The sequence below is a fragment of the Pan troglodytes genome, chromosome 1 (genome assembly GCF_028858775.2).
Source record: "Pan troglodytes isolate AG18354 chromosome 1, NHGRI_mPanTro3-v2.0_pri, whole genome shotgun sequence".
Lineage (NCBI taxonomy): Eukaryota > Metazoa > Chordata > Mammalia > Primates > Hominidae > Pan > Pan troglodytes.
In genome coordinates this window covers 901,345-962,292 of record NC_072398.2, presented here as the reverse complement: position 1 = coordinate 962,292, position 60,948 = coordinate 901,345, and the positions used below count along the sequence as shown (strand labels likewise).

The 60,948-nt window shown below is 37.7% G+C and overlaps 2 protein-coding genes across 2 annotated transcripts; both read left to right on the top strand.

Annotated features, from left to right (window-relative positions):
• The first annotated feature begins 18,765 nt into the window (after window positions 1-18,765).
• On the top strand, window positions 18,766-25,541 carry LOC469764 (olfactory receptor 2M2). Its single transcript, XM_001143528.5, has 2 exons — window positions 18,766-19,339; window positions 24,441-25,541. The coding sequence occupies exon 2, from the start codon at window positions 24,459-24,461 to the stop codon at window positions 25,395-25,397; it is 939 nt and encodes a 312-aa protein (XP_001143528.2). The 5' UTR covers window positions 18,766-19,339; window positions 24,441-24,458; the 3' UTR covers window positions 25,398-25,541.
• Window positions 25,542-46,133: 20,592 nt separating this feature from the next.
• Window positions 46,134-47,483, top strand: LOC741161 (olfactory receptor 2M3). Its single transcript, XM_001143601.5, has one exon. It carries the CDS (start codon window positions 46,371-46,373, stop codon window positions 47,307-47,309), a length of 939 nt encoding a protein of 312 aa, XP_001143601.1. The 5' UTR covers window positions 46,134-46,370; the 3' UTR covers window positions 47,310-47,483.
• Window positions 47,484-60,948: the final 13,465 nt, after the last annotated feature.

Here is a 60,948-nt window from a genome sequence, read left to right as displayed (position 1 = left end):
CTCAATGATCTTTCAGGAGCAGGTTATTTAATTTCCATGTATTTGCATGTTTTTGAGTGTTCTTTTGGGAGTTGATTCCAATTTTATTCCACTGTGTTCTGTGAGAGTACTTGATATAGTTTCTATTTTCTTAAATTTACTGAGATTGCTTTGTATCCTATCATATGGTCTTAGAGAATGTTCCATGTGCTGATGAATAGAATGTATATTCTACAGTTGTTGGGTAGAATATTCTGTAAATAGGCTGGGCACGGTGGCTCACACCTATAATACCAACATTTTGGGAGGCTAAGTTGGGCAGGTCAGCTGAGGTTAGGCTTTTGAGAACAGCCTGGACAACATGGAGAAACCTCATCTCCATAAAAATAAAAATAGCCAGGTGTGGTGGCAGTCACCTGTAATCCCAGCTACTCAGGAGGCTGAGGCAGAATAATCACTTGAAACCCAGAGGTGGAGTTTGTAGTGAGCTGAGATCATGCCATTGCACTCCAGCCTGGTGACAAGAGCAGAAATGCATCTCAAAGAAAAAAAAAAAAAGAATGTTGTGTAAATATCTGTTAAGCCCATTTGTTGTAGGGTATGGTTTCAGTACATAGTTGACTTTCTGTTTTGATGACCTGCATAGTGTACTCAGTGGAGTATTAAAATCTGCCACTATTTTTTATAAGAATTTTTTATTATATTTATTTCATATATATATATATTTTTTATTATACTTTAAGTTCTAGGGGACATCGAACACCGCATGTTCTCACTCATAGATGGGAATTGAACAATGAGAACACTTGGACACAGGAAGGGGAACATCGAACACTGCCACTATTTTTGTGTTGTCGTCTATCTCATTTCTTAGGTCTAGTAGTAATCATTTTATAAATTTGGGAGTTCCACTGTTAGGCGCATATATATTTGTGATTGTGATATTTTCCTGTTGGCCTAGTCCTTTTATCATTACATAATGTCCCCTTTTGTCTTTTTTAACTACTGTTGCTTTAAAGTTTTTTTTTCTGATATAATAATAGCTACTCATGCTCACTTTTGTTGTCCATTTGCATGGAATATCTTCTTCCACCACTTTAAGTTTATGTAAGTCCTTATGTGTTAGGTGAGTCTCTTGAAGATGCAGAAACATCTTTGGTTAATTCTTAACCATTCTGCCATTCTGTATCTTTTATGTGGAACACTGAGGCCACTAACATCTGTGTCAGTATTGAGATGTGAGGTACTATTCTATACATTGTGCTATTTGTTGCCTGAATACCTTGGTTTTTTTTTTTCATTCTGTTATTGTTATATAGATCCTGTGAGATTTGTGTTTTAAGGAGGTTCTATTTTGGTGTATTCTAAGAATTTGTTTCAAAATTTAGAGCTCTTTTTAGCAGTTCTTATAATGCTGGCTTGGTAGTGTTGAATTGTCTCAGCATTTGTTTGTCTGGAAAAGACTGTCTCGTTCTTTCATTTATAAAGGTTAGTTCCATTGAATACAAAACTCTTGGCTGATAACTGTTTTGTGTAAAGAGGCTGAAAATAGGTCCACAATTCCTTCTAGCTTGTAAGGTTTTTCATGAGAAATCTGCTGTTAATCTGGTACGGTTTTCTTTATAGATTACCTGCTGCTTTTGTCTCATAGCTCATAAGATTCTTTCCTTCATCTTGACTTTAGATAACCTGTTGATTATGTGCCAGGTGATGAGATCTTTTGCAATGAGTTTCCCAGGTTTTCTTAGAGCTCCTTGTGTTTGGATGTCTAGATCTCTAGCAAGGCTGGGTATGTTTTCTTCAATTATTCCCTCAAATATGTTTTCCAAACTTTTAGATGTCTCATCTTATCAGGAACATCAATTATTCTTAGGTTTGGACATGTAACATAGTCCCAAATTTCTTGGAGGCTTTGTTCGTTTTTTAAAATTCTTTTTCTTTGTCTTGGATGGATTGAGTTAATTCAAAAACCTAGCCTTCAATCTCTGAGGTTCTTTCTTCTGCTTGTTCGATTCTATTGGTCATGCTTTCCAGTGCATTTTGCATTTCTCTCAGTGTTTCCTTGATTTCCAGAAGTTGTGATTGTTTTTTATTTATGCTATCTATTTCATTGCAGAAATTTCTTTTCAGCTCCTGTATCGTGTTTTTGATTTCTTTAAGTTGGACTCCACCTTTCTCTGGTTCCACCTTGATTAGCTTAATAATCAACCTTCTGAATGCTTTTTCTGGCAATCCAGAGATTTCATCTTGGTTTGGATCCATTGTTGGTGAGCTGGTGTGATCTTTTGGAGGTATGAATGAACCTTGTTTTGGCATATTACCAGAATTGTTTTTTGTTTCCTTCTCATTGGGTAGACTTGTCAGAAGGAAGAGCTGAGATTCAAGGGCTGCTATTCAGATTTTTTTGTCCCACTGTGTGTTCCCTTGAGGTGGTGTTCTCCCCCCTCCCCTAGGAATGGGGCTTCCTGAAAGCCAAACTGTATTGGTTTTTATGCTCTTCTGGGTCTAGCCACACAACAAAGCTACCAGACTCTTGGCGGGTACTGGGGAATGTCTGCAAAGAGTCCTGTGATGTGATCCCTCTAAAGGTGTTGCAGCCGTGAATACTAGCACCTGCTCAGGTGGAGGCAGCAGGGGATTTAAGTGGACTTTGTAAGGGTCCCTGGGTCCTTTTTGTGTTGGTTGTGGTTGGCCTCCAGCCAGGAGGTGGCGCTTTCCAGAGTGCATCAGCAGTGGCCCTGTAGGGAGGATGCAAACTTGCCCTACCTACAACTGGTCAAGTATTCAGGTTTCTAAGGTGGTGGGCAGGGCCATAGAGCTCACAAGAGATTATGACCTTTGTCTTCAGCTACAAAGGTTGGTAGATAAATACCACCAGGTGGGGGCAAGTATAGGTGTGTCTGAGCTCAGCCTCGCCTTGGTTGGGCCTTGCTGCTCCTGCTGCTGTAAGGGATGGGGGTGTGGTTTCCAGTCTAATGGAGTTATATTCCCAGGAGGACTATGGCTGTCTCTGCTGCAGCACAGAGGTTACCAGAGAAGTAGCAGAAAGCCAGCCGTCACAGGCCTCACTCAGCTCCCACACAGCCTGCAGTTCTGAAGGCCAATCTCACTTCCCTGTTGCCCCCACAACAGCAACAAGTCTCTTTGCAGGCAGCTAGTGACCAGGGCTGACAACTTGCCCCAGACCATGGGCCTGTCTTTTGAGAAAGCAAACAGGCTCACAAGTTCTGAGAGTCTCAGGGAGCCTGCGTCAGTGATCCAGTTCCTTCAAAGGGTCTCTGGATTCTCTCAGCTTTCCTGGTATGTTCCTGTAGTAGTTCTTGGTGCAAACATTCACCATGTGAGTTTCCACACGCTACTCTGTCCATCTGAGTGGGAGCTGAAAGCTAGTCCTCCCTCCTATCCATCATCTAAATCAGGATGTTAAAGTTCCATGTTTTTTCAGTATTATAAACTGCATTGTATGCAGCCAGGTAGCAAAGAAATCTTCTTTTCCAAAGGTATAAACTCAAAATTTTATTGAACGTCTTGAAATTCACTTTGAAATAAAAGTTAATACATCGATTTTTACATATTCAGTCAGCGTTTCTTCTTGATTTTTTTATTTTTGGTGGCTCTTGGAAGATACTGCCGTAACTTCAACCCAGACGACATCTTAATTTTTCACCTCTAATTGCTTCCATCCAAAAAATTTAACTTTTATTATGGGATACCAGATCCAACTCTCTTTCAAGTTGTTAAAATTAATCAAATCCTCATGCACTGATCCAACAAAGAAATAGTTTTGTTATTTAGATTCCCAGTGAATAGATAATTTACAAGTGCCCCTAAATTACACACTGATACTTAAATATTTTAGTAATGATTATTGGACTTACATTGAAATTCACAATATAAGTAAACTTTTCTGAATTTTGAAATGTAAATATCTTTTTACATAATAGTAAGAATAAAATTTTTGTAACTCTGTTGCTGTCACATTCCCAATAATGAAAAATCATTTAATCTTAGTTGGACTGACTTTATTTGTCTTATTGATTCATAGGTGAAGCAAATTTTTCTATAATTGGTAAATGCTTCAGTGGTTCTGCTTATTGAAAAGGATTAGAGTGTTTGGAATATATTTCCAGTCCTTGAAGTTGTTTTAAAGAAAATCATATCAGGCATATGGATTAAATGGCCAAAGACATATATCTACAGTGGCTCAAAGAAATAAACTAAGAAAATAACATTTAGACTTTATTCTGTGACTATAATTGATGTTCCTTACCTTGAAATAAGTAGTGAACCTGTACATAGAACAAAAAGTATGGTAATAGCTAGCAAATATTTTTAATATTAATCCATAATACTATACATTAATGACTATGCGTCACAACAATGTATATATTGGGTTGAAGGAAATAAAGAGAGAATATTCATTAATCCTTATCTTTTTTTATTATACTTTAAGTTCTGGGGTACACGGGCACAATGTGTAGGTTTGTTATATAGGTATACATGTGCGATGTTGGTTTGCTGCATCCATCAACTCGTCATTTACATTAGGTATTCCTCCTAACTCTGTCCCTTCCCCGGCCCCCCACCCAATAATCCTTATCTTTTTAACAATTAAGAAAAAAGCATGATCATAGTTATTTAAAATCACTTGGCTAAATTAGAAAATTAAATTTTGTAATATCTGCTTCTAAGCATAATACACTTTTGATTACATAAAGTTAGATTTATTTATATCCATAAATCTATGGTATTATGAGATATAGATAATTTCATTCAGGCCACCATCTGATTTTTTAAAACTCAAGTAGTTTCTAAATTATCAAAATTGTTTTCTAATCCAGTTGTTTTCTTCGTCTTGGTCTAGTATTAATGAAGTATTTTACTGAAGTTAATTTATAATTTGAAATGTAATAGTTTTTGCAAGTTAATTGAAATTACTGATAAGGAAAAGGAATCTAGACGCTATTTAAATTTATACAGGCCATGCGAAACAGAAACCAGGCTCATGTCTTTGTTCCTGGTGTCTCCTATGTCTAGCAGGGAGCACAATATTCATTCTATAGAGTGGTGTTCTACAATGCCCTATTTGTTTCAAACTCAATGTTACTAATAATTTAACATCTTCTTACATCATTTTGTTTTGCTCATGTTATAAAAGATTATGTATCTCTGTGGGTATGGAATATCCAGTATGTATTTTAAAATTTCTGAAACCACTGAGAACAATAAAAACATATTTAATAGATTATTATTTGTGAAGATAATTACCATCATTCTGGTCACTGTGAAGAGTAAGCTCTCTTTGCTGTTTTTTTCCTTCTTCCTCCATATCTCTGTTTCTTTGATGTTCACTAAAAATGGTTAGCATTGCTTGGTACTGAAACATCAGAGTCTGTTTCTAAATCTAGAGGCTGTATCTATTTGTGTTCAGGAAATTTTCTCTTCATATCATGTAAAAACAATACATATCTCCATTTTTCCTGATATCTCCAGCCCCTGCTCTTGTCTCATTGTACCCACCAAACTCCCACTTCCATCAGTCCTGCTGATTATCAATGCAACTTTGTTAGTGGACATTCAAGACTATCTGCAACTATTATTGCTTACACCCTAATCATAATAATGTGTAACATTTTTTCCTTTCATATATATATATATAATTGTATACAAACACATACACACATATATAATTTAACCATTTAATGAGGCCATTTGTACTTACATCAATGTAATTCTAGAACAAAATACCAGAAGCAAAATGTATAGTAGGATAAAACCTCAACATTGATTCATTTTGAAGAATGTAGATATGGTATTAATTCAACAATAACTCAATTCACACACATATCTTTGTATCAGCCTTATATTGTTTTATGCTTTTTAAACTTGTACTATAGGCTTCTACCTGCAGCCTCCACTACGTGTACCTTATGTGCGCGTGTGTGTACGCACACACACACACACACACACACACACACACAAACGAACTATTTTTTTGGGTACATAGATGACACTTTAGTTCTGCAATCTTACTGGTATTCCTGGCCATATCATGGTTCCTTGGTTTTGGGATTAGAACAAGTTCCTCTGGCAGTATGGGTCCAGTTAGGAGACAGAAAGTACAAGGGGATTATTAAAAGGAGACATTTAATACACAGAATTACTGTCTATAATAAAGTGTAACTATAATGTATATTATTTTAAAACTCTGTATAATATTTGGAATTTCTTGACCTAGGGCAAGGGAGAGTACCCAAAAAAGACAAAGTTGGAAAAGGTACACAGCTCACTGGAGAAAGGATGGTTCAAAGCAGTAAAGTTTGCTGGTTTAGCCAGGGCAGAGCTGGTATAGAGCTGCTGGGAAAAAAACAGGAAACTGTCCAGAGTGGAGTCCAGAGAGCAGGCAAACAACAAGCAGTGACCTGGGAATATAGCTGAAGTCCAGGTGCCAATGGAGGTAGAAGGACTTCAGAATACAGAGGCCAAATACCATGACAGCAGTGAACTTACAGAAGGAGCTACTGCTCAGCATGTGACTTTCTGGGCCACAGACACTATTGAGCATGTTACACAGGCCTTTGTTTCCATGGCAACAGGACTACAGGAAGGTTATGGCCAGACTGACGTAGACAGTGTTCTAGGTATCCTCCTGAGGAAGGATCTACTAGAAATTATGGTACTCAAACCTCTCTGACACCCTGCAGAGATTGTAGAAAGTGTCTTCTCCCAGCAGAGTCCCTCTAGTACTAAATACTGAAAAAGCCTAATGTCATGTTCACTTTAAATGAAAAACACTCAAAGAAATTCCATTGTTCACCACAGAAATTATATTAAAGGATGCACTTGGAGCTGAAGGACAATAGATCGAACATTGACACTCTATTGTTTTGGCCAGTCAGCTTCCATATGAATCTTTCAATACATGTTTTACCTTTTTTGTAAGAGCAAAACAATTCTATATTCCTGTATAGCAGCATATATCTGTAGCTCTTTCAAGTAAAGAAGTTCTCACTCTTCCCTAGAATAAGAAGACACACAATCCTAACAATCATTTATATATTGTGGGCTATATTAATTTTTTCCAACTTAGTCATGGTCTCACTGAATACATTATCACCTAAGGACTAAGTTGTAAAATTTACCTCCCATAAGTCTTACGTAATTTTTAAGTGAGAAGCTATAGAAAAATAGAATGATTAGTATATGTACAAATAAACACCCGCATGTAACAAGCATAGAGAAAATATGAAATGCCATCACAATCCTCATTTCTATAACTGGATATTAATTTGTAATTAATATTTATCGCCTCTTTCTTCAATCTGTTCCATGTAATACCCTGAGCTTTCTTTTAAATCATACTTTAAGTTCGAGGGTACATGTGCAAAATGTGCAGGTTCATTACGTATGTATACATGTGCCATGTTGGTGTGCTGCACCCATTAACTCGTCATTTAGCATTAGGTATATCCCCTAATGCTATCCCTTCCCCCTCCCTCCACCCCATGACAGGCCCCGGTGTGTGATGTTCTGCTTCCTGTGTCCATGTGTTCTCATTGTTCAATTCCCACCTATGAGTGAGAACATGCGGTGTTTGGCTTTTTGTCCTTGTGATAGTTTGCTGAGAATGATGGTTTCCAACTTCATCCATGTCCCTGCAAAGGACATGAACTCATCCTTTTTATGGCTGCATAGTATTCCATGGTGTATATGTGCCACATTTTCTTAATCCAGTCTATCATTGTTGGACATTTGGGTTGGTTCCAAGTCTTTGCTATTGTGAATAGTGCTGCAATAAACATACATGTGCATGTGTCTTTATAGCAGCATGACTTATAGTCCTTTGGGTATATACCCAGTAATGGGATGGCTGGGTCAAATGGTATTTCTAGTTCTAGATCCCTGAGGAATCGCCACACTGTCTTCCACAATGGTTGAACTAATCTACACTTCCACCAACAGTGTAAAAGTGTTCCTATTTCTCCACATCCTCTCCAGCACCTGTCATTTCCTGACTTTTTAATGATTGCCATTCTAACTAGCATGAGATGGTATCTCATTGTGGTTTTGATTTGCATTTCTCTGATGGCAAGTGATGATGAGCATTTTTTCATGTGTCTTTTGGCTGCATAAATGTCTTCTTTTGAGAAGTGTCTGTTCATATTCTTCGCCCACTTTTTGATGGGGTTGTTTTTTTCTTGTAAGTTTGTTTGAATTTTTTGTGGATTCTGGATATTAGCTCTTTGTCAGATGAGTAGATTGCAAAAATTTTCTCCCATTTTGTAGGTTGCCTGTCCACTCTGATGGTAGTTTCTTTTGCTGTGCAGAAGCTCTTTAGTTTAATTAGATCCCATTTGTCAATTTTGGCTTTTGTTGCCATTGCTTTTGGTGTTTTAGACATGAAGTCCTTGCCCATGCCTATGTCCTGAATGGTATTGCCTAGGTTTTTGACTAGGTTTTCTTCTAGGGTTTTTATGGTTTTAGGTCTAACATGTAAGTCTTTAATCCATCTTGAATTAATTTTTGTATAAGGTGTTAAGGAAGGGATCCAGTTTCAGCTTTCTACATATGGCTTGCCAGTTTTCCCAGCACCATTTATTAAATAGGGAATCCTTTCCCCATTGCTTGTTTTTCTCAGGTTTGTCAAAGATCAGATGGTTGTAGATGTGTGGTATTACTTCTGAGGGCTCTGTTCTGTTCCATTGGTCTGTATCTCTGTTTTGGTACCAGTACCATGCTGTTTTTGTTACTGTAGCCTTGTAGTATAGTTTGAAGTCAGGTAGCATGATGCCTCCAGCTTTGTTCTTTTGGCTTACGATTGTCTTGGCAATGCAGGCCCTTTTTTGGTTCCATATGAACTTTAAAGTAGTTTTTTCCAATTCTTTGAAGAAAGTCATTGGTAGCTTGATGGGGATGGCATTGAATCTATAAATTACCTTTGGCAGTATGGCCATTTTCATGATATTGATTCTTCCTATCCATGAGCATGGAATGTTATTCCATTTGTTTGTGTCCTCTTTTATTTCGTTGAGCAGTGGTTTGTAGTTCTCCTTGAAGAGGTCCTTCACATCCCTTGTAAGTTGGATTCCTAGGTATTTTGTTCTCTTTGAAGCAATTTGAATGGGAGTTCACTCATGATTTGGCTCTGTTTGTCTGCTATTGGTGTATAGGAATGCTTGTGATTTTTGTACATTGATTTTGTATCCTGAGACTTTGCTAAAGTTGCTTATCAGCTTAAGGAGATTTTGGGCTGAGACAATGGGGTTTTCTAAATATACAATCATGTCATCTGCAAACACATTCTTTATTAGGTAAAGTGACCCAAACCTTTATTTTCAAATGTTATGAGTCATCAGTCATTGTGCATTTTTTTATTTGTGTGATTTTACAGTTATTTATATTGTCAGTCATGAAAATATTAAAAGTTACACTAGCGAATTCCCTGGGCCTGACTTACAGAATTTCTTCCTTTTATTGGATAGCAGCAACCAAAGTTTTGCCTAGGTAAGCAGTATCAATCACCCCATTCCATAAATTGAGCTCTCTTTTTATTTATAGGTTCAGTGTCATAAGGGGCATTAAATGGTTGAATGTCAGTTTTATCTTCTAATTCAGGGCCACTGTAGCTGCATTCACAATGGAATAATTTTCCCCTTATGGAACAAAATCTTTAAACCAACAGAGGTCAAAATGTCTAGGACAGAAAGTACATATTCTGCAAATGGATAATTAAATATAATGATGAGAGAAGCCACACCGTTTCTATTACTTCATTCTCAGATCATGGGTTCTGGCCAGGTAGGAGGCAGAATTCTACCAGCAAAAAGAATACCCTGTAAAGCAGAACCGCATGTGTTCAAGGGGTTTTATCCTGAGTGGTGCTGCAATTAAATTTTTTATAATCAATTCCACCCTTCAACTAGGTCAACTTCTTCTTGGCAATGAGGTATATGGTATGACAAGTTGATTCCAAGACCATAAACCCGTGCTTAAACTTCCTTTGCTGTGAAATAATTCCTTTGATCTCATTCACTTTTCCACTGGATACCATGATAGTGGATTAGACATTCTGTGAATCCACAATAGTGGTGCTGGCAGATTATTATGATCAATGAAGGCAAATCCACATCAAAAATATGTGCTTATTCCAGTGAGGACAAATGTGTGTTCCATTATGGAATAGGTCTAATGGGGGAAGTCTGGTACCCAGGGTAATAATAGGATGTAGGGAACTCAGTGTTGTTCTGTGCTATCTTCAGATTAAGCACTCAGTATTAGGAGTAACCAGGTGATTTTGATAAGGGAAAGTTTAGAATGTTGATCCCAGGCATAGCTTTCATCCATGCCACTATGGTCATTTTGTTCAAAAACCATTAACCAGGAAAAGAAGCTGACTACTTTTTATAGAGCACATAATTTCATTCAATGGTGGATAAGAGTCTCCTGTGGGACAGATGCCCTTGCATTGTATAAAACACAGGTATCTTCACAATCCATGCCAATTATGGGAGGTTTATCCACATACTTCTTCATCAAAATTCCTTGCCACCAATCTTTTCATTTTCTTCCTCCAACTTCTTGACTGTTAGCAAAACCATTCATCACTGATGTGTACAGCAGTTGTGCTGCAGCCTGATCCTTCAGCAGAGACTTTCCTTGCTCTAGTCTCCACTCAAAACAGTCTTACAGCGACTTTTTACATGAGTCAATGTAAAACACTCAAATGTGGTCCATGCTGCTTCCAAAATCCAAATATTTTGCCTATTTCTTTGTCCTGGTGGGTAAATCAACTTGTTTTCCATCTTGGAGGGAAGCTCTCATTATGTTTTAAATCACTGTGACCTTCACTGAGATGGTGAGTTCTTTAAACTGACTGGGGCTATTTTCTAGCCTCTTATTTTAATATTCCCTATTGAAGCATTTAAAGTCCTTGCTACTTTCTACTAAACAGAACCAATCAGCCTAAGTTAATCAAAGAGTCAACCAATGTGATGATCTTTGGAATATCAAAAGAATAAATACTTCAGCAAACCATATTATAGCAAAGAGCAGAGAAATTTGTGTAGCCCTGAGGTGCCATATTGCTGGCCCTGACAAGTAAAAGCAAATTGCCTTTGGTGGTAGTTATATACTGTTATAGAGAGATTAGAAAACAAGTTAATGGCCACATACCAAGTAGCAGGAGTTGTTATAACTGACTGCAGAAAAGACCGAACATCTGAGACAGCAGCTGTTATTGGATTTCCCATGGGTTAAGTTGATGATAGCCCATACTCATATTGTAATACCCATCTGACTTCTGCACAGGCCACACTGATGAACTAAATGGGATGTGATTGTTATCACTGTTTTTTGTTTTTTCAACAAATGTCCTTTTTTTTTTTTACAATTCCCCCCCCATTTTTTTACAAGTGCCCTATATTGAGAGAAAACTTAATATTATTTTTTGTTTTTGTTTTTGTTTGTTTTTTTACTTGGTATAGATTTTTTTTCTTATAGTTCATTCTGCATTGCGCTGTTTTCTTTTTTTTAATTATTATTATACTTTAAGTTTTAGGGTACATATGCACAATGTGCAAGTTAGTTACATATGTATACATGTGCCATGCTGGTGTGCTGCACCCAAAAACTTAATATTATACTCATTTTAAAGGAATTTTTAATGAAATGCCATGTTACAGAGTGTATTTTGAAGGGGGCATTCAGAGCTGAAATGAAATACATTGATGATTGATGAAGGTGACTCAGAAAGAAAGATTTGTTCAAAAGTCTGATGTGATAAGCTTCTGAGTACCCTTCACATTCCATCTATCCCTTCAGACACAGTACACAATCATTCCCATTGGAGAGAAACTTTAAAATGTTATAAAGTTTGACATGTCATAACTGATGCGTTATGACTTTCTCTGTCTATAAAAACAAAGAAATCAGAGCTTCATTAAATAATGCAGTATTCAAATTCAGGGTCAAGAAATCAATTTGACACATGAGGGTGGAACAGCTAAAGGCATAGGAAAAGTAACACTAAACAATTAGAAGCAAAAGAGGTGGAGATATAACATGAAAACTCACACACATAACATAAAGTTGCAGGAAAATTTATAAACATTGCCTTGGATAAGATGAACCATTAAAAGACAGAGCTGCAAAAGATGGATTTTTGTTTTTTTTTTTTGAGACGCAGTCTCGCCCTGTTGCCCATGCTGGAGTGCACTGGTGAAATCTTGGCTCACTGCAACCTCCACCTTTTGTGTTCAAGCGATTCTCCTATGTGAAACTCCCGAGTAACTGGGACTACAGGTGCACACCACCACGCCTGGCTAATTTTTGTGTATATACATATATATATATATATATATATATATATATATTTTTTTTTTTTTTTTTTTATAGTAGAGAAGGGATTCCACCATGTTGGCCAGGCTGGTCGAACTCCTGACCTCAGGTGATCCGACTGCCTCAACCTCCCAACACGTTGGGATTACAGGCGTGAGCCACCACGCCCATCCAAAAGATTGATTTTTAAGATGATTTACATATGCTTAAGAAAATCTGCATAAAATTACAGAGAAATATTTTCATTGGGCAAATTTTAAAAAGCAATTCAGACCTGCTAATTCAATATAACATGAAATAAAATGCAATGTAAAATGAAATAAAATTATCAATGAAAGATATTTCATAATAAAAAATTAGTAACAAAAAAGATACAACTATAAACTTGTAAGAACTAAGAAGTTTATTTTCAACAAAAAACCCAAAAATAGAAATGCAAGGAAATATTGATACTTCCACATTCTTCTTTTAACTTTTATTTTAGTTCAGGGCACATGTGCGGGTTTGTTATACAGGTACATTTTGTGTTATGGGAGTTTGATGTAGAGATTTCATCAACCAGGTAATAAACAATGTAACTGATAGGAAGTTCTCGCTCATAAGTGGGAGTTGAACAATGAGACCACATGGACACAGGGAGGGGAACATCACACACTGGGGCCTTTCAGGCTATAGGTGGCCAGGGGAGGGATAACATTAGGAGAAATACCTAATGTAGATGGTATGCTTGTTGATGGGTGCAGCAAATCACCACGGCACGTGTATAGCTATGTAATAAATCTGCACGTTCTGCACATGTATCCCAGAACTTAAAGTACAACTGAAAAAAATAAAAAAAAGAGGAATAACAAAGAAAGGCAACACATCATCTGACTTTGATTATTTTGCTATGTAAGAATTATTATTGGGATATTGGCAAAATTTTAATAGGGTCTGTAGACTAGATGGTAGTAGTGTATCGATGGTAACTTCATGGTTTGGGTGGTTTTATTTGTTTCTTATGTTGGAGAAAGGTCTCTATTTGTAGCAAAGCCTCTAAGGTATTATTAACAAGTGATGGTTCAAATTTCAAATGGTTCAGAAAAGAAAAATTTTGTGTTGTTATTGCAACTTTTGAACAACTTTGAGAATGTTTCCAAACAAGCCTTAAAGCCACATATTTGAAAAAAGAGCTCATTTGCTATAAAATTAAAATTACACTTTCCATATTACAGAGATGCAGTTTATATTTTCTCCAATAGAAATTGTAAAATCGAAGACTACCAGTTGATCTGGCTTTGAAATTTCAGTAAGATGCAAAAAAATGTACTGCTAAAGATAATAAAACTATCAATTAAATTTAGTAAAGTTGCTAGATGCAAATCAATGTAATAACTACTATTTTGTTTTTATGTCAACAAATAAATAAAATAAAATTACAAAGTTACAACTACTTACGACAATGTCACAAAACATTATATACCCAAAAGATGTGCCAAGTCCCTGTTTTAGGTCCTTAAGACATAACAGAAAACAACAGAGAAAACACCAACAATTACTTTTATGTAGTTGACATCCAGAGTCAGTTTTGCTAGATGGTCAAATTAAGCAAATCAAGACACAGGACAAGAGTTACATTTGAATATCAGATAAATAACAAAGAATTTATTAGTATAAGTTTGCTAAAAAACACTGCATGGAACAGAATAATATTTCATTGTTTATCTGAAATTCAAATTTAATTGGGTACTACTTATTTTGTGGTAACAATATTCAGGTGGTAGACCAAACAATTCAAAAGTGTATCAATAGTTACTTTTGGCTAAGCATAAAGAACATTAGAAATTTAAATATCTTCCTGCTGACAATGTAAATTATTACAGTCTGCGAGAAGTGTGGAAATTTTGTAAAATTCATACATGAAAACTCTTTTTCACCATAATTCCACTTCTCATTTATTTTCTGGATAGACTTGAGCATATATCTGAAGGAAAATATGAACCCAAGAAATAACATTGCTTTTAATTTTCAAACAAGAGAAGAAATAGAAGGCTGTAATTTATTAAAACTGAAAAAAAGCACAGCTACATGTGGCTACATGTTTCAACATGGAAGAAGTCCACCGAGATTTCTGAAAGAAAGAGCATAGCTTACAAAATCGTACTTTTTACTAATAAATGCAGACATTAAAGACATAAAGAGCCCTGTGTCGTGCTGCCCCTCCTGACTAGGCCTCCGGGCCCGCCTTGGCCTCTGTCCCTTAAGTGGACGCAATTGCGGCGGCTCCAGTCCTCAGGGGACTCCAGTCCTCAGGGGGGTGCTCCAGTCCTCAGGGGGGCGTTCCAGTCCTCAGGGGGCTCCAGTCCTCAGGGTGCTCCAGTCCTCAGGGGGCTCGAGTCCTCAGGCGGCTCCAGTACTCAGGGTGCTCCAGTCCTCAGGGGGCTCGAGTCCTCAGGCGGCTCCAGTACTCAGGGGGCTCCAGTCCTCAGGGGGCTCCAGTCCACAGGGCGGCTCCAGTCCTCAGGGGGCTCCAGTCCTCAGGGGGCTCCAGTCTTCAGGAGGCTCCAGTCCTCAGGGGGCTCCAGTCCTCAGGGGTCTCCAGTCCTCAGGCGGCTCCAGTCCTCAGGGGGCTCCAGTCCTCAGGGGGCTCCAGTCTTCAGGCGGCTTCAGTCCTCAGGGGGCTCCAGTCTTCAGGCGGCTCCAGTCCTCAGGGTGCTCCAGTCCTCAGGGGGCTACAGTCCTCAGGGGGTTCCAGTCCTCAGGGGGTTCCAGTCCTCAGGGCGGCTCCAGTCCTCAGGGGGCTCCAGTCCTCGGGGGGCTCCAGTCCTCAGGGCGGCTCCAGTCCTCAGGGGGCTCCAGTCTTCAGGCGGCTCCAGTCCTCAGGGTGCTCCAGTCCTCAGGGGTATCCAGTCCTCAGGGTGCTCCAGTCTTCAGGCGGCTCCAGTCCTCAGGGGGCTCCAGTCCTCAGGGGGCTTCAGTCCTCAGGCGGCTCCAGTCCTCAGGCGGCTCCAGTCCTCAGGGGGGCTCCAGTCTTCAAGGGTATCCAGTCCTCAGGGGGGCTCCAGTCTTCAGGCGGCTCCAGTCCTCAGGGGGCTCCAGTCCTCAGGGTGCTCCAATCCTCAGGGGTATCCAGTCCTCAGGGTGCTCCAATCCTCAGGGGTATCCAGTCCTCAGGGTGCTCCAATCCTCAGGGGTATCCAGTCCTCAGGGGGGCTCCAGTCTTCAGGCGGCTCCAGTCCTCAGGGGGCTTCAGTCCTCAGGGTGCTCCAGTCCTCAGGGGTATCCAGTCCTCAGGGGGGCTCCAGTCTTCAGGCGGCTCCAGTCCTCAGGGGGCTTCAGTCCTTAGGCGGCTCCAGTCCTCAGGGGGCTCCAGTCCTCAGGGCGCTTCAGTCCTCAGGGGTATCCAGTCCTCAGGGGGGCTCCAGTCTTCAGGCGGCTCCAGTCCTCAGGGGGCTCCAGTCCTCAGGGTGCTCCAGTCCTCAGGGGTATCCAGTCCTCAGGGGGGCTCCAGTCTTCAGGCGGCTCCAGTCCTCATGGGGCTTTAGTCCTTAGGCGGCTCCAGTCCTCAGGTGGCTCCAGTCCTCAGGGGGCTCCAGTTCTCAGGAGGGCGCTCCAGCACCCGTGACTCGCCAGGCTCCGTCTGAGACCGGTGCTAGGCTCCCTCTGTCCCTGCGTTCCCTCGCCTCTCTCTCCAGTTGTTTTTCCCATTCTCACACCAGCACTGCACCAAGGTGAGAGGAGCCCTGCTGGAAAGGAAGCATTCGGATTCCGGTTTCAGCACCTCCTCCAGAAGCACAGGATGTGCGACCTTCAGCCTTTGCGCCCACCTCCGAGCCACCAGCTCCGCAGAAGTAGCTGGGAATGGAACTGTCCTCCTCCAGAGACGTCTCCTCCAGGCTCACCACGGAGCAAATTCTGTGCAGAAGAGAATAAACGCATGCGGAAGAGAAGGCGTTTCAGAATCCAGTTTCCAAACGACAGATCCATTGTACTTCTCTGATGCACAGTCACAAGCATTTCTCCTCAAAGGACTTCATCTATAACATCCTCACCATTAAATAAAGACAGGGCTTGTGTACTCTAGGGCAGGATGAGTAGGTCTGTGAACGTTTTCTGAAAAAATGTGATGAGAAAATTCGAGAAGAGCATGAAGAAATCGAACACAAAACTGGCAGAACAGGATGATGCATTTCTGAAGTTCACGCTTGGTGAAATAATGTGACGCTCTGGCGCTGGCTATTATGTTTCATGACTCACACATTCTGCATTTGCCGCTGCCTTATTCCTTGCTGACTTATTGCAAAGGGTCCCAATTTTGACATGACACAATGCCAGGATCCCTCGGTAAATACAGGTTTCTGCACGCTCTTGTCAACGGCACCCACTCTTAGGCCCTAGCAACTGGTTTTGGAAATTTCCCGGATGTCAGCACCACTTGAATGTAGACTTTGCTACCTGTATTCATACAGTTTGGCTCCTTATTTTAATATGTTTGAAAAGAATTAAAGGGGGTATTCTAGAACATGTCCTTCACTAGTTGTGTAATAAAACTAGAATGACAATGCAGAGGAAGTTAGCGTGATTTTAATTGTATGCTACAACCAAGCTGTAACCAGTTATTAATAATTTAGAATGTAATCTCAGGGCAATCTGAAGCAAATAGCCTACAGTGCTTCTTCAGAAATAGTGAAGGAGGAAGCCATTTATGTATTCCAGGAGTTCTTGGGCATTCAGAATGGGTTTATGACTTTTTAATAGTTTTATTTATTTTATCAGTCTTTTAAACAAATGTTTGTTGCTGCATTTTTTCCAGCATATTATTGTTTTACCTCTTTTGTACTACTGGAATTTAGTTGAAAGAATAAAACATTTGCTTCAAAAAATAAAAAAAGAAGTGAGACTATTTAACAAAAAATACAGGCTTTTGTTATCTCTGGAGGCACAGAAAAAAGGACATACATTCAGGGTATGTGCACACAGACTTGTATTAATCTCTAATGTTTTATTTACTATTTTATTTTTTTCACATATTTTATATTTTATTTTTGAGATGGAGTCTTGCTCTGTCACCTAGGCTAGAGTGCAGTGGTGTGATCTCAGTTCACTGCAACCTCCACCTTCCTAGTTCAAGCAATTCTCCTCCTTTAGCCTCCCAAGTAGCTGGGATTAAAGGACTGTGCCACCATGCCCTACTAATTTTTGTATTTTCAGTTGAGATGGGGTTTCACCATATTGGCCAGGCTGGTCTCAAACTCCTGGCCTCAAGTGATCTGCCCGCCTTGGTCTCCCAAAGTGCTGGGATTGCAGGTGTGAGCCACCGTGTGCGGCCTGTAATATTTTATTTTAAGTTGGGGATGGGTACATTGGTGTTTAATTTGTCTTATACGTTATCTTCCACTGAAATATTTCTGAAGATACAAAATAACTATCATTGTAATTCAGGCTATGAACAATTTAAGGAAAACAATACAATTAACTCAGTAAAAGCAGGACATCATTTAATACAATTCAGTGAACATTCATTGAACAAAGCATTGGTAAAAGAAATAAAATGAGATTTTGCTAACGTGGTGAATATATCTACCAAACCTCAGACTAACACTATGAGTAATGGTGAACTATATTGCTAAAGACTTCAGGTACTCAAGAATATTGTTCTTCAACATTTTAAGTATATATGTATATATTAATCAAATGATGTAAGAAAAAATAGATAAAATTGGAAAGAGATATAGGCTTGTTTCATCTATTGTATGTAATATTTTTCCCTGCAATAAGGAATACAAAAATAAAAGTTAGCATTCTTAGATTCAAGGTCTACAAGCAACAATTAATAGATTTCTAAATATTAACAAACGAAATAGAAGAAGTAATAGAGGCTGGGATTGGTGGCTCATGCCTGTAATCCCAGCACTTTGCGAGGCCGAGGTGGGCGGATTGCCTAAGCTCAGGAGTTCAAGACCAGCCTGGGCAACATGGTGAAATCCCATCTCTACTAAAATACAAAAAATTAGCCAGGCGTGGTCACGTGTGCCTGTAGTCCCAACTACTTGGGAGACTGAGGCAGGAGAATTGCTTGAACCCCGGAGGCAGAGGTTGCAGTGAGCCCGGATCATGCCACTGCACTCCAGCCTGGGTGATACAGCTAGACTCCGTCTCAAAAAAAAAAAAAAAAAAGTAATAGAAACAATATTCCACACACTAGAGCAAGAAAATATAAAATACCCATGAACATTTGTATTTTATAATAATATCCTTTGCAGAAAATATATTCCGTAGTTTTAAGGGATGGAAAACATATTAAAGAACAAACAAATAGAATCTCTATTGATGTTCTCTACAAAATTATATAGAAAACATCAAGATGTTAAAAATGCCAATTCCACCCAAGCATATCTTGCTTTTATGATCGAGCAGAAGGAAGAGTGAAGACGACTGCCATTCTCTAGCTCTGCAACATCAGGCAATTTTCTTAAGCTTCTGCACTTAGTTTCATCATGTAAAAAAAATAAGAGATTATAAAATTAAAGATAATATATAATAATATCTACATGTGTCTAATAAGGGCATCTGACATACACAATGGTTGTAGGTGTTAGGCGAGTTTACAAATTTTTTTTAAACCACAGTGCCAGTTACACAGAAAGCACTGGTGTTTTTTTCCTCATCATGCGAGAGACAGCGAGAAGTTTCAGAAAGTTCACACTCATCTACAAGGAAGGAGGCATAATTATCTTGTTATGTAGTATTTTCAAGAAAAGAAAAGTAGTATTTTCAAGAAAAGAGGCTAATTCTGCTTCATGTCCTAGGAGAGGAGATAGAAGGTAATACAAACTTTGATAATTAAAGACAAGGGAATGGATTCCCCACAGGTAAAAATTTAAGCTTCTGTCTTTTTATTCATCTGTCAATAGCAATAAAGATTCCAACTATGCTTTCTCTGATGATGGAAACATAAAAACATGTAAGATACTTATAGATTTTTGCCTTTCCAGGAACCTAAAATCACATTGAAAATACACACTATTCATATCAGTACTAAGAGGTAAGTTAACTAAGCCCAAGCAAGACTGTGTGGAAGCTAGCATCAAAATTTCTGCCGAACATGGTGATGATTGATTTCATTTCTTTAGTCATTTTTTGTGCTATGAATTTTATAAACATTATTCTACTTTATCTGTACAATATTACTTTGAGAAATGTGGTATCGCTTTAGGCAGAAGGAGTGGTTACCTGCCCCCGCTTACCAATGTGAAAGATTGGATAAAATCCATTATTTTTGTTTTTTATATCCTGGAATCCCAGATTTGAGAAATAAATTGATAGTGAATAGGTGTCAGAAGAGAAAAGAGCAGATGAGAACAGGATATAACCAAATGATTTGAACATTTTTACCACATTCTCTTTTGTTTCAATAATTGTAGCTCATGCAGGATGAGAATCCCTAAACCAAAAATCTAATATCCAAAATACTCCAAAACCTGAATCTTTTGACTGCTGACATGAGATTGTGACATTTTTGCTTTCTAATGTTTCAATGTACACAAACTTTCTCCCATATACAAAATTATTTTAAAATACTGCATAAAATTACCTTCAGGCTATGTGTATATGGTATACAATGAACATAAATGAATGCTGTCTCCACACTTGGGTTCCATTCCCAGGATATATCATTATCTACATGCAGATATTCCAAAGTCTGAAAAAAGCCTTAAATCTGCAATACATCTGGTCCCAAGCATTTCAGATAAGGAATCCTCAACCAGTTTAATGATTGCTTTACATTTGTCATGTGCTCTTCTAAAGCATTTACACATATTATTTAAATATTTTATTAAACTTCAAGTGTATAAAAATGTTTATTTACAACAAATATGTTACATCTATATTTTGTAAAATGTTTTAAAATATTTACCAGTGCTTTTGAAAAACAATTTAACTCTCTCTGATCATGTGACCTTTCAGGTCCATTTTGTAGTAATCATTATACCAGTATTGCTGTGCTTTATATATAATTTTTACATGTATGTTTAGGTTTCTCATAATAGGACTCATGAGGGTGTTCCCTGTGATCTACTTTGTTCATTCAGCATTCTATTGGTGAGACTCACCAATGCTACTTCTTGTAGTTATGGTTATAAATTCCATTGTCAGTGCACATGCAGGTTGCCTTTTTATATTACAAGTCATGTTGCTATGCTCATTTTTGCAAATACGAGAGATGTGTTTTTTTTGTTTCCTGATTATTCCTGTTACAAAAGGGTAAAGTCATTTTAGCAACCTCAGTGGATTACACAGTGGATTACACATGCTGTCTGACATTATTTCACATAATGCTTTACATTTTTTCATCAAATTTTGTTCACTCGATGTCTCTTTTCCATCATCTCACTCAGTGACTTCTCAATTTCCGACCATGATTTTCATGGTTTCTGTGTTACTATTGCTCCGGCATGTGCACAGCACCACACTGTCATGAAATCTGATGACACCTCTTCCAGACGTGATAAGGTTAATATATAAAAAGACATTTGAAAAATCTAAATGTATGCACCATCTTTTTACAAAATGATGGAGTTGATTACAAAAGAAACAGTGTGAATTCAACAAAATAAATAAAAATAGAAGCATAAAATTACAATTAAGGAAAAAAAATACTTGTCAGGCAATGTCTAATCCGAATTCAAAATGTTGTACGTCATTATGTGAATACTTTTGAGATGTCAAAGGTATTCTGAAAAAAAATAAAAAACAAGATGTCATAATTTCAGATCCATTTTGACAAAGCTGCTTTTTATATTCCTCCTACTACAGTGCTGAAACTCAGAATGTTCTTTGTTTGGCAATGAATAGTCCTATAAACTTGGAGTTGCAGAAATATTTCATCACAGATCCATTTTTATAGGAATATATACACATACCTCTTGGAAACCCAATTTTACCTTCACTGCATTTTCAGATTGTTTATATCCTGAATAACTTACACTGAGCTTCAGGATTGGGTCTCACATTCCTAGTGCCCAAAGATAAGTACAATCTGTCACATGTATCTTAGAAGAAATATCTAATTTTCATGAGAAACAACATTATTTTTCTTTATAGGATTTTACTGAATAAATGTTCATACAGATCTTAACATAGAAGGTAGAGGTGCTCAATATTTTCAATATTATCACTGTTTGTTATAAATTTGTGATATAGCTTGACACATTCTCTGTGACAGGACAAACTCAATGAAGACAATTGTCAATGAAGATAGTTTTAGTAACTGGATATGAAGGGAAATTTGAGGCAATGAAAGGAGGTGACAAAATACAAGACAAATAAGAGTGTGTTTGTATAAGTTCATCCTAAACTAATGTAACTGAGAAAATTCAGAGGGTTATGTAGATTTACATTTGTTATTCAATTTTGTTTTAATGCTTCATCATTCAGTAGAGTTTAAAACATATGTCGTAGAAATGTCTAAAAGATAGAGTAGAATTACTCAACATTTTACATCCATTTAGTGACTGGGAAGGAATGGTTCTCAAATGTAAAGAACACTTTGCCAACTTAAAAAGATATATAGGTATAAGCTAACTAGACCAGATAGCTTCCTTCTTGGAGTAATACTGCAGACTGACCTAAGGAAAAATTATGGTGGAAATTTAAGGTAATACAATTTTGTTTGGATTTATTAGTGTCTTACAACAGTTGACAAGATCAAGATAACTGGGAAAGCTATGGTACGATGGTCAAAATAGGTCATTCCATAAAGGAAGTTGATATGAATTATTTTCTTGCAGTAAATTCAGCTCATAAGCACTGGAAATTATTGAGGCAATACAAAGTTTTTTCCCCTGATTGACCTTAACAGACTACCTCCTTTGAGGACAACATAACAAGGGAAACTTAGGGTAGGAAACCCTGAACACAAAAGATCCCAGAGATGCCCATTTCTGCTTATCAAGACGTTGACTTGACCTGGATCTGAGCTACCAAACAGGTTTATCCAACTTCTTGATAACCATTTTTTAAAAACCAGAATGGAAGTTGAGACCTGTTTCTCTCTTCAGGCTGATTGACAAAAATGATTTGTTTTTCTTTTAGAGATTGCTATTCTATCTCATGAGTGTCACATAAGGAGGTTCCTTCTCTATCTTCCCAGCACTGAAGAGGCATTTTTTGGTAGGTTAGTATTTCCACATAATAGCTGTTCTTGAATGAAAATTTAAAACTGCTTTTGAGAGGTTTTTTCTTTCATATTCATAATATTATTCACAATTTATATAAATAAATAAAACTCAAAGAGGTATACTTTACTACCCACCTATTTAAAAAATTGTATTTCACCCCATGAGGACAAATTCCAGATTCCATCACCTCTGCAGATTTCTTCTAACTCTCTTGTTGCTCCTGGTTTATTCAGCTTTCATTGTTGTTTTTAGTCTCTTCATAAAAATGTGATGCGTGAATAAATTAAAAAAGCACATTTCTGTCTAATGAACCTACTCACTAGGCATATCTTTCTGTTTATGACCTCGTTTTTTATTGCCCATAATAATCTCCCTTCATACATTGGCTTTGCTCATACATTTATAATTATCTCATACAATAAAAACTAAATGCCACAACATACAAGCAACATACCTTAAATTAGAAAACCATGTTTTTATTCCCAAAATCTTCTATACATTTCTATTTTCTCTATGTATATTCTAATTATTGCATTTCATTTTGTGGAATGCATAGATGTACAACCCTTTCCTGTGATCTGGTCTCTTTCTCACCTCCTCAGAGTCTTTGTCAAATGCCACGAGATGTGTGAGGTTTCCCTTGACTACTCTGTTCAAAGATGAACATGCTCATGCAATTCTAACACCCATCTTTGACTTACTTTTCTCCAAAACATTTATCCTTTTGTGATATAAAGTGGTTTATAGTCATCATCTGATCGCACTCACTATGACCTGTATGAACAAGGGCTTTCTTTGTTCTAATTACTGTGGTAGCCACAGTGGTCAACATATAGCCAGACTTCACAAGTGTTGTTTGAAAGGATGGATCTCATGCTTTTCTGAATTTCTGTTTTTGTATGTACTTATTTTCTAGAGGAGATAGTGTGTGTATTAGTTTCCTAAGAATGCCAATACAGAGTATCTCAAACTGATTATCTTGAAACAACATAAATTTACCTCACAGTTCTGGAGGCAAGAAATCTGAAATCAAGATGTCAGCAGTGTTGGTTATTTCTGAGGGCTCTAAGAGGACGAATCTGTCCCATTCCTCTCTCCTAGGTTCTTGTGATAACTAACAGTTCTTGGCATTTCTTGGTTTGTAGATGCATCACTCCAGTTGCTGCCTCCCCTATCACATGGTATTCCCAGTGTCTCGGTCTTCACATGGCCACTGTGTTATCAGAACATGAGTCATATTGCATTAGAGAGACCCACTCTGCTCCAATATTACCTCACATTAACTAATTACCATCTTTACGTATTTCCAAACAAGCTCACATGCTGAGTATCTTTTTGGGAAGAAATATAATTCAATCCATAACACTGGGCTAGAGAAAAAGGGCCTAGGTTTTAGATATGCATAATTGAAAATCTTTCCAGTGTATCCACTTACCATATACAACAAAGCTTACTATAAAGTGTAGATCAAATATTCTAAACTGTAAAGTAATAAGCAAACATACAGATTTTGTTAACACTGGTGTAAAAATGCCTATTATTATGAGAGCGAAGCATACATTTATTCTACATTTGTAGTATTGTGTTGGTCACATGTTGACTGAAGCTGAATTAGCCTATCAATTTGCCTCTGAAATACTTCTCATGTTTAGGAACTATCTGTTTGCTTTGGAGACATATTCTTTTTGGAAAACTCCATCAATCATTTATTAGATATTTTTATTCTAATTTTTCAATTGAAAAAGGATGCCCAGAATAAATCTTAGAACAAGCTCCATAATTTTATAAGTGAGGCTGTATTGAAAGAACATATTTCGTTCAGATTCTATACTTCTTGACCTTTTAGTTTCCTACTTCTATTCATGCTGTATTGATCACCCAACTACAGAATTTACCAAAATCACACGATTTATAAGACACTGGGTAAATGTTTACCAAATTAATAAGATGGTTTTGTGGTACTAGGTAAAAAGCACATTCATCATGGCATGGGAGAATCAGACCTTCAACTCTGACTTCATCCTCCTGGGAATCTTCAATCACAGCCCACCACACACCTTCCTCTTCTTTCTGGTCCTGGGCATCTTTTTAGTGGCCTTCATGGGAAACTCTGTCATGGTTCTCCTCATCTACCTGGACACCCAGCTCCACACCCCCATGTACTTCCTCCTCAGCCAACTGTCCCTCATGGACCTCATGCTCATCTGCACCACCGTACCCAAGATGGCCTTCAACTACCTGTCTGGCAGCAAGTCCATTTCTATGGCTGGTTGTGTCACACAAATTTTCTTCTATATATCACTGTCTGGCTCTGAATGTTTTCTTTTGGCTGTTATGGCTTATGACCGCTATATTGCTATTTGCCACCCTCTAAGATACACCAATCTCATGAGTCCTAAAATTTGTGGACTTATGGCTACCTTCTCCTGGATCCTGGGCTCTACAGATGGAATCATCGATGCTGTAGCCACATTTTCCTTCTCCTATTGTGGGTCTCGGGAAATAGCCCACTTCTTCTGTGAATTCCCTTCCCTACTAATCCTCTCATGCAATGACACATCAATACTTGAAGAGGTTATTTTCATCTGCTGTATAGTAATGCTTGTTTTCCCTGTTGCAATCATCATTGCTTCCTATGCTCGAGTTATTCTGGCTGTCATTCACATGGGATCTGGAGAGGGTCGTCGCAAAGCTTTCACGACCTGTTCCTCTCACCTCATGGTGGTGGGAATGTACTATGGAGCAGCTTTGTTCATGTACATACGGCCCACATCTGATCACTCCGCTATGCAGGACAAGATGGTGTCTGTATTCTACACCATCCTCACTCCCATGCTGAATCCCCTCATCTACAGCCTCCGCAACAAGGAGGTGACTAGAGCATTCATGAAGATCTTAGGAAAGGGCAAGTCTGGAGAGTGAGTTACCTCATAAACTTTATGTTTTGCTGTTTGCTAAATTCTTCTTTCTAATATCCATCTTTTTCTATGATGTCAAAATACTAGCATTGATTATGTACATTGCCTAACATATTTATGGGCACCTATACAATTTATTTCAGGTAAACCATTTTATATATTTATTTTTGTATATTCAGTTATGACTACAATATAAGTCATTTTCAATAAGGACATTAAAGTATTTCTTTAAATTACTTTTTAGTTTCAATATCTTTTTGGGGAACAGGCAGTGTTTGGTTTCATTAATAAGTTCTTTAGTGGCGATTTCTGAGATTTTGGTGCATCCATCACCCAAGCAGTGTTCACTTTATCCAATGTGTGGTCTTTTATCCCTTGCCACCCCCCCACCGTTTCCATGAAGTCCCCAAAGTTTATGGTCTCATTTTTATGCCTTGGTGTCTTGTAGCTTAGCTTGCACATATGAGTGAAAACATGTGATGTTTGGTTTTCCATTCCTGAGTTATTTCACTTTGAATAATAGTCTCCAATTCCAACCAGGTTGCTGCGAATCCTATTAATTCATTCCTTTTTATGGCTGAGTTATATTCCGTGGTAATTTATATATATCTCACATTTTCTATATCCACTCCTTGATTGATGGGCATTTAGGCAGGTTCCACATTTTTGCAATTGCAAATTGTGCTCCTAAAAACCTGCAAGTATAAATATCTTTTTCATTTAATGACTTCTTTACTTCTGAGTGTATACCTAGTAGTGGTATTACTGGATCAAATGGTAAATCTACTTTTAGTTCTTTAAGGAATCTTCACATTGTTGGCCATAGTGGTTGTACTGGTTTACATTCCCACCAAGAGTGTAAAAGTTTTCCCTTTTCACTGCATCCATGCCAACATCTATTATTGTTTGATTTTTTTATTATGGTCATTCTTGCAGGAGTGAGGTGGTATTGCACTGTGGTTTTGATTTGCATTTCCTTGATAATTAGTGATGTTGAACATTTTTCCATATGCTTGTTGGCCATTTGTATATCTTCTTTTGAAAATTGTCTATTTATGTCCCTTAGACCACTTTTTGATGGGATTGTTTGTTTTCTTCTTGCTGATTTGTTTGAGTTCTTTGTAGATTCTGGATATTATTCTTTTGTCAGGTGTATAGATTGTGAAGATTTTCTTCCACTCGGTGGGTTGTCTGTTAACCCTGAGGATTATTTCTTTTGCTGTACAGAAGCTTTTTAGCTTAATTAAGTCCTCTCTATTTATCTTTGTTTTGTTTGTTTGTTTCTTTTTTGCATTTGCTATTGGGTTCTTGGTCATGAAGTCTTTGCCTAAGCCAATGTCTAGAAGGGTTTTTCTGATTTTACCTTCTAGAATCTTTATGGTTTCAGGTCTTAGATGTAAGTCTTTGATCCATCCTGAGTTGATTTTTTATAAGGTGAGAGATGAAGATCCAGTTTCATTCTCCTATATGTGGCTTGCCAATTATCCCAGCACCATCTGTTGAATAGGTTGTCCTTTCCCTACTTTATGTTTTTGTTTGCTTTGTTGAAGACCAGTTGGATGCAAATATTTTGGTTTATTTCTGGGTTCTCTCTTCTGTTCCATTGGTCTATGTGCCTATTTTTATACCAGTACCATGTTGTTTGGTGACTGTGGCTTTAGAATATAGTCTGAAATTGGGTCATGTGATGCCTTCAGATTTGCTCTTTTTGCTTAGTCTTGCTTTGGCTATGTAGGCTTTTTTTTTTGGTTCTATATGAATTTTAGAATTGTTTCTTCTAGTTCTCTGAACAATGATGGTGGCATTTTGATGGGAATCTCATGGAATTTGTAGATTGCTTTTGGCAGTATGGTCATTTTCCACTATTGATTCTACCCATCCATGAGCATGGGATGTATTTCCAGTTTTTATGTTGTCAATGATATTTTCCTGCAGTTTTTTATAGTTTTCCTTGTAGAGGTCTTTTACCTCCTTGGATAAGTATATTCCTATGTTTTTGGTTTTGGCTTTTTGCAGTTATTATAATAGGGATTGAATTCTTGATTTGATTCTCTGCTTGGTCACTGTTAGTGTATAGCAAAGCCACTGATTTGTGTGCATTAATTTTGTGTCCTGAAACTTTGCTGAATTCATTTACCAGTTCTAGGAGCTTTTTGAATGAGTCTTAAGGGTTTTCTAAGTATATACTTATATCATCAGTAAATACTGAGTTTTACCTCCTCTTTACCAATTTGGATGCCCTTTACTTATTTCTCTTGTCTTACTGCTCTAGCTAGGACTTCCAGTACTATCTTGAATAGGAGTGGTGACAGTGGATATCCTTGTCTTATTCCAGTTCTCAGGAGAAATGCTTTCAACTTTTGCCCATTCAGCTTAATGTTGGCTGTAGGTTTGTCATAGATGGTTTTGATTATATTATGATAATTCCCTTCTATGCCGATTTTGCTGAGGATTTTAATCGTAAAGGGATGCTGGATTTTGTCAAATGCTTTTTGTGTCTATTGATATGATAATGTAATTTTTGTTTTTAATTCTGTTTATGTGGTTTATCACATGTATTGACATACATATGTTAAACCATTCCTGCATTCCCGGTATGAAACCCACTTGATCATCGTGGATTATCTTTTTGATATGCTGTTGGATTCAGTTTGCTAGTATTTTGTTGAGGAGTTTTGCATGTATGTTCATCAGGAATAATGGTCTGCAGTTTTCCTTTTTTGTTGTTTCCTTCCCTGATTTTGGTATTATGGTGATAGTGGCTTCAGAGAATGATTTAGGGAAGATTCCCTCTTTATCTTTTGGAATTATGTTAGTAGGATTGGTACTAATTCTTCTTTGAATGTCTGATAAAATTCAGCTGTGAATCTCTCTGGTCTTGGACTTTATTTTGTTGGCCTTTTTCTTTTTTTATTTTTAAATTATCATTTCAGTCTCTCTGCTTGTTATTGGTCTGTTCACAGATTCTATATCTTCCTTGTTTAATCTTGGAGGTTTATATATTTCCAGAAATGTATCCATCTCCTCTAGGTTTTTTAGTTTATGTGCAGAAAGGTGTTCACAGTAGCCTTGAATAATCTTTTGTGTTTCTGGGGTACCGATTGTAATACCGCCTGTTTCATTTCTAATTGAGCTTATTTGGATCCTCTCTCTTCTTTTCTTCGTTAATCTTGCTAATTGCCTATGAATGTTATTTATCTTTTCAAAGAACCAGCTTTTTGTCTCACTTACCATTGCATTGATTTTGGTTTCAATTTCGTTTAGTTCTGCTCTGATGTTTCTTATTTCTTTTCTTCTTCTGGGTGTGGGTTTGGATTGTTTTTGTTTCTCCAGTTCAGTGAGGTATGACCTTAGATTGTCTATTTGAGCTCTTTCAGACTTTTTGATGTAGGCATTTACTGGTATGAACTTTCCTCTTAGCACTGCTTTTGCTGTGTCCCAGAGGTTTTGATAGGTTGTGTTAACTATTATCATTCAGTTTAAATAATTTTTAAATTTCCATCCTCGTTTCAACGTTGAGCCAATGATCTTTCAGGAGCAGATTATTTAATTTCCATGTATTTGCATGGTTTTTAGAGTTCACTTGGAAGTTGATTTTCAATTTTGTTCCACTGCGGTCCAAGAGAGTACTTCATAAAATTTCAATTTCCTCAGTTTTACTGAGGCTTGTTTTGTGGCCTATCATATGGTCTATCTTAGAGAATATTTCATATGCTGATGAATAAAATGTACATTCTGCAGTTGTTGGGTAGAATATTCTGTAAATATCTGGGTCCTTTTGTTGTGGTGTATAGTTTGAGTTCATTGTTTCTTAGTCAACTTTCTATTTTGATGACATGTCTAGTGTTCTCTGTTGAGTATTAAAGTCCCAAAGTAATTCTGTGTTGTTGACTATCTGATTTCTTAGGTCTAGTAGTAATTGTTTTATTAATTTGGATTTCCACAGTTAGGTGCATATATATTTGTGATTTGGTATAGTCCTCTTGCACTAATCCATTTATCATTATATAATGTTCCTCTTTGCCTTTTGTAACTGCTGATACCTGAAGGTTTTGCTTTTTCTGATATAAGAATAGCTATTACTGCTTGCTTTTGGTGTCCATTTACATGGAATATCTTCTTCCACCCCTTTATCTTAAGTTTATGTGAGTCCTTAAATGTTAATTGAGTCTCCTGAGGATGCAGAAACTTGTTTGTCGAATTCCTATCTATTCTGCCACTCTGTATCTTTTATATGGAACATTTAGGCCAATACATTAATGTTAGGATTGAGATATGAGGTACTATTCTATACATTGTGCTATTTGTTGCCTGAATACCTTTGTTTATTTTCATTCTGTTATTGTTATATAGGTCCTGTGATATTTATGCTTTAAGGAAGTTCTATTTTGGTGTATTCCAAGAATTTGTTTCAAGGTTTAGAACTCCTTTTAGCAGTTCTTGTAGTGCTGGCTTGGTAGTGGTGAATTCTCTCAGCTTTTCTTTGCCTAGAAAAGACTGTGCCTTTCCTTCATTTGTGAGTCTTAGTTTCACTGAATACAGAATTATTTGCTGATAACTGTTTTGTTTAAAGAGGCTGAAAACAGGACCCCAGTCCCTTCTAGCTTGTAGGGTTTCTGCTGAGAAATCTGCTGTTAATCTGGTAGGATTTTCTTCATAGGTTACCTGATGCTTTTGTCTCACAGCTTTTACAATTTTTTCGTTCATCTTGACTTCAGTTAACATGTTGGCTATGTGCAATGATCTTTTTGCAATGAATTTCCTGGGTGATGTTTGTGCTGCTCTCATTTGGATGTCTAGGGCTCTAGCAAGGCCAGGGAAGTCTTCTTTAATTATTCCCTCGAATATATTTTCCAAACTCTTAGACTTCTCTTCTTCCCTGGAACACCAGGGAACACCAATTATTCTTATGTTAGGATGTTTAACATAGTCCCAAACTTCTTGGAGGCTTTGTTCATTACTTAAAATTATTTTTTCTTTGCCTTGGATGGATTGGGTTGATTTGAAAACCTTGTCTTCAATCTCTGCGTTCTTTCTTCTGATTGTTAAATTCTATTTGTCAGACTTACCAGTGCATTTTGCATTTCTTTCAGTGCTTCCTTGATTTCCAGAAGTTATGACATTGTTTATGCTATCTATTTCACTGAAGAATTTTCCTTTCAGATTCATATTCTGTATTATGTTTTTTATTTCTTTAAGTTGGTCTTCACCTTTATCTGTTTCCTCCTTGATTAGCTTAATAATCAACCTTCTGATTTTTTTCTGGCAATTCAGAGATTTTATCTTGGTTTGGATCCATTTGTGGTGAGCTGCTGTGATCTTCTGGGGGTAATAATGAACCTTGTTTTGTCACATTACCAGAATTGTTTTCCTGGTCCCTTCTCATTTTGGTAAACTATGTCTAAAAGAAGATCTGGGGTTTAAGGACTGCTGTTCAGATTTCTTTAACCCACTGGGTGCTCCCTTGACGTGGTGTTCTCCCCGCTCCCCTAGGAATGGGGCTTCCTGACATCCAAACTGTAGTGGTTGTTTTTGCTGTTCTGTTTCTAGCCATGCCGTGGAACCACCAAGCTCTGGGCTAGTACTGGGCAGTGTCTGCAAAGAGTCATGTGATGTGATCTGTCTTCGGGTTTTGCAGCCATGGATACCAGCACCTGCTCCAGTGGAGGTAGCGGGGGAGTGAAGTGGACTCTGTAAAAGTCTTCAGTTGTGTTTTTGTTTATTGTGCTGGTTTTGTGTTGCTTGGCCTCCAGCCAGGAGGTGGTGCTTTCCAGAGTGCATCAGCAGTGGCTGTAGGGATGATGCAAACTTGCCCTAAGATCACCTGGTCAAGTATTCAGGTTTCTCAGGTGATGGGTGAGGCCATAGAGGTAACAAGAGATTATGACCTTTGTCTTCAGCTACCAAGGTGGGTACAGAAAGACCACCTGGTCAGGGCAGGGATTGCTGTGTCTGAGCTCAGCCTTTTCTTGGGTGGGGCTTGCTGCTGCTGCTGCTGTGGGGGAAATGGGCATGCAGTTTCCAGTCCAATGGAATTATATTCCCAGGGAGATTATGGCTGCCTCTGCTGCAACCCACAGGTCACCAGGGAAGTGAGAGAAAGCCAGCAATCACGGGCCTCACCCAGCTCCCATGCAGAAGGCAGTCCTAAAGGCCAGTCGTACTCCCGCCGTGCCCCCACAACAGCACCAAGTCTATTTCCAGGCAGCTGGTGACCAGGGCTGAGAATTTGCCCCAGACCATGAGCCTCTCTGTTGAGAAAGCAAATGGACTGACAGGTTTTCATTGTCTCAGGGAGCCTGCAGTGGTGATCCAGTTCCTTCAAAGGATCTGTGGATTCTCTCAGCTTTCCTGGTATGTTCCTGCAGTAGTTCTTGGAGCAAAAATCCACATTGTGAGTTTCCACACACTACACTGTCCATCTGAGTGGAAGCTGCAAGCTAGTCCTGTCTCCTATCCACCATCTTAATTCTAGTCAGGACATTGAAGTTTGTTTTTATTCAGTATCATAAATTTTGTGGTATGCAGCCAGGTAGCCAACAAGTCTTTTTTTTCCCAAGGTATAAACTCAAAATTTTATTGAGCCTCTTGAAACTCACTTTGGAATAAACGTTAATACATTGTAGGAGGGACCAAGATGACTGAGCAGAAACAGCTCTGGTGTGCAGCCCCCGGCAAGGCCAATGCAGAAGGTTAGTGATTTCTGCGTTTCCAACAGAGGTACCCAGTTCATCTCACTGGGAATGGCTAGGGAGTGGGTGTGACCCACAGAGAGTGAGCAGAAGCAGGATGGGACATTGCTTTGCCCGGGTAAGGCATAGACCTAGTGCACCTCCCTCTCCCAGCCAAGGGAAGCAGTGAGGGACTGTGCTACCTGCCCAGGGTACTACACTTTTCCCACGGATTTTTGCAATCCACAGATCAGGATTCTCCCTTGTGAGCTGACAACACCAGCTCCCTGGGTTTTAGGCACAAAACTGGGTGGCTGTTCGGCTGGCACAGAGCTGCAGGAGTTTTTTTCATGCTCCAGTGGTGCCTGGAACTTCAGTGAGACAGGAGAACTGTCCGCTCCCTGGAAAGGGGGCTGAAGCCAGGGAGCCAGTTGGTCTTGCTCAGCGAATCCTACTCCCACAGAGCCCAGAAAGGTAATAACCACTGGCTTGAAATTCTCACTGCCAGGACCGCAGTCTGGAGTCTGCGTGTTTGATAGTTTGGTGGAGGGAGGGGCGACCGCCACTACTGTGGCTTTAGTAGGCGGTTTTCTCTTGACAGTGCTAAGAAGAGTGGGAGTTCTGGACTGAACGGAATTCACCACAGAGCAGCCAAGCGGCTGTGGACAGACTGCCTCTCTAGATTTCTCCTGACCGGGCAGGGCATCTCTGCAGGAGATCCAGGCCCTCCAGTCAGGGGCTGACAGACAGACCTCTCATCTCCCTGGAACAGAGCCCTGGGGGAGAGGGGCGGCTGTGGGTGCAGCTTCAGCAGACTTAACCTTTCCTGCCTGCGGGCTCTGAACAGAGCAGCTGATCCTGACAAGGGGGCTTCTCCCAGCGCAGCACACCAGCTCTGCTAAGGGACAGATGGCCTCCTCAAGCGGGTGCCTGACGCCATGCATCCTGACTGGGAGAGACCTCCCAGGAGGGGTCGAAAGACACCTCATACAAGAGAGCTCTGACTGGCATCAGGCCGGCACCGCTCTGGGACGAAGCTTCCAGTGGAAGTAGCAGGAAGTAATCTTTGCTGTTCTGCAGCCTCCACTGGTGATACCCAGGTGAACGGGGTCTGGAGTGAACCCCTAGCAAACTGCAGCAGACCTCCAGAAGAGGGGCCTGACTGTCAGAAGAAAAACTAACAGACAGAAAGCAGCAGCAACAACAACAACATCAACAAAAAATACTCCCCCTTCACAAAAACCCCATCCAAATGTCATCAGGCTCAAAGATCAAAGGTGGATAAATCCCTCAAGATGAGGAAAATCCAGCTCCCAAACACAGAAATTCCAAAAGACAGAATGTCTCTTTTCCTCCAAATGACTGCAACACCTCTCCAGCAAGGGCAAAGAACTGGATGGAGAATGAGATGGATGAATTGACAAAACTAGGCTTCAGAAGATGGGTAAATAACAAACTGCACTGAGCTAAAGGAGCATGTTCTAACCCAATGCAAAGAAGCTAAGAACTGGATAAAAGTTTACAGGAGCTGCTAACTAGAATAACCAGTTTAGAGAGGAACATAAACACCTGACATAGCTTAAAAACATAGCATAACAACTTCATGAAGCATACGCAAGTATCAATAGCTAAATTTATCAAGTGAAAAAAGGATACGAGGGTCTAAAGACCATCTTGCTGAAATAAGGCATGCAGACAAAATTAAAGAAAAAGAAGAATAAAAAGGAATGAACAAAACCTCTGAGAAATATGGGACTATGTAAAAAGATGGAATCTACAATTGATTGGAGTACCTGAACCACATAAGGAGAATGGAACCAAGTTGGAAAACACACTTCAGGATATTATCCAGGAGAGCTTCCCCAACCTAGCAAAACAGGCCAACATTCAAATTCAGGAAATACAGAGAACACCAATAAGATACTCCATGAGAAGATCAACCCCAAGGCACATAATCATCAGGTTCTCCAAGGTCAAAATGAGGGAAAAAGTGTTAAGGGCAGCCAGAGAGAAAGGTCAGGTCACCTACAAAGGGAGATCCAGCAGACTATTAGCAGATACCTCAGCAGAAACCCTACAAGCCAGAAAAGAGTAAGTTCAACATTCAAGATTCTCAAAGAAAATCATTTTCAATCCAGAATTTTATATCCAGCCAAATTCAGCTTCATAAGTGAAGGAGAAATGAAATGCTTTCCAGACAAGCAACTGTTAAGGTGATTTCATCACCACCAGGCCTGCCTCACAAGGGGTCCCCAGTGAAGCATTAAATAGGGAAAGAAAAAACGGGTACCAGCCATTGCAAAAACAGACCCAAATGTGAAGACCAATGACACTATGAAGAAACTGCATCAACTAATGCAGTTGGTGCAATATAACCAGCTAGCATCATGATGACAGGATCAAATTCACACATAACAATATTAACCTGAAATGGAAATGGGCTAGATGCTCCTATTAAAAGACACAGACTGGCAAATTGGATAAAGAGTCAAGACCCATTGGTGTGCTGTATTCAGGAGATCCATCTCACGTGCAAAGACACACATAGGCTCAAAATAAAGGGGTGGAGGAAAATTTACCAAGCAAATGGAAAGCAACAACAACAACAACAAAAAGCAAGGGTTGTACTCTGAGTCTCTGATAAAACAGACTTTAAACCAACAAAGATCAAAAAAGACAAACAAGGGCATTATATAATGGTAAAGGGATCAATGCAACAAGAAGAGCTAACTATCTTAAATATAGATGCAACCAATACAGGAGCACCCAGACTCATGAAATGAGTTCTTAAGAGACTTGCAGAGTGACTTAGACTCCCATACAATAACAGTGGGAGACTTTAACAACCAACTGTCAATATTAGACAGATCAACGAGACAGAAAATTAACAAGGATATCTAGGACTTGAACGTTGCTCTGGATCAAGTGGACCTAATAGACATCTACAGAACTTTCCACCCCAAATCAACAGAATATACATTCTTCTCAGCACCACGTAGCACTTATCCTAAAATTGACCACGTAATTGGAAATAAAACTCTCCTCAGCAAATGCAAAAGAACTGAAATTGTAACAAACAGTCTCTCAGACCACAATGCAATCAAATTGGTACTTAAGATAAAGAAACTCACTCAAAACCACACAACTATATAGAAATTGAGCAGCCTGCTTGTCAATGACTCCTGGGTAAATAACAAAATTAAGGCAGAAATCAAGACGTTCTTTGAATCCAATGAGAAGTAAGAGACAACTTACCAGAATCTCTGGGACACAACAAAGCAGTGGTAGGAGGGAAATTTATAGCACTAAATGCCCACAACAAAAAGCTGGAAATATCTCAAACTGACAACCAGATGTCACAATTAAAAGAACTAGAGAAGCAAGAGCAAACAAATCCAAAAGTTAGCAGAAGACAAAAAATCACTAAGATCAGAGCAAAACTGAAGAAAATAGAGTCACAAAAAACTCTTCAAAAAATCAATGAATTCAGGAGCTAACTTTTGGAAAAAAATTAACAAAATAGATAGACCGCAGGCTAGACTAATAAACAATAAAGAATCAAATACACACAATAAAAAATGATAAAGGGGATGTCACCAACGGCCCCACAGAAATACAAACTACCGTCAGAGAATACTATAAAAACCTCTATGCAAATAAATTGGAAAATCTAGAAAAAATGGATAAATTCCTGGACACATACATTCTCCCAGGACTAAACCAGGAAGAAATGAAATCCCTGAATAGACCAATAACAATTCTGAAATTGAGGTAGTAATTAATAGCCTACCATCCAAAAAAAAGTCCATGGTCAGATGGATTCACAGCCAAATTCTACCAGAGGTACAAAGAAGAGCTGGTACCCTAGCTTCTGAAACTATTGCAAAGAATTGAAAAGGAGGGACTTCTCTCTAACTCATTTTATGAGATCAGCATCATCCTGATACCAAAACCTGTCAAGGACACACACACACACAAAAAGAAAACATCAGGCCAATATCTCTGATGAACATTGATGTGAATGAAAATCCTCAATAAAATACCTGCAAACAAAATCCAACAGCACATCAAATGCCTCTACAACCCAATCAAGTCTGCTTCATCCCTGAGATGCAAGACTGGTTCAACATATGCAAACCAATAAAAGTAATCCATCACATAAACAGAACCAAAGGAAAAAAAAGTTATTTCTCAACAGATGCAGAAAAGGCCTTCGAGAAATTTCAACATCCCTTTCATGTTAAAAACTCTCAATAAACTAGGTGTTGATGAAACATATCTCAAAATAATAAAAGCTACTTACGACAAATGCATAGTCAATATGATACTGAATGGGCAAAAGCTGAAAGCATTCCCTTTGAAAACCAGCACAAGACAAGGATGTCCTCTCTCACCACTCCTATTCAGTATAGTATTGGAAGTCCTGGCCACAGCAATCAGGCAAGAAAAAAAAAAAAAGCATATTTAAACAGGAAGAGAGAAAGTCAAATTGTTTCAGTTTGTGGATGATATGATTCTATATTTAGAAAACCCCATCATCTCAGGTCCAAAATTCCCTAAGCTGATAAGCAACTTGAGCAAAGTCCCAGGATACAAAATAAATGTCCGAAAATCACAAGCATTCCTATACACTAACAATAGAGGCAATTCATGAATTAACTCTCATTCACAATGACTACACAGATAATAAAGTACCTAGGCATACAGCTAACAAGGGATGTAAAGGACCTCTTCAAGGATAACTACAAATCACTCCTCAAGGAAATAGGAGAGGACACAAACAAATGGAAAAACATTTCACCCTTGTGGATAGGAAGAATCTATATCATAAAAATGGCCATATCGAGCAAAGAAATTTATAGATTCAATGCTAATCCCATCAAACTACCATTGACATTCTTCACAGAATTAGAAAAAAACTTCTTTTAATTTCATATGGAACCAAAAAAGAGCCTGTATAGTCAAGACAATCTTAAGCAAGAAGAACAAAGCTGGAGGCATCATGCTACCTGACTTCAAACAATATTGCAAGGCTACCATAACCAAAACAGCATGGTAGTGGTGCCAAAACAGATATATAGACCAATGGAACAGAACAGTGACCTCAGAAATAGCACCACACATCTACAACCATCTAATCTTTGACAAACCTGACAAAAAAAGCAATGGGGAAATTATTCCCTTTTTAATAAATGGTGCTGGGAGAGCTGGCTAGCCATAAGCAGAAAACAGAAACTAGACCCCTTCCTTACACCTTATATAAAAATTAACTCAAGATGGATTAAAGACTTAAATGTAAAACTCAAAACCATGAAAACCCTGGAAAAAAACCTAGGCAATACCATTCAGGACATAGGTATAGGCAAAGACTTCATGACAAAAACCACCAAGAGCAATTGCAGCAAAAGCCAAAATTGACAAATGAGATCTAATTAAACTGAAGTGCTTCTGCACAGCAAAAGAAACTAGCATCAGAGTGAACAGGCAACCTATGGAATGGGAACACATTTTCACAATCTATCCATCTGACAAAGGTCTAACATCCAGAATCTACAAGGAACATAACCAAATTTACCAGAAAAAAACAACCTCATCAAAAAATGGGAAAAGTATATGAACAGACACTTCTCAAAAAAAGACATTTATGCATCCAACTAACATGTGAAAAAAAAGCTCATCATCACTTATCATTAGAGAAATCCAAATCAAAACCACAATGAGATACCATCCAACTCCAGTCAGAATGGCCATTATACTTCCTGCAGAAGTAGCTGGGAACGGAGCTGTCCCCCTCCAGTCTCCTCTCGCCTCACCACGGAGCAAATTCTGTGCAGCATAAGAGAATAAACGCATGCGGAAGAGAAGGCGTTTCAGAAACTAGTTTCCAACCGACAGATCCACCTCGTACTTCCGATGCACGGTCACGTGCATTTCTCCTCAAAGGACTTCATCTATAACATCCCCACCATTAAATAAAGACAGGCCTTGTCTACTCTAGGGCAGGGTGAGTAGGTCTGTGAACGTTTTCTGAAAGAATGTGATGAGAAAATTCGAGAAGAGCGTGAAGAAATCAAACACAAAACTGGCAGAACAGGATGAGGCATTTGTGAAGTTCACGCTTGGTGAAATAATGTGACGCTCTGGCGCTGGCTCTTACGTTTCATGACTCACACATTCTGCATTTGCCGCTGCCTTATTCCTGCTGACTTATTGCAAAGGGTCCCAATTTTGTCCTGACACAATGCCAGGATCCCTCGGTGAATACAAGTTTTTGCAAGCTTTTGACAATGGCAACCACTCTTAGGCTCTAGCAACTGGTTTTGGAAATTTCCCCGATTTCAGCACCACTTAATGTGGACCTTTGCTACCTATATTAATACAGTTTTGGCTCCTTATTTTAACATGTTTGAAAAGGATTAAAGGGGGTATTCTAAAACATGTTTAGAACATATTTCACTGGTTGCTTAAATAAAACTAGAATGACAATGCAGAGGACGTTAGTGAGATTTTAATTGTGTACTACAACCAGGACATAACCAGTAATAACTGATTGAGAAAGTAATCCCAGGACAATCTGAAGCACATAGCCACAGCACTTCTTGAGAAATAGTGAAGGAGGAAGCCATTCTGTATTCCAGGACTTCTTGGGCATTCAGAATAGGCTTATGTTTTTTTAAGAGTTTTATTTATTTTACCAGTCTTTCAAACAAATGTTTATTGCTGCACTTTTGTCCCAGTACATCATTGTTTTACCTCTTTCGAAGTACTGGAATTTAGCTGGAAGGATGAAACATTTACTTCTAAAATAAAGAAAGGAGAGTATTTAACCAAAAATGTAGGCTTCTGTTATCTCTAGAGGCAAATAATAAATAACATACATTCAGGTTATGTGCACACAGACATCTATTAATCTGTAATATTTTATTTATTATTTTGTTTTATTTTTATATGGTATATTTTATATTTGAGATGGAGTCTTGCTCTGTCGCTGAGGCTGGAGTGCAGTGGCGCAATCTCAGCTCACTGCAATCTCCACCTCTCAAGTTCAAGCGATTATCCTGCCTTAGCCTCCTGAGTAGGTGGGACAGGCCTGAGCCACCATGCCCTGCTAATTTTTGTATTTTCAGTTGAGATGGGGTTTCACCATATTGGCCAGGCTGGTCTCGAACTCCTGGCCTCAAGTGATCCACCCGCCTTGGCCTCCCAAAGTGCTGGGATTACAGGCGTGAGCCACTGTGCCCAGCCTGTAATATTTTATTTTAAGCTGGTGATGGGTACATTGGTGTTTTATTTGTTTTATACATTGTCATCCACTGAAATATTTCTAAATATACAAATAGCTATCCTTGTAATTCAGGCTATGAACAATTTAAGAAAAACAATAACATTATCTCAGTAAAAACAGGATATCATTCAATACAATTCAGTGAACATTTATTGAACAAAGCATTGGTAAAAGAAATACAATGGGATTTTGCTAATGTGCTGAATACACCTACCAAAACCTCAAACAAACACTATACGTAATGGTGAACTATATCGCTAAAGGCTTCAGGTACTCAAGAATATTGTTCTTCAACATTTTAAATATATATATTTTAATCAAATGATGCAAGGAAAATAGATAAAATTGGAAAGACATATAAAGTTGTTTCATCCATTGTATGTAATATTTTTCTTTTCACTAAGGAATACAAAAAAAATACCATTCTTGGATTCAAGGTCTATAAGCAACAATTAACAGATTTCTATATATTAACAAAAACAAATAGAAGATGTAATAGAAACAATAATCCATACACTAGAGCAACGAAATATAAAATACCTATAAACATTTCAATTTTATAATGACTTTGACAGAAAATATATACAGGCGTTTTAAGGGATAGAAAACATATTAAAGAACATACAAATAGAATTAGAATTATGTAGGGAACTTTAAGATGTTAAAAATGCCAATTCTACCCAAGCATATCTTGCTTTGATGATGGAGCAGAAGGAAGAGTGAAGAGAAGCCATGGAAGAGGAACGATATTAGCCTGGAACGCCCTGACGGCCATTCTCTAGCTCTGAGACTTCAATTTACTTCTGCCCTCAGTTTCACATGTAAAACATATGACAATATAATTAAATATATTATATAATAATATATACATGTGTCTAATAGGGGTATCTGGCATACACAATGGTTGTAAGTATTATGTTAATTTACAAACCTTTTTTTTTAAACATAGTGCCAGTTACACAGAAAGCACTTAGTGTGTTTCACCTCATCATGTGAGAGAGAGGGGGAAGTTTCAGAAAGTTCACCCTAATCTACAAGGAAGGAGGCGTAATTATCTTTGTAGTATTTTCGAGAAAAGGAAGCTAATTCGGCTTCATGTCCTAGGAGAGGAGATAGAAGGAAATACAAACTTTTAAAATTAAAGACAAGGGAATGGATTCCCCAAGGGCTGAAAATTTAAGTTTTTGTCTTTTCATTTATTTGTCAATAACCATAAAGATTCCAACTGTACGTTAGGTGCTTTTTTTTCTTATTATGGAAACATAAAACCTGTAAGATATTTATATATTTTTGCCTTTCCAGGAACCCACAATCTCACTGAAAATATACACTATTCAGGTAAGTACTAAGAGGTAAGTTAACCAAGCGCAAGCATGACTTTGTATAAGCTAGTGCTGAAATTTCTGCTGAACATGGTGATGATTGATCTCATTTCTTAGGTCATTTTTTGTGCTAAGAATTTTATAAACATTATTCTATTTTATCTGTAGAATATTACTTTGAGAAATGTGGTACAACCTGAGGCAGAAGGAGCGGTTACTTGCCCCAGCTTATCAGTGTGAAAGATTGGATAAAATCCATTACTTTTGTTTTTCCATGTCCTGGTATTCCAGATTTGAAAAAGAAATTGACAGTGAATAGATGTCAGAGGAGAAGAGTAGCAGATGAGAACCATAAATAATGATTTGAAAATTTTGGCCACATTCTCTTTTCTTTTAATAATTTTAGCTCATGCAGGATGAGAATTCCTAAACCAAAATCTAATACCCAAAGCACTCCAAAATCAGAACCTTTTCAGTGCTGACATGAGATGGTGACACTTTTGCTTCCTGATGGTTCAGAAACTTTCTCCCATACACAAAATTGTTTTAAAATACTGCATAAAATTACCTTCAGGCTATTTGTATAAGGTATACATAGAACATAAATTTTTTCTTTACACTTGGTTCTATTCCAAAAAAATCTCATTATTAGCTATGCAGATATTCCAAAGTGTGAAAAAAAAATCTGAAATCTGCAACACGTCTGGTCCCAAGCATTTTGGATAAGGAATCCTCAACCCGTATTAATGAATGCTTTACATTTGTCATGTGTTCTTTTAAGACATTTACACCTATTTTTAAAATATTTTATTAAACTTCAAGTATATAAAATGTTTATTTACAAAAATATGTTAGATATACATTTCGTAAAATGCTTTAGAATATTACCAGTGCTTTTGAAAAACAGTTTAACTCTCTCTGATTATATAACTTTTCAGGCCCATTTTGTAGGTAGTCATTATTCCAGTATTGCTGTGCTTCATAAATGATTTTTAGATGTGTGTTTAAATTACTCATAATAGAATTCATGAGGGCATTCCTTGTGATCTACTTTGTTCATTCAACATTCTATTTGTGAGACTCATCAATGCTACTTCTTGTAGTTATGCTTATAAATTCCATCATCAGTGCGCATGCAGGTTGCATTTTTATATTACATATAAAGTTGCTATGCTCATTTTTGCTAATATGAGAGATTTGTTGTTTTGTGTTGTTTCCTGATCATTCCTATTACAAAAGGGTAAAGTCAGTTTAGCAACCTCAGTGGATTACACAGTGGATTACACATGCTGTCTGATACATAATGCTTTACAACTTTTTTGATCAAATTCTGGCCACTCAGTGTCTCTTTTCCGTCATCTCCCTCAGTGACTTCTCAATTTCTCAACAAGATTTTCATGGTTTCTGTGTTACTATTGCTCTGGCAGGTGTACAGTATCACAGTGTCATGAAATCTCATCATGATTTTCATAATTTCTGTGTTGGCATTGCTCAGGCATGTGCACAGTATCACAGTGTCATGAAATCTGATGATGATTTTCATGATTTCTGTTACTATTGCCCTGGGTATGTGCAAATGTCACGTGTCATGAAATATGACCATGAATTTCATGACTTCTGTGTTACTATTGCTCTGGGCCTGGGCAGAGTACCACAGTGTGATGAAATCTGATGACTCTTCTTCCTGATGTGATAAGGTTCATACATAAAAATAATTTTTAATATTAAATATATGCACCATCTTTTTACAAAATAATGAAGTTTATTACAAAAGAAACATAGTAGATTAGATGAAATAAATAAAAATGGAAGCACAATATTACAATTAAGAAAAAAATACTTGGCAGGCAATGTCTAATCCAGAGTTCAAAATGTTGTACCTCATTATGTGAATACTTTTGATATGCCAGTGGGTATTCTGAAAAAAATAAAATAAACAAGATGTCATAATTTCAGATCCTTTCTGAAAAAGCTGCCTTTTTTATTCCTCTTAATACAGTGCTGCAACTCAAAATATTCTGGGTTTTTTTGACAGTGAATGGTCCTGAGTAACTTGGAGTTGCAAAAAATATTTCGCCACAGGTCCATTTTTATAAGACTACATACAAATACCTCTTTGAATCCCAATTTTATCTTTACTGCATTTTCAGATTGTTTATATCCTGGATAACTTACAATGACTTTCAGAGTTGGATCTCATATTCCTAGTGCCTAAATTAAGCACAATCTGTCATATGTGTCTTACTAACTTAGAAGAAATATTTAATTTCCTCATGAGTAACACATTAGTTCTTTTTATAGAATTTTATTGAATAAATATTCACATGGATCTTAATACTAAAGGTACAGGGCAATGTAATAGTCAATATTTTCAATTTTGTGACTTCTAAATTTTTATAAATTTATGATATACCTTGCCATATTCTCTGTGACAGGACAAACTCAATGAAGACAATTTTAGCACATGGATATGAAGGAGGTGAAAAATACAACACAAATAATAGTGCATTTATATAAGTTCAGCCTAAACTAATGTAACTGAGAAAATTCAGAGGGATATGTAGATTTACACTTGTTATTCAATTTTGTTTTAATGCTTCATGATTCAGTGGAGTTTAAAACATATGTGGTGGAAATGGATAAATGATGGAGTAGAATTATTCAACATTTTATGTCAATTTGGTGACTGGGAAGGAATGATTCTCAAATGTAAAGAACACTTTGCCAACTTAAAAAGAAGCATAGGAACAAGCTAACTTGACAAGACAGCTTCCTTCTTGGAGTAATATTGCAGACCTACTTAAAGAAAAATTATGGTGGAACTTTGAGGTAATATAGTTTTGTTTGCATAAATTAGTGTATTACAAGAGTTGACAACTTCAAGGTAACTGGGAAGGCTATGGTATGATGGTCAGAATAGGTGGTTCCATAAAGTAAGTTGAGACGAGTTATTTTCTTAAGATGAATTAAGCTCATCGGCACTGAAAATTATTGAGGCAATACAAAGTCTTTCCCCCTGATTGACTTTAAAAGCCCACCTCTTCTTGAAGACAACACAAGGGAACCCTGTGGTAGGAAACCCCCAACACTGAAGATCCCAGAGATGCCCATTTCTCATTCTCAAGACATTGACTGGACCTAGATCTGAGCTACCAATAATCAGCTTTATCCAACTTCTTGGTAACCATTTGTTTTAACACCAGAAAGGGAGGAGGTTGAGGCCTGTTTCTCTCTTTATACTGATTGACAAAAATGATTTGTTTTTCTTTTAGAGATTGCTATCCTATCTCATGAGTGTCACTTAAGGAGATTCCTTCTGCATCTTCCCAGCCCTTAAGAGGCATTTCTTAGTATTCCCAGGTCAAAGTTGTCCTTGGGTTAAAATTTAACATTACTTTTGAGTATTTTTTTCTTACACACAATATTATTCAAAATTTATGTAAATAAATAAAACTCAAAAAGATACACTTTACTATCTCCCTATTTAAAAAATTTTATCTCAACCCATGAGGCCAAATTCCAGATTCCATCTCCTCTGTAGATTTCTTCCAACTCCCTTGCTCTTCCTAGATTTTTCAGCTTTCATTGTTGTTGTTGTTTTCAGTCTCTTCATAAAAATGTGATGCATGAATAAATGAGGAAAAGTACATTTCTGTCTAATAAGTCTACTCACCAGGCTTCTTTTTCTGTTTAGAACATAATTTTTTACTGCCTGGGATAATCTCCCTTCACATATTGGCTTTGCTCATAAATGTATAATTATCTCCTACAATAAAATCTAAATGCCACAACATATGAGAAACATAATTCTAAATTTTAAAACCCTGTGTTTTCTCAAAATCTTATACACATTTCTATTTTTTTCTGTGTATGTTCTATTTATGCATTTCAGTTTGTGGAATTCCTATTTGGATAACCCTTTCCTGTGAGCTGCTCTCTTTCTCACTTCCTCAGTGTCTTTGCCAAATGCCATTATAAGTGTGAGGTTTCCCTTGACTACTCTATTCAAAGTTGAACATACTCATGCAATTCTAACACCCTTCTTTAACTAAGTTTTCTCCAAAGCATTTATCCTCTTTTTTATTATTTTTATTGTTATTATACTTTAAGTTTTAGGGTACATGTGCACAATGTGCAGGTTAGTTACATATGTATACATGTGCCATGCTGGTGCGCTGCACCCACTAACTCGTCATCTAACATTAGGTATATCTCCTAATGCTATCCCTCCCCCCTCCCCCCACAACAGTCCCCAGAGTGTGATGTTCCCCTTCCTGTGTCCATGTGTTCTCATTATTCAATTCCCATCTATGAGTGAGAACATGCGGTGTTTGGTTTTTTGTCCTTGCGATAGTTTACTGAGAATGATGATTTCCAATTTCATCCATGTCCCTACAAAGGACATGAACTCATCATTTTTTATGGCTGCATAGAATGATGAGGCTGCATTTATCCTCTTATAACATAAATTGTTTTATATGTCATCATCTGATCACACTCACTGTGACCTGTATGCACAGGGACTTTGTTCTGATCACTGTGGTAGCCACAGTGGTCAACACGTAGCCAGGCTTCATAAGTGTGGTTGGAAAGAGTGGATTTCATGCTTTTCTCAATTTCTGTTTTTGTATGTACTCATTCTCTAGAGGAGATATTGGATGTATTAGTTTCCTAGGAATGCCAATACAGTATCACAAACTGGTTACCTAAAACAACAGAATTTTATTCTCTCACAGTTTTGGAGGCTAGAAATCTGAAATCAAGATGTCACCAGGGTTGGTTACTTCTGAGGGCTCTAAGCAGATGAATCTGTCCCATTCCTCTCTCCTAGGTTCTTGTCATAACTAACAGTTGTTGACATTTCTTGGTTTGCAGATGCATCACTCTAATCCCTGCCTCCCCTATCACACGGTAATCCCCAGTGTCTCAGTCTTCACATGGCCATCCTTTTATCAGAACATGAGTCATAACTGATTAGAGAAACCCACTCTAATCCAATATGATCTCACCTTAACTAGTTACACTCTTTATGTATTTCCAAACAAGCTCACATGCTGAGTATCTTTTTGGGAAGAAATACAACTCAATCCGTAACACTGGGCTATGGAAAAAATGGCCTAGGTTTTAGATTTGTATAATTGAAAATCTTTTCAGTGTATCCAATTACTGTATAGAAAACTTACTACAAAGTGTACATCAAACACTCTAAAGTAATAGACAAACAGATTTTGTTAACACTTCTAGTAAAAATGTCTACTATTATGTGAGCAAAGGCACACATTTATTCTCCATTTCTAGTACTGTGATGTCACATGCTGACTGAAGCTGAATTTCTCTATCAATGTGTCTGTAAAAGACTTCTAATTTTATAGGAACTATCTGTTTCCCTTGGAGACTTTAAAAAAAAAAACTCCATCGATTATTTATTAGATACTATAATTCTAATTTTTCAATGGAGAAAAGGGATGCTCAGAAGAAAACCTTAGGACAAGCTCTATAATTTCGTGAGACAGTGTTGAAAGAACATATTTCGTTCAGATTCTATATTTCTTGACCTTTTAGTTTCCTACTTCTATTCATGCTGTATTGATCACCCAACTACAGAAGTTACCACAATCACATGATTTATAAGGCACTGAGTAAAGTTTTACCAAATTAATAAGCTGGTTTTGTGGTACTAGGTAAAAAGCATACACATCATGGCAAGGGAGAATTCGACCTTCAACTCCGACTTCCTCCTCCTGGGAATCTTCAATCACAGCCCCACCCACACCTTCCTCTTCTTTCTGGTCCTGGGCATCTTTTCAGTGGCCTTCATGGGAAACTCTGTCATGGTTCTCCTCATCTACCTGGACACCCAGCTCCACACCCCCATGTACCTCCTCCTCAGCCAACTGTCCCTCATGGACCTCATGCTCATCTGCACCACCGTACCCAAGATGGCCTTCAACTACTTGTCTGGCAGCAAGTCCATCTCTATGGCTGGTTGTGCCACACAAATTTTCTTCTATACATCATTGCTTGGCTCTGAATGCTTTCTTTTGGCTGTTATGGCTTATGACCGCTACACTGCCATTTGCCACCCTCTAAGATACACCAATCTCATGAGCCCTAAAATTTGTGGACTTACGACTGCCTTTTCCTGGATCCTGGGCTCTACGGATGGAATTATTGATGTTGTAGCGACATTTTCCTTCTCCTACTGTGGGTCTCGGGAAATAGCCCACTTCTTCTGTGACTTCCCCTCCCTACTAATCCTCTCATGCAGTGACACATCAATATTTGAAAAGGTTCTTTTCATCTGCTGTATAGTAATGATTGTTTTCCCTGTTGCAATCATCATCGCTTCCTATGCTCGAGTTATTCTGGCTGTCATTCACATGGGATCTGGAGAGGGTCGTCGCAAAGCTTTTACTACTTGTTCCTCTCACCTCTTGGTGGTGGGAATGTACTATGGAGCAGCTTTGTTCATGTACATACGGCCCACATCTGATCACTCCCCAACACAGGACAAGATGGTGTCTGTATTCTACACCATCCTCACTCCCATGCTGAATCCCCTCATCTATAGCCTCCGCAACAAGGAGGTGACTAGAGCATTCATGAAGATCTTAGGAAAGGGCAAGTCTGGAGAGTGAGTTACCTGATAAACTTCATGTTTTGCTGTGTGCTAAATCCTTTTTTTAAATGGTCCTCTTTTTCCATTAAGCCTTGAAAATGGGATTCATTGTGTACATAAATCTGTAATGACATATTTATGGGCACCTATATAATTTATTTCAGATAAACGATTATAACTATTTATTATTTTATATTCAGTTCTGCTATGACCACAATGTAAGTCATTTCCAATAAGAATATTAAAGTTTTAAAAATTATTTTTAATTTCAATAGGTTTTTGGAGAACAGGTAGTGTTTGGTTTTATGAATAAGTTCTTTAGTGATGATTTCTGAGATTTTGGTGCACCCATCACCCAAGCAGTGTTCACTGTACCCAATGCGTAGTCTTTTATCCCTTGTCATTCCCCGTATTTCCCTCATGTCCCCAAAGTCCAGTGTATCATTCTTATGACTTTTTGTCTCATAGTTTAGTTTCAACATATGAATGTGAACGTATGATGTTTGGTTTTTCATTCCTGAGTTACTTTACTTAGAATAATAGTCTCTAATTCCATCCCAGTTGCTGTGAATGCCATTATTTTGTATTTTTTGTGACTGAGTAGTATTCCATGGTATGTGTGTGTGTGTATATATATATATATATATATGTATATATATACACACATATATATATATAACCTTTTCTTTATCCACTCGTTGATTGATGGGCATTTGGACTGGTTCCATATTTTTGCAATTGCAAATTGTGCTGCTTTATACATGCACCTGCAGGTATCTTTTTTGTATAATAACTTCTTTTCCTCTGTGTAGTTAGTAGTGGTATCGCTAGATCAAAGGTAGATCCACTTTTAGTTCTTTAAGGAATGTTCACACAGTTTTTTACAGTGGTTGTACTAGTTTGCATTCCCACCAGCAGTGTAAAAGTTCCCTTTTGACCGCATCCACACCAACATCTATTATTGTTTGATTGATTATGGCCATTCTTGCAGAAGTGAGGTGGTATTGCATTGTGGTTTTGATTTGCATTTCCCTGATAATTAGTGATGTCAAGCATTTTTCTAGATGCTTGTTGGCTGTTTGTATATCTCCTTTTGAGAATTGTCTATTCATATCCTAGGCCCACTTTTTGATGGGATCATTTGTTTTCTTCTTGCTGATTTATTTGAGTTCTTTGTAGATTCTGGAAATTAATCCCTTCTCAGATGTATAAATTGTGAAGATTTTCTCCCACTCTGTGGGTTATCTATTTACTCTGCTGACCGTTCCTTTTGCAGTGCAAAAGGTCTTTAGTTTAATTAGTTCCCAGCTATTTATCTTTGTTTTTATTGCATTAGTTTTTGGGTTCTTGCTCATGAAACCCTTGCCTAAGCCAATGTCTACAAGGATTTCTCTGATGTTATCTTCTGGAATCTTTATGTTTTCAGGACTTAGATTTAAGGTTTTTATCCATCTTGAGTTGATTTTTGTATAAGGTGAGCGATGAGGATCCAGTTTCATTCTTCTACATGTGGCCTGTCAGTTAGCCTAGCACCATTTGTTGAATATGGTGTTGTTTCCCCCACTTCATGTTTTTGTTTGCGTTGTTGAAGATCAGATGGCTGTAAGTATTTTGGTTTATTTCTGGGTTCTCTATTCTGTTTTGTCTGTCTATGTCTCTATTTTTATCCAGTACCATGCTGTTTTGGTGACTATGGCTTTATAGTATAATTTGAAGTTGGGTATGTGGTGCCTCCAGATTTGTTCTTTTTGCTTATTCTTGCTATGGCTATGCAGGACTTTTTTATTCCATGTGAATTTTAGGATTGTTCTTTCTAGTTCTGTTAAGAAGGATGGTGATATTTTAGTGGGAATTGCATTGAATTTGTAAATTGCTTTTGGCAGCATGGTCATTTTTACAATATTGTTTCTACCCATCCATGAGTATGGGATGTATTTCCATTTATTTGTGTTGTCAATGATTTTTTTCAGCAGTGTTTTGTATTTTTCCTTGTAGAAGTCTTTCACATCCTTGGTTAGGTATACTCCTTAATATTTTGTGTTGTTGTTGTTATATTATTTGCTTCTATCATGAAAGGGTTGAGTTCTTGATTTGATTCTCAGCTGGTTGCCATTAGTATATAGCAGAGCTACTGATTTGTGTACATTAATTGTGTGTCCTGAAACTGTTGAATTTATTTACCAGTTCTAGGAGCTTTTTAGATGAGCCGTTAGGGTTTTCTATGTATTCCATCATATCATCAGCAAACAGCGACAGTTTTCCTTTCTCTTTACCATTTTGGATGTCCTTTATTTCTTTCTCTTGTCTGACTGCTCTAGCTAGGACTTTCAGTATTATCTTGAACAGACATGGTGAAAGTGGACATCCTTGTCTTGTTCCAGTTCTCAGGGGGAATGCTTTCCAATTTTCCCCTTTCAGTATAATGTTTGCTGTGGATTTCTCATAGAAGGCTTTGATTACCTTAACGTCACCTCTATGTCCCTTCTGTGTTGATTTTGCTTAGAATTTTAATTGTAAAGGGATGTGGGATTTCATCAAATGCTTTTTCTCTGTCTATTGAGATGATCATGTGATTTTTGTTTTTAATTCTGTTTATGTGGTGTATCATATTTATTGACTTATGTATCTTAAACCATCCCTACATCCCTGGTATGAAACTCACTTAACTATGGGTGGATTAGCTTTTCGATATGCTGTGGGATTCAGTTCTCTAGTATTATGTTGAGGATTTTTGCATCTATGTTCATCAGGGATATTGGTCTGTAGTCTGTAGTTTTCTTTTTTTGTTATGTCTTTCACTGGTTTTGGTATTAGGGTGACAATGGCTTCACAGAATGATTTACAAAGGATTCCCTCTTTATCCTTTGGAATAGTGTCAATAGGATTGGTATTAATTCTTCTTTGAGTGTCTGATAGAATTCAGCTGTGAATCTGTCTGGTCCTGCACTTTTTTTTGGCAATTTTTTTTATTACAATTTCAGTCATGCTGCTTGTTACTGGTCTGATCAGAGATTCTATATCTTCCTTTTTTAATCCAGGAGGGTTGTATAGTTCCAGGAATTTAGTTATCTCTTCCAGGTTTTTTAGTTTATCTGCACAAAGGTGTTCATAGTAGCCTTGATTAATCATTTGTATTTCTATGGAATCAGTTGTAATATCTCCCGTTTCATTTCTAATTGTGTTTATTTGCATCTTCTCTATTCTTTTTTGGTTAATCTTGCTAATGGTCTATCAACTTGATTCATCTTTTTAAAGAACTAGCTTTTTGTTTCATTTATCTTTTGTATTTTTTTTGTTTCAATTTCATTTAGTTCTGCTCTGATCTTCATTATTTCTTTCCTTCTGCTGGGTTTGGGTTTGGATTGTTCTTGTTTCTCCTGTTCTGTGAGGTGCGACCTAAGATTATCTCTTTGTGCTGTCTCACACTTTTTGATGTAGGCATCTAATGGAATGAACTTTCCTCTTAGCACTGCTTTTGCTGTATCCCAGAAGTTTTGCTAGGTTTTGTCACTATTATCATCCAGTTCAAAGAATTTTTAAATTTCCCTCTTGATTGCAATGTTGTCCCAATAATCATCCAGGAGCAGGTTATTTAATTTCCATGTATTTGCAAGGTTTTGAGGGTTCCTTTTGGAGTTGATTTTCAATTTTATTCTACTGTGGTCTGAGACAGTACTTGATATAATTTTGATTTTCTTAAATTCACTGAGACTTGTTTTTTGGCCTATCATATGGTCTATCTTGGAGAATGTTCTGTGTGCTGATGTATACTCTGCAGTTGCTTAGTAGAATGTTCTGTAAATATCTGTTAATCCCATTTCCTGTTAGACTAGCCCTTTTATCATTACAAAATGTCCCTCTTTGTCTTTTTTTAACTGCTCTTGCTTTAAAGTTTGTTTTTTTCTAATATAAGAATATCTATTCCAGCTTGCTTTTGGTGTCAATTTACATGGAATATGTTCTTTCACCCCTTTAACTTAAGTTTATGTGAGTCCTTATGTGTTTGGTGAGTTTCCTGAAGATGCACAAACTTGGTTGGTGAATTCTTATCCATTCTGCCATTCTGTATTTTTTAAGTGGAATATTTAGGCCACTAACATCAATGTCGGAATTGAGATGTGAGGTACTATTCTATACATCGTGCTATTTGTTACCTGAATATCTGAAGTTTTTTTGTTTGTTTTCATTATGTTATTGTTATATAGGTCCTGTAATATTTATGCTTTAAGGAGGCTCTATTTGGTGTATTCCAAGAATTTGTTTCAAGGTTTAGAGCTCCTTTCAGCAGTTCTTGTTGTGCAGGCTTGATAGTGTTGAATTCTCTCAGCATTTGTTTGTCCGAAAAAGATGGTGCCTTTCCTTCATTTCTGAAGCTTAGCTTCGCTGGATACAAAATTCTTAGCTAATAATTATTTTGTTTAAGGAGGCTGATGATAGAGCGCCAATCCCTTCTAGCTTGTAGGGCTTCTGCTAATAAATCTGCTATCAATCTGATAGGTTTTTCTTTACAGGTTACCTGATGCTTTTCTCTCACGGCTGACATTTTTTCCTTTGCCTTGACTTTAGATAACTTGTTATGTACCTAGGGAATGATCTTTTTGTCATGAATTTCCCAGGTGTTCTTTGAGCTTCTTGAGTTTGGATGTTTAGATCCAGCAAGGCTGGTAGTAATTTTCCTCTATTATTCCTTCAAATATATTTTCCAAACTTTTAAATTTCTCTTCTTCCTCAAGAACACCAATTATTCTTAGGTCCGGACGTTTGACATAGTATCAAACTTCTTGGAGGCTTTGTTTTTAATTTTTTTTTCTTGTCTTGAATGAACTGGGTTAATTTGAAAGCCTTGTCTTCAAGCTCTGAGGTTCTTTCTTCTGCTCGTTGGATTTTATTGGTGAGAATTTCCAGTGCATTTCACATTTCTCTAAGTGTGTCCTTGATTTTTAGAAGTTGTGAGTGTTTTTATTTATGCTGTTTATTTCATTGAAGAATTTTTGTTTTATTTTCTTTATCATGATTTTTATTTCTTTACGTTAGACTTCACTTTTCTCTGGTGCCTCTTTGATTAGCTTAATAATTGGCAATACTTTTTCTGGCAATTCAGAGATTTCCTCTTGGTTTGGATCCATTGGTGGTGAACTGGTGTGATCTTTTGGGGGTATTACAGAACCTTGTTTTATAATATTACAGGATTTTTTTTTTTCTGGTTCCTTCTTATTTGGGTAGACTATGTCAGAGGGAAGACCTGGGATTCAAGTTCTGCTGTTCAGTGTCTTTTGTCCCACTGAGTGCTCCCTCGATGTGGTGTTCTCATTCCCCTAGGAATGAGGCTTCCTGAGAGCCAAACTGTAGTGGCTGTCTAGCCACACAGTGGAGCTACCAGGTTCCAGACTGGTACTGGGGAGTGTCTGCAAAGATCCTGTAATTTGATCTGTCTTCAGGTCTTGCAGCCATGGATACCAGTTCCTGCTCCAGTCGATGTAGCAGGGGAGTGAAAGGAACTCTGCTAGGGTCTTTGGTTGTGTTTTTGTTTATTGTGCTGGTTGTTTTGTTGGCCTTCAGCCAGGAGGTAGTGCTTTCCAGAGTGCATCAGCGGCCCTTAGGGAGGATGCAAACTTGCCCTAGGGACACCTTGTCAAGTATTCAGGTTTCTCAGGTGATGGGTGAGGCCATAGAGGTAACAAGAGATTATGACCTTTGTCTTCAGCTACCAAGGTGGGTACAGAAAGACCACCAGGTCAGGGTAGGGATGGCTGTGTCTGAGTTCAGCCTCTTCTTGGGTGGGGCTTGCTGCTGCTGCTGCTGTGGTGGATGGGGGTGTGGTTTCCAGTCCATTGGAGTTATATTCCTAGGGAGATTATCGCTGCCTCTGCTGCCATAATCTGGTGACACATAGGTCACCAGAAAAGTGGGAGAAAGCCGGCAGTCACCAGCTTCACTCAGCTCCCACACAGCCCACAGTCCTAAAGGCCAGTCGTGCTCCCGCCGTGCCCACACAACAGCACCAAGTCTATTTCCAGGCAGCTGGTGACCAGGGCTGAGAATTTGCCCCAGACCATGAACCTCTCTGTTGAGAAAGCAAATGGACTCACAGGTTTTCATTGTCTCAGGGAGCCTGCAGTGGTGATCCAGTTCCTTCAAAGGATCTGTGGATTCTCTCAGCTTTCCTGGTATGTTACTGCAGTAGTTCTTGGCACAAAAGTTCACACGGTATTTGTGTCAGGCCTCTGAGCCCAAGCTAAGCCATCATATCCCTTGTGACCTGCATGTATACATCCAGATGGCCTGAAGCAACTGAAGATCCACAAAAGAAGTGAAAATAGCCTTAACTGATGACATTCCACCATTGTGATTTGTTTCTGCCCCACCCTAACTGATCAGTGTACTTTGTAATCTCCCCCACCCTTAAGAAGGTTCTTTGTAATCTCCCCCACTCTTAAGAAGGTTCTTTGTAATTCTCCCCACTCTTGAGAGTGTACTTTGTGAGATCCACCACCTGCCCCCAGAACATTCCTCCTAACTCCACTGCCTATCCCAAAACCTGTAAGAACTAATGATAATCCCACCACACTTTGCTGATTCTCTTTTCGGACTCAGCCCACCTGCACCCAGGTGAAATAAACAGCCTTGTTGCTCACACAAAGCCTGTTTGGTGGTTTCTTCACATGGACACTTGAGACACTCTGTCCATCTGAGTGGGAGCTGCAAGCTAGTCCTGCCTCCTATCCACCATCTTAATCCTAGTCAGGACATTAAAGTTTTCTATTTATTCAATATCATAAATGTTGAAGTATGCACCAAGGTAGCAAACAAATCTTCTTTTCCCAGGGTATAAACTCAAAATTTTATTGAGACTCTTGAAACTCACTTTGGAGTAAAAGTTAATACACTGGACTTTTACATTTTTAGTCTGTATTTTATAGTGACATTTTTATTTTGGGGGGACTCCTGGAGATGCTGCTGTGACTTCAACCCAGGTGACATCTTAACATTTTATCTCTAATTACTTCCATCACAAAAAGTTAACTTTTATTATGGGATCCCAGATCCAAATTTCTTTCAAGTTGTTAAAATTCATCTAAGCTTCACACACTGATCCAACAGAGAAATTGTTTCATTATTTAAATTCTCAGTGGATAGATAATTTACATGTGCCCCTAAATTGCACACTGATACTTAAACATTTTATTAATAATTACAGGACTTATATTGAAATTTAGAATATAAGTAAATGTTTCTGAATTTTCAAATGTAAGTATCTTTTTACATAATAGTAATTTTTTTTTTTTAAATTACAGAGTCTCGCTCTGGGGCCCAGGCTGGAGTGCGGTGGTGCGATCTTGGCTCACTGCAACCTCCTCCTTCCGGGTTCAAGCAATTCTCCCTGCCTCAGCCTCCCAAGTAGCTGAGACTACAGGGGCCTGCTAATCTCTCAGGTCCCATGCTAAATCTATCTCAATCAAAAGTGCATTATTCTTAGAAGCAGATATTACAAAATTTAATTTCCTAATTTGGCCAAGTGGCATGGGCTGAGCTAATTTTTGTATTTTTCAGTAGAGATGGGGTTTTGCCATAAAATAAAATTGTAATAACTCTATTGCTGTCACATTCCCTATAAGGAAAATCATTTAATCTTAGTTGCACAGGCTTTATTTATATTATTGATTCACAAGAGAATCAAATTTTTCTAAACTTGGTCAATTATTTTAGCATTTCTGCTCTTTGAATAGGATTAGAGTTTATGGAACAATGTAAAATCCTATAATATATTTCCAGTCTTTGAAGTCCTTTTAAAGAAAATCATGTCCAGCATATAGATTAAGTGGTCAAATAGATATTTCCACAGTGGCTCAAAGTAATACATTAAGAGAATAACATTTAGACTTTATTACATGACTACAGTACATGTGCCTTACCTTGAAATAAATAGTGAAACTGTACATGAAACAAGAAGTATACTAATAGCCATCAAATATTTTAAATATTAATTCATAATGCTATACATTAATGACTCTAGAATATGCATCACAACCATTTATATATTAGGTAGAAAGAAAGAAAGAAAATATTCAATAATCCTTATCTTTTTAACAATTAAGCAAAATGCATAATTAATTATAGTTATCTTAAATCACTTGGCCAAATAAGGAAAATAAATTTTGTAAAACCTGCTTCTAAATATAATGCACTTTTTATTAAGATAGATTCATTTATATCCACAGATCTATGGTTATACTGAAGTATAGATAATTTAATTCAGGCCAAAAACTGATTTTTAAAAACTCATATGGTTTCTAAATTATCCAAATTATTTTCTAACTTAGTTTTTTTTTCTTTTTCTTGGTCTGGTATTAAAGAAGCATTTTCCAAAAGTTATTGTTTTATAATTTTAAACATAATTTTTTTCTAAGTTAATTGAAATTACTGATAAGGAAAATGAATAAAGACACTATTTAAATTTATGCTGGCTATGAAAAACAGAAACCAGGCTCCTGTCTTTGTTTCCAGTCTCACCTATTTTCAGCAGACAGGACAATATTTATTCTACAGAGTGTTGTTTTACAACGTCCTATGTGAACTCATTTCTCTTTTGAACTCACTGTTACTAATAATTTAACATGTTTTTACATCATTTTGTTTTATTCATATTATAAAGGATTATATATCTGTTGTGGGTGTGAATTATCTAGTATACATTTTGATATTTCTAAAACCACTAAGAACAATAAAAACTTGTTCAATAAATTATTGATTCTTAAAGTAATTACCATCACTGTGATTACAGTGAAGAGTAAGCTCCCTTTGCAGTTCCTTCTTTCTTTCTCAATATCTCTGTTTCTTTGGTGTAGACTAAAATGGTTAGAATTGCTTGGTACTAAACCATCAGAGTCTGTTTCTAAATCTAGAGGCTGTATCTCTTTATGTTCAGAAAATTTTCTCTTAATATCACCTATAAACAATACTAATCTCCATTTTCCCTTACATCTTCAGCCCCTGCTCCTGTCTCATCCTACACACCGAACTCCTACTTCCATCAGTCCTGCTGATTACAAATGCAATTTTATTAGTGGACATTCAAGATTACCTGCAAATATTACTGTTTACACCCTAATCATGATAATGTGTAATATTTTTTCTTCAGTTAACCGTATATATATATATATATACACACACACACACATTTACACACACACACATATATATATTTGATGATTTAATTAGGCCATTTATGTTTATATCAATTTAAATCACAAACAAAATAATGGAAGTAAAATATATAAGAAGGTAAAACCTCAACATTGGTTTATTTTGAGGAATATAGGTATGATATTAATTCAACAATAGCTCAATTAACACACATATCTTTGTATCAGCCTTATATGATTTTTATGCTTTTTAAACTTGTACTATAGACTCCTACCTGCAGGCTCTACTACATGTACCATATGCACACACACATACATACATAAAGCATCCATTATTTGGGGTTACATAGCTGACATTTTAGTTCTAAAATCTTACTGGTATACCTGGCCATATAATAGTTCCTTGGAGATGGGATTAGAACAAGTTCCTATGGCAGTTTGGGTTCACTCAGGAGACAGGAACTACACAGGGATTTTAAAAAGGAGACATTTAATATGTAGAATTATTAGCTATAATAAAGTGTAACTATAATGTATATTATTTTAAAACTCAGAATAAAATTAGGAATTTCTTGACTTAGGGCAAGGGAGAGTACCCAAGAAGGACAAAGTTGGAAAAGGTGCACAGCTCAGTGGAGAAAGGATGGTTCAAAGCAGTAGAGTTTGCTGGTTTAGCTGGGGCAAAGCTGGTATAGAGCTGCTAGGAAAGAAGTAGGAAACTGTCCAGAGAGCAGGCCAGGGAGCAGGTACGCAACAAACAGTGACCTGAGCATAGAGTTAAGTCTAGGTGCCAATGGAGGTAGAAGGACTTCGGAATACAGATGCTAAATAGAATGACAGCAGTGAACACAGAAGGAACTACTGCTCATCAAGTGATCTTCTGGGTAACAGCCTCATGCACGTTACACAGGGCTTTGTTTCTGTGGCAACAGGACTGCAGAAAGGATATGGCCAGGCTGATGTAGACAGTGTTCTAGGTTTCTTCCTGAGGAAGGATATACTCGATGGATTAAAGTCTTCAATGTAAAACTGAAAACCATAAAACCCTAGAAGAAAACCTAGGCAATACCATTCAGGACATAGGCATGGGCAAAGAATTTGTGACTAAAACACCAAAAGCAATGGCAACAAAAGCCAACATTGACAAATGGGATCTAATTAAACTGAAGAGCTTCTGCACAGCAAAAGAAACCATCATCAGAGTGAAAAGGCAACCTACGGAATGGGAGAACGTTTTTGCAATCTATCCATCTGACAAAGAGCTAATATCCAGAATCTACAAGGAACTTAAACAAATTTACAAGAAAAAAAAATCAAAAAGTGGGCAAAGGATATGAACAGACACTTCTCAAAAGAAGACATTTATGTGGCCAAGAAACATATTTCAAAAAGCTCATTGTCACTGGTCGTTAGAGAAATGCAAATCAAAACCACAAAGGGCTACCATCTCACGCCAGTTAGAATAAGGATCATTAAAAAGTCAGGAAACAACAGATGCTGGAGAGGATGTGGAGAAATAGGAATGCTTTTCCACTGTTGCTGGGAGTGTAAATTAGTTCAACTATTGTGGAAGACAATGTGACAATTCTTTAAGCATCTAGAACCGGAAATACCATTTGACCCAGCAATCCCATTACTGGGTATAGACTCAAAAAATTATAAATCATTCTACTATAAAGTCACATGCACATGTATGTTTATTGTGGCACTGTTCACAATAGCAAAGACTTGGAACCAACCCAAAAGCCCATCAATGATAGACTGGATTAAGAAAATGTAGCACCTATACACCATGGAGTACTATGCAGCCATAAAAAAGGATGAGTTCATGTCCTTTGCAGGGACATGGATGAAGCTGGAAACCATCATTCTCAGCAAACTAATGCAGGAACAGAAAACCAAACACCACATGTTCTGATTCATAAGTGGGAGTTGAACAATGAGAGCATACGGATACAGGGAGGGGAATATCACACACCGGGGCCTGTCGGGGGATGGGGGGCTAGGGGAGGGATAGCATTAGGAGAAATACCTAATGTAGATGACAGATTGATGCGTGCAGCAAACCACCATGGTATGTGCATACTTATGAAACAAACCTGCACATTATGCAGATGTGTCCCAGAACTTAAAGTATAATAACAATAAATAAATAAATAAAAGAGAAATAACAGAATGATTAGTATATGCAAATGAACACCTGAAAGTAACAAGCACAGAGAAAATATGAAATGCCACCACAGTTGTTATTTCTGTAACTGGACATGAGTTCATATTTTACATCTATGGTTTCTTTCTTCAATTTCTGTTCCATTATTCCCCTGAGCTAGCACCTCAGCTATACTCCATTCTTTACTAGGTAAATTGACCCAAACCTTTATTTTGAAACATTCTGCAATTTCAGTCACCCTGCATTTATTTTTTTATTTCTGTGATTTTACATTGATTTTATTATCGGACATAAAAATACTAAAAGTTACCCTAGGGAATTACCTGGGCTCAACATAAAGAATTTCTTCCTTTAATTGTATAGCAGCAACTAAAATTTTGCCTAGGTAAGCAGAAACAATCACTCCACTTCATAAATGAAGCTCTCTTTTTTTGTTGTTGGTTTAGTGGCATAAGGAGCATTAAATGGTTGAATGTCAGTTTCATCTTCTAATTCAGGGCTACTGTAGCTGCATTCACAATGCAATAATTTTCCCCTTATGGAACCAAACCTTCAAACCAACAGAGGTCAACATTTCTAGGACAGAAAGTAAATATTCTGCAAATGGGTAATTAAACGTAATGTTGAGAGGAGCCACGCCGTTTCTATTACTTCATTCTCACTCATGGATTCTGGCCAGGAAGGAGGCAGAATTCTATAAGCAAAAGCTATACCCTGTAAAGCAGAACCCCATCTGATCAAGGGGTTGTTTCCTGAGTGGTGCCGCAATTAATTTTTTATAATCAACTTCACCCTTCCATTAGGCCAACTTCCTCTAAGCAATGAGGTATGTGGTAAGACAAGTGGATTCCATCACCATAATCCCATTGTTGCACTTCCTATGCTGTGAAATATTTCCCTTCATCTAAGTCAGTTCTCCATAGAATACCATGATAGTGGATTAGACATTCTGTGAATCCACAATAGTGGTGCTGGCAGAGCATTATCATCAAGGAAGGCAAACACGTATCCAAAATATGGGTTTATTCCAGTGAGGACAAATATTTGTTTCCTCTACTGTGGTGTGGGTCTAATGGTGGCAGTCTCTTATCCAGGGTAATAATATGATGTAAGGAACTCAGTGTTGTTCTCTGCTTTTTGCAGAATAAGCACTCAGTAATAGGAGTAAGCAGGTTATTTCGATAAGGGAAAGTTTAGAATGTTGAGCTCAGGCATAGCCTTCATCCATGCCACTGTGGTCATTTTGCAGGGACCATTGACCAGAAAAAGAAGCTGACTAAGTTTTATACAGTGCATAATTTCATTCAATGGTGGATAAGAGTTTCCTCTGGGACAGATGCTTTTGGACTGTATAAAACACAGATATCTTCACAATCCATGCCAATTATGAGAGGTTTACCCACATACTTCCTCATCAAACTTCCTTGCCACCAATCTTCTGATTTTTTCCTTCCAGTTTCTTGACTATCAGCAAAATCATTCACCACTGATGTGTAGAGCAGTTGTGCTGCAGCCTGATTCTTCAGCAGAGACTTTCCTTGCTCTAGTCTCCACTCAAAACAGACAGCCTTACAGTGACTCTGTAGATGGGTCAATGTAAAACACTCAAATATGGTCTATGCTGCTTCCAAAATCCAAAATATTTGCCTATGTCTTTATGGTAGGTCCTGGTAGGTAAATCAACTTGTTTTCTACCTTGGAGGGAATACCTCCTTATGTTTTAGATCACTATAACCTTCACTGAGATGGTAAATTCTTTAAATTGTCTGGGGCTATTTTCTAGCCTTTTACTTCAATACACCTTATTAAAGCATTTAAAGTCCTTGCTACTTTCTACTAAATAGAACCAATCAGCATAAGTTCATCAATATAGTAAACCAATGTGATGATCTTGGGAATATCAAGGAAATAAAGATTTCAGCAGACAATATTATGGCAAACAGTAGAGAAATTTGTGTAGCCCTGATATAACATATATATTGCTGGCCCCAACAGGTAAAAGCAAACTGCCTGTTGTGGTAGTTATATATTGTTATAGAGAAAACAGAAAACAAGTTAATGGCCACATACCAAGTAGCAGGAGTTGTTATAATTGACTGCAGAAAAGACAGAATATTTGAGACAGCAGGTTTTATTGGATTTACCCTCTGGTTAAGTTCATGATAGCCCACAGTCATATTCTAATATCCATCTGACTTCTGCACAGGCTGCAATGATGAACTGAATGAGATGTGATTGTTATCACTGCTTCACCTGTTTTTATGTCTTTGAAAGTAGCATTAATCTCTGCAACTCCCCTAGGGAGACACATTGCTTCTAGTTTACTGTCTTGGCAGAAAGGTGAA

Excerpts from the sequence above, each read along its gene's own strand:
- LOC469764 (XM_001143528.5), top strand. The coding sequence starts at position 24,459 with ATGGCATGGGAGAATCAGACCTTCAACTCTGACTTCATCCTCCTGGGA.
- LOC741161 (XM_001143601.5), top strand. The coding sequence starts at position 46,371 with ATGGCAAGGGAGAATTCGACCTTCAACTCCGACTTCCTCCTCCTGGGA.